The 71,166-nt window shown below is 37.7% G+C and overlaps 6 protein-coding genes across 8 annotated transcripts in view; all 6 read left to right on the top strand.

The window, feature by feature from the left end:
* Positions 1-103, top strand: part of LOC112016096 (uncharacterized) — a 720-nt gene extending 617 nt beyond the window's left edge. Inside the window, exon 1 of the mRNA XM_024048602.2 lies at positions 1-103. This exon is cut by the window's left edge and continues 617 nt beyond it. Within this exon, the coding sequence (XP_023904370.2) occupies positions 1-103 (103 nt within the window).
* An 8,346-nt stretch (positions 104-8,449) lies between these two features.
* On the top strand, positions 8,450-9,328 carry LOC112016095 (uncharacterized). Its single transcript, XM_024048601.1, has 2 exons — positions 8,450-8,713; positions 8,792-9,328. The coding sequence occupies exons 1-2, from the start codon at positions 8,450-8,452 to the stop codon at positions 9,326-9,328; spliced, it is 801 nt and encodes a 266-aa protein (XP_023904369.1).
* A 16,590-nt stretch (positions 9,329-25,918) lies between these two features.
* On the top strand, positions 25,919-35,036 carry LOC112016114 (apyrase 2). Its single transcript, XM_024048624.2, has 9 exons — positions 25,919-26,664; positions 26,738-26,866; positions 26,980-27,036; positions 27,152-27,244; positions 32,714-32,919; positions 33,163-33,254; positions 33,954-34,168; positions 34,271-34,460; positions 34,566-35,036. The coding sequence occupies exons 1-9, from the start codon at positions 26,353-26,355 to the stop codon at positions 34,679-34,681; spliced, it is 1,410 nt and encodes a 469-aa protein (XP_023904392.1). The 5' UTR covers positions 25,919-26,352; the 3' UTR covers positions 34,682-35,036.
* A 3,882-nt stretch (positions 35,037-38,918) lies between these two features.
* LOC112016124 (pentatricopeptide repeat-containing protein At5g15010, mitochondrial) lies at positions 38,919-57,407 on the top strand. Of its 3 annotated transcripts, none has more exons than XR_010628821.1 (2): positions 38,919-41,269; positions 56,743-57,407. XR_010628821.1 is itself a non-coding variant. In XM_065773052.1 (1 exon), the coding sequence occupies exon 1, from the start codon at positions 39,363-39,365 to the stop codon at positions 41,202-41,204; it is 1,842 nt and encodes a 613-aa protein (XP_065629124.1). In that variant the 5' UTR covers positions 38,919-39,362; the 3' UTR covers positions 41,205-41,381. The 3 variants fall into 3 exon arrangements, 1 of the variants encoding a protein (XP_065629124.1); XR_010628822.1 differs by lacking the exon at positions 56,743-57,407 and adding an exon at positions 55,101-55,293; XM_065773052.1 differs by lacking the exon at positions 56,743-57,407 and having other exon boundaries at positions 38,919-41,381.
* LOC136067348 (protein bfr2-like) lies at positions 43,659-63,212 on the top strand. The gene is made up of 4 exons (XM_065773074.1): positions 43,659-43,899; positions 45,201-45,355; positions 45,493-45,708; positions 62,748-63,212. Exons 1-4 carry the CDS (start codon positions 43,659-43,661, stop codon positions 63,210-63,212), a joined length of 1,077 nt encoding a protein of 358 aa, XP_065629146.1.
* Positions 63,213-66,963: 3,751 nt separating this feature from the next.
* On the top strand, positions 66,964-69,585 carry LOC112016117 (NAC domain-containing protein 2). Its single transcript, XM_024048626.2, has 3 exons — positions 66,964-67,356; positions 67,563-67,894; positions 68,751-69,585. The coding sequence occupies exons 1-3, from the start codon at positions 67,194-67,196 to the stop codon at positions 69,339-69,341; spliced, it is 1,086 nt and encodes a 361-aa protein (XP_023904394.1). The 5' UTR covers positions 66,964-67,193; the 3' UTR covers positions 69,342-69,585.
* Positions 69,586-71,166: the final 1,581 nt, after the last annotated feature.

Genomic DNA, 71,166 nt, shown 5'->3' with positions numbered 1-71,166 from the left:
TTGGTGCGTCCTTTATCCTGAGGCGAAAGTAACCCATCTCCCTTGCTGCCACTCCGATCATTGTTCGGTTCTCTTGGAGACTAATCCGGCTAGATCAGTTTGACTCAACCAACCATTCAGATTTCAGGAGTTCTGGCTTTCGGATATGTCTTTCCCTAATGTTGTTTCGAGTGCTTGGAGTTGTAACAGGAAATTAGCTGAGTCTATTGAGGTTTTCTCTAAAGAAGCTAACCTTTGGAATAGGAATCATTTTGGGAATATTCATCAGAAGAAGAAGAGAATTATGGCTAGAATTTATGGTGTCCAGAAAGCTATTTCCAACTGGCCGAGCTCCTCCCTCCTTAATCTTGAAAATCAATTGCACCATGAGTTGGAAACGGTCCTTAATCAGGAGAGGGATCTCTGGATGCTTAAATCCAGAATTAATTGGATGATTCAAGGGGACCGTAATACCTCTTTCTACCATGTTTCTGCCCTTGCTAGAAGGAAAAGGAATCATATTGCCTCAGTTCAGGATGAGAGGGACGAATGGTTAACTGATGAGAGAGAAGTAATGGAGCATTTTAGGAATGGTTTTATTTCCCTGTATACCACTTCCCTAGAGGAGACCTCTCGGGTGCTAAGACACAATGTGCGTGGGCGTGTGCAACTATCTGAGGAAACTAAGGACACTATTGGTGGTAGGGTTACCTTGGAGGAAATTAGAGACGCTTTATGGTCTATGAAACCATATAAGGCGCCGGGTCCGGATGGATTGCACGCCGGTTTTTTTTCAATGTTTTTGGCTAGTGGTTGGGGGGACTGTTTTGGAGGAAGTGAGGAAAGCCTTCAGTGATAGGAAGGTTCCTGAATATCTCAATAAAACCCACATTGTTCTTATCCCAAAAATCGAAGGCCCAACAACCATTGGAAATTACAGACCTATTAGTCTGTGCAACACTATTTATAAGATCATCTCCAAGGTTATTGTTGGCTGTATTAGACCTCATTTGGAGTATCTTGTCTCGCCTCTTCAAACAGCTTTTGTCCCGGGAAGGAGAGGGACTGATAATGTTGTTATTGTTCAAGAATTGATCCATTCTATAGGTAGAGCCAAAGGTCGTAAGGGGTATATGGCTATCAAGATTGATCTTGAAAAAGCTTATGACAAGATAGAATGGAGTTTTATTAGGGAAATGCTGTGCTTCTTCAATTTTCCTGATAATCTTATTGAGCTTATTATGAGTTGTGTTTCTTCAGTGTCGACATCCCTTCTTTTTAATGGTGGCTGCCTTGACTCATTTTGTCCATCAAAAGGTCTTAGACAGGGAGACCCCCTTTCTCCTTACCTTTTTATCCTCTGTATGGAATACTTGGGTTATTTGATTGATGAGAAGTGTGAAGCTAAGCTCTGGTCTCCAGTGAAGGCCTCTAGGAGTGGTCCCTATTTTTCGCATTTATTCTTTGCGGATGACCTGGTGTTGTTTGCAAGTGCGGATCAAGATAACTGTAATACCATAAAGGCGGTGCTAAATGAGTTTTGTCAAAGATCCGGGCAGAGGGTGAGTGAAAACAAGCCCCGTGTTTTTTTCTCTCCTAATGTGGATTTGGATCAAAGAGAGCTCCTTTCTGATATTCTTCGGTTTCACTCGGCTCCTAATCTTGGTAAGTATCTGGGGTTCCCTTTAAAGCATACAGGAGACCGCAAGCATGATTTTGATTTTGTGCTAAATAGAGTTAAGAAGAAGCTGGCAGGGTGGAAAGCCAACTTACTCTCTATGGCTGGTCGTGTTGTTCTCATTCAAGCGTCCTCCTCCACTATTCTGAATTATGTGATGCAGTATGCTTCCCTTCCGAATAAAATCCTTAATGGTATTGATAGGGTCAATAGAAACTTCCTCTAGGGGACGACAGAGCATGCTAAAAAGATGCATTGGGTGAATTGGGGAGAAGTGACTAAACCAAAAGAGGCAGGTGGATTAGGGTTACAAACTGCTAAAGGAAGGAACACGGTGCTTCTGGCCAAACTCAATTGGAGGTTTCACAAAAAGGGGAATGCCCCTTGGGCTAAGATTCTTAAGTTTAAGTACTGCAATGCAAGGAATGAAGCGAGACTTCCAAGCTTCCCGGTCTGGAAAGGGGTAAAGAAAGGTGAAGAAGTTTTCAATAAAGGGGTTAAATGGATTCCAGGTCATGAAAGTAGCCTTAATTTCTGGTATGATAATTGGTCTAACTGTGGTCCAATCAGGTCTCTAATACAAGGCCCGATCCCGCAAGGCTCGGAAAATTTGCAAATTAAACATGTGCTCTCTCCTACTGGCTGGAATTGGAATACTATTCCTTTTGAGCTCCCCACTGAAGTTAAAGAAGATATTCAAGCTGTCCCTGTTCCCCGTATGGCAAGGTGCAGTGATAAATTAGCTTGGAAGTTTTCTTTAAAAGGAAATTTTGATATGAAAAGTGCCTACCTTCTTGCCATAAACTCTTCGGGTATTGGTGCATTCTTTGGCTCTTGGATTTGGAAGCTTTCTTCCTTGCCTAGAATCCAAATTTTTATTTGGAAGTGTATGCAGCAGAGCATTGGTGTTAAGGAATGCCTAGCTAATAGAGGAATCTCTCTAGAAACTACTTGTCCGTTGTGCCACTCCGAAGGTGAGTCTATACTGCATGCTCTTAGAGATTGTAGCTTGGTTAAACCCATTTGGCAACAATTGGGCACTCAATGTTTGTACTCCTCCTTTTTCTCCCAAGGCATCAGGGAATGGATAACCACTAATGGTAGCCTTAAGTCCTCTCATAATGCAGTGGGTATTCCTTGGAATGTTACTTTTCCTTTTGCTCTTTGGTTGGTTTGGAAACAACGGAACCAAGTTGTATTCAATAGGAAAAGTGTTAATCCAAATTTAGGCAAGACTATTACTTTACAGGCGTCAGAGTTCTTCCTCTGTGCCTCCCATCCAAGACAGATCAATAGAAGGGTGCTCAGAAAAGTGAGGTGGGAGAAACCGGAGGTGGGGTGGGTGAAGTTAAATACTGATGGGTCTTGGAATGCAGCGTTGGGTAAGGCAGCTGGGGGAGGTCTAATTAGAGATGAATTGGGAAACTGGGTGGTTGGTTTTACAAGGAAACTAGGCAACGTGAACAATTTTATCGCGGAAGTTTGGGCTCTTCGTGATGGGCTGATGCTTTGCCATCAAATGAAAATCACTGCTGTTATGGTTGAGCTCGATGCAAAGGCTCTTGTTGATGCGCTTAGCAATCCCCGCTACAGCAACTCAGTAATCTCCCCGCTATTTGATGATTGTAGATTTCTGATTTCCCAAATCCCCTAGGTTCGTATCAATCATATCTTTCGAGAGGCTAATAAATGTGCGGATTGGTTAGCAAACTCCGGACATGATCAAGCTATAGAATTTATTATTTTCTTTGCCCCTTCCGTGGAGTTAGTCTTTGTTTTTGAGGCTGATTATCATGGTATTGCTTGTAACAGGCTTTGTCCTGATTTGCTTCCTTTTTGTTAGTTAAATGTTAATTCCAGATTACCAAAAAAAAATTGTGGATGTCATTTAATAGCCACACAGCTTGCTTGGGTACTATTAAAGGTACAAGGATATTGGTTCTTTTAAGGCACGAAGGACTAGGACAAGTATTTTTTCAGTTTTTCATTTTAAAAAAATTTTTAAATGGTTTACTAACATATATCTTAAGAGCATTCGCAGTAAAACATCTAAAAAATTTAGGGCCTGTTTGGTCCTAGTTTTCAAAAATTGTTGTTTAAAAAGATGTGAAAACTATGGTTTAAAAAGTGTTGTTGAAAAACATATTTTTAGTGTAAATAAAATAAAAAAATGTGTTTGGTACCACAGTTTAAACAACATTTTTCAGTGTTTAAAAAATATAAATATGTGTTTGGTAAGTGTGTTTTGACCGGTAAAAAAGCTGAGCAAAGAACTAAAAATAACTTTTTTTTAATCAGAAGAGAGGAACATACATTATATTCCCATGCTCCTCTCTTTCCTTCTTCATCCCTTCTCTTCCCTGAGAGCAGAAAAAAAACCCACGTAGTCCTCATCTCCATTGACGGCAAAGAAGATCCACAGCTGGGCTTGACGTTCCTCGGATCTCATCTCCACTGTCAACACTCCAAGACCCAGCAACTAATCGAGCTTCTGTCGCCGCCGAGTCGCCGACCCATCACTCCAAGATCCAGGTTCGAATCCCACGTTCACCTTGCTTGTCAATGGGTTTTTGTCTAAAGACCAAACCGTTCCTTCTTCACTCACAGATTTCTCACTTTTTTGTTTTGTTTTTTGTTTTTTGTTTTTTTTTTTTTTTCCTCACCAATCAGGAAAACCCCCAATTTTTCTGTTCTTTGTTTGCTGTTGAAACAATATTTGATGGGTCGGTGAGGATTTAATGGCTCTGGGTCGGTGATGGGAGTTATGGAGGTGAAGGGAGTTATGGAGGAGAGTTCAGGATCTTCGTACTAGTAAAAGGATTCAGTTTTGAAGAGATGAGAGTAAAGAGAGGAGACAAACTTGAAAAAATCTGACCAAGTGGGCCCCATAGTTGTGTTCAATTTAATTACCGAAGTGCCATTGAAACTGCATTTTTGTTGTTTAAAATTAGCTCCGAGATGATTCCAAAAAATGCTGTTCAAACATGGGTTTTTGAACACTGTTTTTCAAACAACCCTGAACAGAAAATGGTAACCAAACACAGTTTTTAAATTTTGGACACTAGTGTTCAGTGTTTAAACACTAAACACTACGTTTTGAAAAGGGTGACCAAACGGGCCCTTAGCTTTTAGCAACTTAAAACACTACTTTATCTATGTTAACAACTTATTTTATAACACACATTACAGCAAAGGTTTTATATTAACATTCAACACATTAAAATAATATAAATAATACAATAAAATAATATATCTAACACAATAACCAACAACAACAATCATCAATACATTAAAATACTTTTTTTTTTTCACTATATTAAAATATTATTTTTTGTTTTGAGTTTTGAGTTACAGTGGGCTGCTATAAATAGCAGCCTAGTTTAGCTCAAAGTTAAATTTTTTAAAGTTTAGTTGTTTTGCTCTAGTCACAATTTTGGAGAATTGGTTGCTAAATTGACTTTTTTGTCAATTTAACGACCTCACTAGGGATGCTCTAAGGGTATATATTAGTAAAACTTAATTAGGAAATGTCAAAAAAATTGTTCTCATAATTTTTGAAAAAAAAAAGTTTGTTTTTATGGAAATTATAATCCAAAAGTCATGAAATTGTTGTTCTAAGTTAGGAAAGGATACATTTTTCTATTTGTTTGCCAAGGTGATTTAAGATTCTACATGAGCTAAGGAGCCACTCTATTAGAGTTATCAATTACGTTTGTTAGCCATTTCAATTTATTTAGCAGTTAATTTCGGCTTTACAAGTTACAACATGGTAATTTATGGTCTTGACCAAATAGGAGTGTGTGACATATCTTTGAATTTAAATTGCACATAGATTGGATTAATTAAAATCAAATTTTCATGATCACATACGATATTAGTCAAAGCACATGAATTAGTTGTGATGGTGAACTAAAAATTGAATCAACTCCAATTCGTCCATGAGAGTCGTCTAGGTCAAGAAGACAGGAATAGTCATCCCTAGTAGGACGATCGTCCATGGGCATAAGGGTCGTCCATCAGGAAAGCGCATGGACGACCTCCAACACTTGGGAAATTTCCAAAAAGATTTATCTACAAAAGCTAGTGAATCGAACCACGTGGTACTATTTTGAAACATGAGCAAGATCCTGGTTCATCGCTATAACTAGGGATGGCAACGGGTCGGGTTCGGGCCGGGTTTTTCCATACCCGGACCCGACCCGCGAGGCAAGACCCAAGATCCAGACCCGGCCCGTTTAGGGTACCGGGTTTTTTTCGGTGCCCGGACCCGCCCCAGCCGGGCCCCGTGGGCCCCGCGGGCCCCGTTTAGGGGTTGGGCCCAATTCGTGGCCCAACCAAAAAATGGAAAAGCAAAACAGACCCCAAACCCACATCAGAAAATCCCCACAGAACAAAAACAACCAAACACCAAACCCACGGCCAAACAACCAATCCTAAAAATCCCTTCTTTTCAAATCTCCACAATTAAACCCAAATAAAAAATCACAATTTTCAATTGACAAACCCACAGACAAGAAAAATTGTGGTATCTTTTATAGCTAGACAATGGATGGCGTGCATACCCAAATCATATTTTTACCATATTTTATGATTTTTCATCTTTTGATTCATTAAAACAACAAAATGCTTTAAATTGTGAAGCAAAAACATTTATAGTAATGTTAATCATAATCAAAACAAGAGGATTATCCATCCCACTCATATAATAAACCTCAATCAAACAGAGAGAGAGAGAAAGTGATGGCGTTACTGGTATCCGGCAGTGGCAATTGGAAGCAATAAGAAACACCAAAACTTATTCTAAGAAAGGGAAAGAACCATAAAGAAAAAGAAAAATGTACCCTTTTCAATAGCTTTGAGCAGAGAAATAAAAGAAAATAAGTTTACAAAAAAAGATCCCCACAGATATCTTTTCAAGTAGATCCCTGAAGGCTGAAGCTGAATAGCTGATCCTCTCCGATTTGGTCACTTTCTCAAACCTGAAGAAAAACGGCGACAGCTTCAGTACAGCTTCAGACCGACGCCGATCAGTTCACGCTGGTTTCCGCCAACTGTTTCGGGAACCAGCTCAAGGTTTCGATGGATGTGAGATCGGCGATGTACAATCTTGACGGGAAGAGTCAGCGGCGCGAGCTGAGGGAGAGGGAGGGTCGGACTGAGGGAGGGAGGCGGGAGGGAGTGTGGTGTGGGAGTGAGGCTTAGGTAGTGTGGAAGCTGAAATGAGGGAGAGGGAGTGAGGTACTGTCACATTGAGGAGGAAGGCTGCTGAGTGCTGAAGAGTGAAGGGAATTAGGTTAGATTATAGGTTTATATATATATAAAAGGTATTTTAGTAATTTCATGTACCGGGTTTTTATCCGAGCCGGGTCTCGGGTCGGGTCTCGGAGTTTTTTAATAAAACCCAGACCCGACCCGGACCCGCTTCGGGTTTTTTTTTTTAAAACCCATATCCGACCCTATTTCTAATCGGACCGGGTAAAATCCGGCCCATTAGGGTCGGGTCGGACCGGGTATCCGCGGGTCGGGCAAAAATTGCCATCCCTAGCTATAACTTCCTACTAAGTACTTAACTTCCAATGACAGTTGTAGAAGATAAGATTGAATGCTCTAACTCCTACAGCGGTTGTGGAAGTTACTTCTGAATCTTCTAACTTCCTCAAATATTGGGGAAGTTACGAGATAAGTAACCACTCCAAAACACACTATATAAGCACTCATCCACATCAAATGGAAGTAAGTTCTCACTACTCCCAAAGTTGGAATTCTAACGTTCCAGAGAAAAAACTAACTTAAGCATCGGAGGGTTCTTGGCTTGTTCATCTCGATCACCTTTCATCTTGTGTCTTTTTCTTTTCAGGCCTCCCAAACAATCACTAGTTCATTGAAGCCTGGAGCATTCAACCTACTGATTTTCTTTGCATCATCAATTGGCGCCGTCAGTGGGAAAGATTAAATTTGTGTTTTGCAATTTATCTTTCTTTGACAAAAGGCTGCATGGTTCAGACAAAATCAATGGCCACTAGTCCAGGTCACCAGGAGAGTGGGAACGCTTCTAGTCACCCAACCGTGATCGCCAATTAGCACCTGTCATGCAACCGCCTTTCATACAACAAGTGCAATCCATGGTGTCCCCCATGGCCGAATTAACCCGTTAGAATCAAGAGTTGACTAGGGAGATTACTCTAAAAAGACAGCGCCATGAAAGATATGTGGAAGGACAAGCCCAGAGTCAAGAAGTTAGAGAAGGATAAAACACTGACCATGAGAACCAGTCAAGGGGTACCGCTTCACGAAGAGTGCCACACTTGGAGAGGGAGATGGATCAAATGAGTAAGGCCATGAACGAGATGAGGGAGAACATTAGAAGGGTGAATCTCGTAGATGATTTAGTTCATCGAACTGATTCCCCCCTTTCATGGCTTCCATCAAAAGTCATCCTTTGCCTTCTAAGTTCAAGATGCCTTCCTTGGACTCGTATGATGGAACGCGCGACTCATGTGATCATATTGCAACCTTCAGGACTACAATGCACCTTTAAGGGGTTCTAGATGAGATTACGTGTAAGGTCTTCCCTACCACCCTTAAGGGGCTAGCACGACGTGGTTCAGCAAGATACCTCCAAACACTGTGAGTTCTTTCGAATAAGTGAGTAAGTTGTTTGTCAATAATTTTATCAGAGGACAAAGGCATAAGCACTCCTCGTCCAGCCTGTTAACCATAGAGCAAGGGGAAAATGAAAGCTTGCAGTCCTTCAATACTTGTTTCAACAGGGAAGCCCTGATGATAGACGAGATGGACGACAAGTTGTTATTGGTAGCCTTCCATAATGAAGTTAATTCTGATTTATTCATTCATAAACTCTATGAGCAAGAGCCTCAAACCATGGTTGAACTCGTCCATTCAGCCCAAAGCTTCATAAATGTAGAGGATGCAATCATAGCCAAGAAAAGGAAGAAAGTCGAGCAAATGGAAGCAGATCTCCCGCATCATCCAGAACAAGGTCCTCATCCAAAGAACGCTCGGATAGGAGAGAAGAAGGATCGAGACAACAGGAAGGCAAGTTCGTCCTCAGGAAGGAATTAGCACTACACACCCTTAAATACTCCACTTGATCAAGTACTTATGCAAATCAAGGACAACCCATCCTTGAAATGGCCAAAAAAGATGAAAGGAGATCCCAATAAGCACAGCAAGAACAAATATTATCGCTTCCATAGAGACCATGGGCATAGCACGAACGAGTGCTATGATTTAAAGCAGCAGATAGAGAATCTTATCAGAGAGGGAAAGTTGAGGCATTTCATTGGAAGAGATCATAAAGACAAGAAGTTGAAAGGAAAGGTAGAAGACTCATCATGGCCCTTGCTTAGAGAAATAAGGGTTATTATAGGAGGTACTTCAACAAGGCAGTCTTCCAAGTCAAGAAAGATGTATCTTAAGGTGGTACAAAATGTCCAACTTTCTGGACGATCACCAAGGACGAGGGGGATAAACGACCTAGCCATTATGTTCACGGACGAGGATGTTAAAAGAATCCATCACACACATGACGATGCAATCGTCATCACTTTACTCATCGCAGATTATACAACTAGAAGGGTGCTGATGGATAATGGAAGTTCAGCAGACCTCTTGTATTACCTCGCCTTCCAACAAATGAGGCCTGAATGAGATCAACTTCGTCTAGTATGTTCGCCCTTGGTGAGATTTGAAGGAATGAAAGTGCAACATGTAGGTACTATTACATTACTTGTGGTGGTAGGATCATACCCACAACAAATAACTAAGGAAGTGAATTTCCTTGTGGTGGATTATTCGTCTTCTTATAACGCCATCATTGGAAGGCCAACTTTGAACAGTTGGAAGGTAGTAACATTTACCTACCACCTACCAGTCAAATTTCCTACGGAGTACGGGATAGGACAAGTGCAAAAAGATCACTTAGTAGCAAAAGAGTGTTATTTAACCATGTTGGCTATGGACAAACACATGCAGACAATGAGCATTGAAGAGAGAAGGATTATTGCAGAGCCCACCGAAGTACTAGAAGACATTCCTTCGGACGAGAATAACCTTGAAAAGTTTACAAGGATTGGAGTAAGCATGGAAAAGAAGACGAAGCAGGACCCTATTCAGTTTTTAAAGAAGAACATTGATGCATTCGCATGGAGCCATAAGGACATTACAGGTATTGACCCAAGTGTCATTGCCCATTGTCTAAACACGTATCCTTCCTCCAAGCCCGTATGTCAAAAGAAAAGAGCGTTTGCTCTTGAATAAGATAATGCCATTAAAGTAGAAGTCTAGAAATTGACCACGACAAAATTTATCCAAGAAGTTTATTACCTGGATTGGTTGGCTAATGTGGTGATGGTTAAGAAGGCTAATGGAAAATGAAGGATGTGCGTGGACTTCACTGATTTGAACAAGGCTTGCCCCATGGATAACTATCTGTTACCATAATTGACCAGTTGGTGGACTCAACTGCACGTCATAAATTGCTAAGTTTATGGACACCTTTTCAAGTTACAATCAAATAAGGATGGACAAGGTGGATTAAGAGAAGACATTCTTCATTACTAGTCAAGCCTTGTTTTACTACAAGGTGATGCCCTTCGGTTTAAAAAACACGAGGGCAACATCAAAGGTTGGTTAACCATATGTTTCATCCACAGATTGGATGGAATGTGAAAGTTTATGTGGATGATATGCTGGTAAAGAGTTTGGACAAGGAAAAGCATCTGGACGACCTTCAAGAGACCTTCAATAAGCTTAGATGATATGACATGAAGTTGAATCTGAGCAAGTGTACTTTTGGAGTTTCGTCAAGAAAATTTCTTAGGTTCATGGTTTCACATAGGGTAATTGAAGCAAATCCTAATAAGATTTAAGCGATATTGGATATGAAGCCTCCAAGAAATATCAAAGAAGTCCAATCTCTCACTAGGCGAGTTGCTGCCCTTAACAGGTTCGTCTCAAAAGCTACTGACAAGTGTTTACCATTTTTTAAGGTTCTTAAGAAAGCATTTGAATGGATAGACGAGTGTCAAAAGGCCTTCCAAGACCTCAAGACCTACCTCACAACAACTCCTCTGCTAAGCCCATCTATACCAGGTGAAGAATTATACTTGTATCTAGTAGTGTCTCCACATACAGTGAGCTCAGCATTAATTAGAGAAGAAGGGAGGATACAGAAGCCTGTTTATTATACAAGCCGAGCGTTAAGAAGAGCGAAAGGGCGATATTCCATGATGGAAAAGTTAGCATTTGCTTTGGTCATAGCTTCTAGGAAGTTACGACATTATTTTCAAGCTCATGTCATCAACATCTTGAGAGATCATCTACTTAAGAAGGTGATGAACAAGTTGGATGCCGTAGGATGACTAATCCAATGGGCCGTAGAACTTAGTAAGTTTGATGTCATATACTAACCAAAAAGCACGATAAAAGCTCAAGCATTGGCAGATTTCATTGCAAAATTCACACCCAACCATGAAGGGTTAGATGAGGTCGATGGAGCTTAGAAGTGGGTCGTCTATATGGATGGTTCATCCACATTATATTCAAGAGGAATTGGAGTTGTGCTAAAATCCCTTGAAGGGGACAAGTTGAAATTTGCATCTCATCTACAATATTAAACAACCAACAATGAAGCTAAATATAAAGCTCTCCTTAAAGGGCTAGAATTGGCTAAGTCCTTAAGGGTAGAGTCAATAGTGGTCTAAGGAAATTCTCAATTAATCATAGATCAAGTAAATGGAATGTGTGAAGTTAAGGAAGACCGTATGAAAAGGTATCTAGATAAGGTGAAGCGGCTAGTCAAAAAGTTTAAAGAAGCCAATTTTGTTCAAGTCCCAAGGGAGGAAAACATAGAAGCAGATTCTTTGGCGAAAGCAACTTCAACAGAGGGGGCTGTGGTTGAATATGACAAAGTCTAATATATGTCAAGAACAGATCTCCAAGAGGTACAACAAATTGAAAGAGAAGAAAATTGGATGATTCCAATAGTGGTTTACCTCAAAGATGGAAGGTTTCTAGAAGATAGGGACAAAGCTAGAAAGTTGAGGATTAAAGCTGCCAAGTATATCCTCATAGACGAGGTATTATACAAAAGAGGCTTCTCTCAGCCTTACTTAAGGTGCTTAGCTTCAGACGAGTCAAACTATATGTTGAGGGAAGTTCGTGAAGGAGCATGCGGAAACCCCTCTAGAGCAAGAGCCCTAGTTCATAAAGTCGTCCATGTAGGTTACTATTGACCAACTATTTAAGCATATACAAAGGCTTATGTCAAGGTGTGTGACCAATGTCAATGCTTTAATAACATCCCTAGACAACCATCAGAGTATCTCACCCTAATGATGGCCCTATAACCCTTTGCACAATGGGAATTTGGACGAACTTGGCCTGCAGCTAACCTACTCGTCTCTTCACTTACTCTAGATACTTCTTCATCTTTTCCCCTTTGCATTCAAAATCATCATTCACCTGACTGATGACCACTTGGGAGTCACAATACATAATCACACTTATTGCCCCTACAGCTTTAGTAAAATCTAGTCCTGCTACTAAAACTTCGTACTTTGCTTCATTTTTTGTTGTAAGGAAGTCGAGATGAACCATGCATTCAATCTCGTCCCCTTATGGGGAAAGGAGTACTACACCGGCCCTGCCAGCCTGTCTGTTAAACGATCCATCCGTGTGGACGCTCCACTAAGGGTGTTCTTCTGTCCCCTAGCCTTCCATATTGATGAACTTTACAATGAAGTCGGCGACTACTTGTCCCTTTATGGCATCACGTGGGTGATATTGTACGTCAAATTCATTCAATTCTATCGCTCATAGCGTTATCCGTCCAGCAGCTTTAGGATTACTTATTGCTCGTCGTAGAGGCTTGTCAGTTAGGACGACCATAGTGTGGGCCTAGAAGTACGGCTTAAGCTTATGGGTTGAGGTAACTAAAGTGAAGGCGAGCTTCTCCATGGATAGGTACCTTTCCTTTGCCCCACGGAGTGCTCGGCTAGTGTAATATACAAGCTTCTGCAACCTGTCTTCTTCCTTGACTAAAGCCACGCTAACGGTAGCTGGGGATACAACCAAGTAGAGGAACAATTTTTCCCCTGGTTTAGAAGGACTTAGCAATGGCGGGAAAGAGAGGTAGGCCTTCAAATCCTTAAATGCTTGTTGACACCTGATCGTCCACTCAAAAGACTTCTTCAGCATGCAGAAGAAAGGTAGGCACTTGTTTGTTGCCCTTGATACAAACCTATTCAATGCGGCAACCTTGCCGTTGAGGCTTTGTACTTCTTTCACGTTCCTTGGTGGTGCCATCTCCATTATGGCCCAGATCTTGTCTGGGTTGACTTCGATACCTCTTTAAAACGCTATGAACTCCAAAAACTTTCCGGCTATCACCTCGAATGCATATTTGCTCGGATTAAGCTTCATGTTATAAGAGCGGAGGGTGTCGAAGGTCTCCCTAAGGTTGTCCAAATGGTTTTCTTCCCTTCAGGCTTTTACCAATATGTCGTCTATTATAACTTATGTGTTTCACTTGTTAGGAACATATGTCAATATTTTATGTAGTTGGCTAATTCTTTTACAAAACACACTTTACTTGTATTTGGGTAAATATAGGATGTATTTAGGTAAATATAGGATGTATTTAATACTTCAAGGAACAAGAGTTCAAATCTAGTATTGAAACCATGCAAATCTATCCAAGAATCAAGTATGAAAGTGTTGAATTTTAAAGCTCAATAACTACTCAACACCTCTCAACAGCTAGGCTATTTGTCGAGATCAATTGTTATTGCAATTTTGACACCTCTTGAAAGCTAGGTGGATCGATCGAGAAAGCTCTTGTCTCCTCGATAACTCCTCGATAGCTTCTCGATAGCTATATCTGTCGAAGTTTAAAGCTCGGCACCTCCTCGACACCTCTCGATCCATCAAGGTTACAGAAATTTAGATTTTCAGATCTAATTTTCTACCCATTATGACATGTATGTGTAGGGTTTCTTTTCTCACAACCTTAAACCTATATATGGCTTATTTTAGAGGCTGTCACATATGAGAATACAAAGAGAACATATGCAAAAGGTGACTAATGCCTTATTCTTTCTAAAAGAAGCTACTGTGTCTTTACACCTTAAAGTTTTGTAACCAAGTGCTTCTTGATCTTCATTGTTGATGAAGTGAAAAACTTTACAGCCAACATTCTTCCTCAAGTTGGTGAGTGAGTCACGTACTAGGATTCGTGCATCATTGGTTAGTTACATACTGGGATCCATGCATTAAAAAGGGTGGTATTCATATATTGAAGAGTTTAGAGGTTCTGAAACGATAGAAGGTTTCTGTTGTAAGTTCATCTACGGAGATTGTAGAATCTAGGGACAAAGGTTTTGTAGTAGATTTGAAACTTCTCTTTACTATAATGGATTGATTTTTGGGAAGGTTTCTCCCCAGGTTTTTTACTGTGAAACTAGTTTGTTTCATTGGTTTTCCTAGGTCATCATATCTTGTCTTATTTATTTTTCCACTATATGATTTTGACATGATATTGATTTTTATTTGTTTTAACAAGTTTTATTCATAATAAATTTAATTAACAACTTGAGTTTAAAACTTGTTAATTTTATTAACCAAGGTCTAAATTTCTCAACATTGTCTACGTAAAATTGGATGTTTTTTCCGATTTGATGTGCAAACATTTTATTAATGAGCCTCTGATACATTGCGCCCATGTTCTTGAGACCGAACGACATCACCTTATAGCAGAAGAGGCCTTGGCTAGTAACGAATAAAGTTTTCTCCTGGTCAGCTTTGTTTAATTTGATTTGGTTGTAGCTAGAAAAAGTATCCATGAAGCTAAGTAACTGGTGTCAGGTTGTAAAGTCTATTAGGATGTCAACTTACGGGAAAGGGTAGCTATCCTTGTGGATGCCTTATTCAGGTCTGTAAAATCTATACACATCCTCTACTTCCCGTTGGCTTTCTTGACCATCACCACAATAGCCAACCAGTCGAAGTAGTAAACTTCTCTAATGAAGTCTGCATCTTGCAACTTGCAGACTTCTTCCGCTATAGCTTGGTCTCATTCTTGGGTGAACATTCGCTTCTTCTGACGAATAGAAGGAAAAGTGGGTGACACATTCAACTTGTGCACCATGACTAAAGGGTCGATCCTAGGCATTTCTTCATGGCTCTAGGCAAAGACATCCTGGTTTTCTTTTAGAAATGTGGTGAGAACCTAACAAATTGGCAAACTAGAGATAGTGCCGATTCTAGTCATTCGCTCAGGCCTTGATTTATCAAGGAGTATCTCCTCCAACCCTTCGATGGGTTCTGCAACTGTCTGTTGTTCTTCTATGCTCATGGTTTGTAAATGGTCGTCCATTTCTAGCATCACTATGTAGTACTCGTGTGCTGCCACTTGGTCGCCACATACCTCTCCTACTCCGTACTCAGTGGGGAATTTAATCATCAGATGGTAGGACGAAATCACAACCTTCCACGAGTTGAGAGTAGGTCAACCCAAGATGGCATTGTAGGTAGATGAGAAGTCAACAACAAGGAATGTAACATCCATAGTGATCTATTGAGGGTAATCACCAACCGTTATGGGTAATGTGACCACACCGAGGAGGTATACTCTTGTTCCTATGAACCCAACGAGCAGGGCGTTGGTAAGAACCAGCCGTTCTCTCTCAATCCTCATCTGCTGGAACGTCAGGTAGTAGAGGATGTTAGCAAAGCTTCTATTGTCAACTAAGACTTGATGAGTGTTGTAGTCCCCTACCCGTATGCTAAAAATAAGTGCATTGTCGAGTGGGTGGTGGAGACGTCGAGCATTTTCCTCCGAGAATCCAATTATAGGGTTATCGACCCGCACCATCTTTAGGACAAAGTTCGTCAGCTGGATGTTCTGAACCATCCTGAGGTAATTTTTATGGGCTTTTTTAGATGAACCTGAAGCCATAGTGCCCACTACAATCATCCTTATATCCCCTATAGGTGGCCTGGGGCACTCGTTATCCCTTCTGGCAACTTGCTCCTATGGTGGATCTGCCCTTTCTTTGTTGACGAATCGCTGTAGTTTCCTTTGTCTAATAAGGGCTTCAATCTCCTGCTTCAAGTCATAGCATTCAAACGTGTCGTAACCGTGGTCCTGATGAAAACAATAATATTTATTCTTGGACCTCTTGCTGGGATCTCCTTTTAACTTGCCAGGCCACGTCAAGGCCGTGTTGTCCTTGATTTGCATCAACACCTGATCAATCAGGGAAGTTAGCAGGTTGAAGTTGGTGAACCTTCCAGTGGGGGGTTTGGAATGCCTGTCCTCCTGCGGGTCTCCGGTTCTAGTCATCTTCCGTCCCTTTTCCTGCTGGGCACCTTCTTGCCTTTTCTTCTTCTTAGGTTTCTCCTCTCGAGCTAGTAGTGCGTCCTCTATGTTCATGTACTTAATAGCTTGATAAAGCATGTCTGTCATGGTCTTTGGGTTGTTCTTGCATAAGGAGAACAAAAACTTCCCCTTTCGCAAGCCATTGGTGAATGCAGCAACAAGTATCTTGTCATTTGCTTCATCTATCGAGAGAGCTTCCTTGTTGAAACGAGTTATGTAAGACCTTAGTGTCTCATCCTCTCATTGCTTGATGCTCATCAAGTATGCAGTAGACTTCTTATACTAGTATCCCCACAAAAAGTGCGAGGCAAATTACGCACTCAACTCTCTGAAGGTACCAATGGAGTTAGACGCCAATCTACTAAACCACACCCTTGCGAGACCTTTCAATGTAGTTAGGAAGGCTCAACACATGATCTCATCTGCCACTTCTTATAAGTGCATAAGGGTTTTAAATGACTCTAGGTGATTCAAGGGATCTTTTGACCCGTCATAGGCTTTTATCTACGGCATACGAAACTTTGGAGGAAAGGGGAATGAAGTGACGTGTGCTGTGAAGGGTGAGTCCGTCCGATGGACCAACTCATCAAGGTCATTTGACACCTACCCCTTGAGGGCATTCATCATGAAGTCCATCATTTTCTTCATCATCTGCATCTCTGTGACCATATGTGGTGGTGCCATGTTTGTGACGAATGGACGGTTAGTATCTTGTCGCTCTTGCCTACTCGGGGCACGGCTACCTTCCGGTCCTTCTTGGTCCTCCTTTCGGCGCTGGTGCCCTCTTGCTTCTACCCGTGATTGTTGGGCCCAGCATCTCTTTGGCGTAGCTGTTCCTTTAGGTCGTGGTTCTGCTTGGTAAGGGGCTCCACGGTTGAAACTAGGATTTGTATATGTCTTTCACATGGTTCTTCTTTGGTATGGTTATTGGTTGCCATCGAGTGAGCGAGCACCATACAACTCTTTTGTCTGAGAAGTGGTAATATGGTTGTTACTATTTTACTCTCGGTCTTCCCCATCGATAGCGCCAACTGATGATGCTAAAAATCGTTAATGAGCCGCATGGTCCTCATGTGCTCTAGACAGAACCTGCGAAATAGAAACAAAGAAGACCTTGCAGAGAGTACTGGTGTGGTACCGGCCAAATACCCTCCAAATGTTAAGTTAGAAAACTTTCACAACATCAGAATGCTAGAGCTGGGGTAAAATATGTGTACCTTGATTTGTGAAGGCTATTAGGTTTTTATAGTAGCATAAAGTTGACATCCATTCCTTAGCGAAGAGGGCTTTTCCTTGCAAGGAAGATCCTCATTAATACGCGTATCTTGTAGGATCCTTTCCTTGTAGAAATCCTTTTAAGTAAGGTCAACCGTGGGGCGCAAGATGTTTCCTTATATACACATTCATGGAGGCCAAGTAAGGCCATGTCGGACCTATCACAAGTTTCTTTCTCCCCATCAACTTCCTATCCTGCCTAAGCGTTCTGGACGTCTCACACAGATGTCGTCAGGACTAGAGGTGGAGTTCGTCAGCTTATGATATCGTCTTTCTTGTCTTTACTGAAAGCATAAGTAAAACTGATAGATTTATTGGGACCGTCAGCTTTATCACATGTGAACGAGTTTAAACTAATTTAGAATTGCCCTTATTAGTATTTTTTTTTCCCCTACAATTGTTATAATAAAAGTGAAGAAGGGGAATTCAAACTTTAGTATTCCTCGTATGTGAGATAGAGAAAATTATCAAGTACTTCCAGAGTACAGTAATGTGGTGTTTCATTCTCTCTTATTCATGGTGAATCTCATCATGAATCTAATTAGTGGGAAGCATTGCTCTCTCCTTTGACATAGGAGTGGGCCCCACACATGGGACCTACCATGAGGCCCACCCTTTATGTAAGAGAGTGAGTAATACTCCTAAACTACCCAATAACTACTTGAATGTGAGAGGAGTGGGAGTACTACATCACTATACTTCGGGAACACTTAATAATTACTCGTAAAATAGTTGCAAAACTATTAATACAATAGCATAGTAATATTACAACTAACTAATAAGACATGAGAATTTTTTTGTGTGATAATCTGCCATTCATAAAATCAAAGGAAAGAATATAGGGGGCAATCTACCTTGCAGGCTACAAAAAAAGTAGGGGGAGGTTATTCATATTGAAGAAATAAGATAAATTAGACTCTAAAACATACTTAGTAGCTGTGTGGGTTGTGGAGTTGTAACTCCTATTAACCTAACAAAAAGAAAAAACATAAAAAAGGACTCAGCTAAAACTATAATATTAGATATAAGAGCTTTGATGGACCAATTTGGGATGGTTCTGTAAGGCATGAAGGAGCCAAGGCCGATTTTGAAATCACCTTCAAAGATCACACGACTCCACTGTTCTTTCTTGGCGATCTATAGTGCCCAAAGGAGAGCCTTGGGTTCTACTTGGAGGGGGGGAGGGGTCAATACTTGGTGAGCCTAGCCTAAACATTGAGCACTATGCCCTAACGATTTCATGAAACTACTACCAAGGCTACTTTATAGCTTGACAAAGCTGCATCAATGTTGATCTTGACCCAGCTAGGTGAAGTGGGCATCCAAGATTAGGACACCAGAATTGATGGCACATGATTAGATTTGAGGTCAATAGAAACTAGAGTGAATTCAAGAAATTTATTGCAAATGAGCTTAATGGAGGATTGTAGGTCAATAGGGCCCTTAAGTTGCAATACAAGATTACTTGAGCACCATATTTCTTTGAGTGTTAAGACCATGTTGAGACAAATGAGCTAGTGTTCTTTTGCTTGACATAGAGATTTCAGCGGGTTAAGAGGATAATGTTGATAATATTCGAGGAGGAGGAGGTAACATTAAGCTCATCCACTTTGAGATCCCTAGCAAATAGAGAATCAAAAAGCTTTAGCGATTGTACATTCAAAGCAAAGGTGACAAGGTGTTTCAAAGGAGCATTAATGAGTTGATCCCTTGTTGGAAGAGTATTAATGCCTAACCTTCAAAGGAGCATTTTAGTCCTTTGAGGTGCTTTGAGATTCCGAAGCTTCTTCCAACTCACTTTAGGGGGGGGGGGGGGGGGGGGGGGGGGGGGGGGGGGGGGGGGCAATGGGGTGGGTGGGATTTGAGAAACTTGGTAAGTTAATTTAATAGTAAAGTTACCCTACAAATTGAGCACCCAAATGAGTTTGTCTGCCATTGGTCTGGAAGAAATTGGAATAGAGAGAGTGGCTTGAGTGGTAGAGGGGGTAAAGAGTTCGTTAATGAGATTGGGCTTCCAGCAACGTAAATTTGTGTTAATAAGTTAGTCAACCTTGAGGGGGAGGAGTGATAAGGACGTAGATCTTAGGGTAGGAATAAATCATTGTATCCTGGAACCCATAGATCTTCCCAAACATTAACATCAGCTTTATCCCTAATTAAAAAGCAGGCACCTTCAACTATAATAGTCTTGGCTTTCTTGATTTCTTTCCAAATAGGGGAGGCAGATTTGGGAGGCTTGGCATGAAGCCAATCTTGCCTAACCTTGAAGTTTTTTTTTTTTTTTTGAAATTCAAAACTAGAAATTTTTATTACTAAGGCAAAAAACTTCTGTTTAGAATTACAAGATTTGTCGCATCACTATGGATGTCCTCTAACCAAATTTGTGGTTCATATAAGAATTTTGCTAACTTGGCTAGCTTATCAGCAACTTTGTTCCCATTACACCTAACATGCGAGAAAGACACACTTCTCAAACTTGTGGCTATCCTGCGTGAGTCCTCAATGATGTGACCAAAAGCTATCATGCAAATTGAGTCTGTTACCAGGTGCTTGTAGATGATCTCGGAGTCTATCTCAAAAACTACATCTTGTAGTCCGAGCTCAATGGAGAAAGAGATAGCTTTCCTACAAGCCATAGCTTCCACGTCCTCCACTGTGGATGGAAGTGAGCATTCCGAGAGAGTTGCAACCACCATTCCTTCCGAGTCTCATATCACCACTCCAATGCCTGCTGAGCCTGTGTCCTAAAAAATCGCTCCATCACTGTTGGCCTTGTACTAAGTTAGTGGTGGAGGTAACCAGCGTGTTGGATGGTCTAGCATTCTCTGCTGCAATGGGATGTCTTGGGCTGTTTTGAATTCATGGAAGCGTTCCACGGTGTCAGTGTAAATCTTCCCCAAATGCACCGTGGTAGCTCCTACTCTTTGTGCATTCCTATTGTGCCAAATACCCCAAGCAATGTATGCAAATATCTCTGCCAAATGTGGTACTTTCTGAGCTAATATTCCTTGACATAAATCACAGAAACATACCCATTTTTTTGTCAAAAATGGTTGACTCCGCTCCAGCTCCCACCAGACACTTTTTACCTCTATGCAATCCCAGAGAGCGTGAATTGTATCCCCTGTTTCACAACAACAGCGGTCACAAAGGGAGTTTGCTATGATGTTCCTCTTCAATAGGTTCAATTTTGTTGGCAGAAAGTCATTTGTTGCTTGCCAAAGAAAGTGTCGGATTTTATTTGGTAGGTTTAATAACCAAATGTCCGACTAAAACTGCTTGTTGGCTGTAGTGTTTGATGGGCCCAGCGCTTTCACTGCTTCTTCATTTGATAGGAGCTGATAAGATGATTTGGTGGAGTAAGACCCATTCCTTATTGCTATCCAAATGAGTCTATCTTCAGCATGGGTGGAACTCAAGGGTAAGCCAAGAATTGCAACAGCTTCATGAGGGACAAACTCATTTAGAATACGGTCTTCAATCCATTTGCCATTTTCCTCATCAATAAGAGCACACACCCGAGTATCATTAGGCAAATTTTTTTAGGGTGAAACCACCCTACTTAAGTGCAAATCCGGCAACCATTTGTCTCCACAGATTAAGACTGACTTTCCATCCCCATTCTCCATCTTGACCCCAACCACACGACCCTACAAGCTTTGAGGATGCTTTTCCAAGCATAGATCCCTTCACTTTCACACCCTCGTCTAGGATAGAGCAATTGGGAAAGTATTTTGATTTAAAGACCTTATAAAAGAGAGAGTCTATCTTATGGAGCAATTGCCATACTTGTTTCCCCAACATTGCTAAATTAAAATTTTCAATATCCTTAAATCCTAGACCCCCTTGACACTTCGGCTTACACAAATTCTTTCAAGCCACCCAATGTGTTTTCCAAACTTCCCCTTTATAGCCCCACCAAAACTTCCTGATTAGAGATTCAATATCTTTACATAAACTCTTTGGGAGTTTGAAACATGCCATGGTGTAAGTTGGCATCACTTGGAGGACTGCTTTGATGAGTACCTCCCTTCCCCCTTGTGATAAAAGAAGTTCTTTCCATTCTTGCATTTTGTGCCAAATTCTTTCTCGAATATAGCTGAAACTTTGTTTTTTTGCTCTACCCACAAAGGAAGGTAATTCGAGATATTTTTCATACTTGATGGTGGCCCCTACCCCAAGCAGATTTTTAATTTCTTGCTGCACATGATGATTGGTGTTAGGGCTGAAAAAAAGTTGGGTTTTTCCTTGATTAATCTTCTGCCCCGAAGGCTCTTCATATTGATGCAAAATGTCAAGGATGGTGTTGTACTCTTGTGTGGTTGCTCGACAAAATAGGAAATTATCATCTGTAAAGAACAAATGAGAGACCTTTGGACCTGCACTACAAAGAGAGACTTTTTTTATTGAAACTGCAAGTTTTGCTTGTTGGATAAGTGAGTGTAAACCTTTTGCACATAAGAGAAACAAGTAAGGTGATAGAGAAACAAGTAAAGTGCCCATGTGGTTCACCATTAACCAATACAGAAAAAGAGACTAATCGGATATCTAACCTTGTAGTTAGATATAAGAATTTCCATGCATTGTTAACGCTCTTTGCCTTTTTTACATTGAGTTCACCAGCACTCTTTGGGTAGCAAAGCTTGTCTCAGGCTCTCTATGCAAGATATCTACACTATTGCATGTAACCATTCTTGCAACAATAATTTCATTAAAAAAAAAAAAAACAGTCAAAAAAAAAAAAAAAAAAAGAGAAATGGCAACTACAANGATTAATCTTGGGGGGGGGCAATGGGGTGGGTGGGATTTGAGAAACTTGGTAAGTTAATTTAATAGTAAAGTTACCCTACAAATTGAGCACCCAAATGAGTTTGTCTGCCATTGGTCTGGAAGAAATTGGAATAGAGAGAGTGGCTTGAGTGGTAGAGGGGGTAAAGAGTTCGTTAATGAGATTGGGCTTCCAGCAACGTAAATTTGTGTTAATAAGTTAGTCAACCTTGAGGGGGAGGAGTGATAAGGACGTAGATCTTAGGGTAGGAATAAATCATTGTATCCTGGAACCCATAGATCTTCCCAAACATTAACATCAGCTTTATCCCTAATTAAAAAGCAGGCACCTTCAACTATAATAGTCTTGGCTTTCTTGATTTCTTTCCAAATAGGGGAGGCAGATTTGGGAGGCTTGGCATGAAGCCAATCTTGCCTAACCTTGAAGTTTTTTTTTTTTTTTTGAAATTCAAAACTAGAAATTTTTATTACTAAGGCAAAAAACTTCTGTTTAGAATTACAAGATTTGTCGCATCACTATGGATGTCCTCTAACCAAATTTGTGGTTCATATAAGAATTTTGCTAACTTGGCTAGCTTATCAGCAACTTTGTTCCCATTACACCTAACATGCGAGAAAGACACACTTCTCAAACTTGTGGCTATCCTGCGTGAGTCCTCAATGATGTGACCAAAAGCTATCATGCAAATTGAGTCTGTTACCAGGTGCTTGTAGATGATCTCGGAGTCTATCTCAAAAACTACATCTTGTAGTCCGAGCTCAATGGAGAAAGAGATAGCTTTCCTACAAGCCATAGCTTCCACGTCCTCCACTGTGGATGGAAGTGAGCATTCCGAGAGAGTTGCAACCACCATTCCTTCCGAGTCTCATATCACCACTCCAATGCCTGCTGAGCCTGTGTCCTAAAAAATCGCTCCATCACTGTTGGCCTTGTACTAAGTTAGTGGTGGAGGTAACCAGCGTGTTGGATGGTCTAGCATTCTCTGCTGCAATGGGATGTCTTGGGCTGTTTTGAATTCATGGAAGCGTTCCACGGTGTCAGTGTAAATCTTCCCCAAATGCACCGTGGTAGCTCCTACTCTTTGTGCATTCCTATTGTGCCAAATACCCCAAGCAATGTATGCAAATATCTCTGCCAAATGTGGTACTTTCTGAGCTAATATTCCTTGACATAAATCACAGAAACATACCCATTTTTTTGTCAAAAATGGTTGACTCCGCTCCAGCTCCCACCAGACACTTTTTACCTCTATGCAATCCCAGAGAGCGTGAATTGTATCCCCTGTTTCACAACAACAGCGGTCACAAAGGGAGTTTGCTATGATGTTCCTCTTCAATAGGTTCAATTTTGTTGGCAGAAAGTCATTTGTTGCTTGCCAAAGAAAGTGTCGGATTTTATTTGGTAGGTTTAATAACCAAATGTCCGACTAAAACTGCTTGTTGGCTGTAGTGTTTGATGGGCCCAGCGCTTTCACTGCTTCTTCATTTGATAGGAGCTGATAAGATGATTTGGTGGAGTAAGACCCATTCCTTATTGCTATCCAAATGAGTCTATCTTCAGCATGGGTGGAACTCAAGGGTAAGCCAAGAATTGCAACAGCTTCATGAGGGACAAACTCATTTAGAATACGGTCTTCAATCCATTTGCCATTTTCCTCATCAATAAGAGCACACACCCGAGTATCATTAGGCAAATTTTTTTAGGGTGAAACCACCCTACTTAAGTGCAAATCCGGCAACCATTTGTCTCCACAGATTAAGACTGACTTTCCATCCCCATTCTCCATCTTGACCCCAACCACACGACCCTACAAGCTTTGAGGATGCTTTTCCAAGCATAGATCCCTTCACTTTCACACCCTCGTCTAGGATAGAGCAATTGGGAAAGTATTTTGATTTAAAGACCTTATAAAAGAGAGAGTCTATCTTATGGAGCAATTGCCATACTTGTTTCCCCAACATTGCTAAATTAAAATTTTCAATATCCTATGGCAACTACAACTATTTGCTTTTAATTTTTTTTTTTTTTTTTTTTTTTTAATGTTCCCAAATTCTAGATTTCTAGATGAAACTTTTTTCATTCTTTTGATGGTCAACTTTTTACATTTGTAATCATAACCATTTCATAAAAGAAAAATTATGCATCATATTTTTGGTAACATTTGTTCTTTTTTTTTTTTTTGAGAGAGTTTCAACCTATGGCGTCCGCTCCTGATGAGAAAGACCAAGACACCAATCAGTTTTTGGTGTAGGCAGGGATTGAACCCTAGATCTCTTATACAACTATCAGAGACTTTACCAGTTGAGCTAACTGGAACCCACTAGTAACATTTGTTCTTAGTTCAGAAAAGAAAAATGTCTATATTTAGGTTTCTGAAAGAATATCCAACCTATAACAAGTAATAACTAAATAAATTCAGTTAGAAAACAGTACTTTACAGCAAGCTGAAGAAATCAGTAAGTTGAGCTTTCAACTTTTGATTCTAATTACCAGTTGAGCTAACTGGAACCCACTGGTAACATTTGTTCTTAGTTCAGAAAAGAAAAATGTCTATATTTAGGTTTCTAAAAGAATATCCAACCTATAACAAGTAATAACTAAATAAATTCAGTTAGAAAACAGTACTTTACGGCAAACTGAAGAAATCAGTGAGTTGAGCTTTCAACTTTTGATTCTAATTAATTAAATACTGTAAACCCCCCTTTCTAGAAAAGCACCTTATGTAATCTTCACACTAGATTCGTATCAACGGCATTTGTGAAACTTTTTGTTACGTTAATTTGTTGCGTGCAAATGTTAATCTATTTACGTTAAAGAATTTCTTTTATATTAAAAAAGTCCTTTTTCTTTTGGGTTTTAAAAAAAGTTTTTAATTTCCTTTTTTTTTTTCCCTTATAGAAAAGAAAGTGTTTTTCCCCTTTTGAGCTAAAATAGAAAGATTTCTTTTTAATTTATTTTGTTATACACTATTGTTAGAAAAATAAAATGAAACAATGAAAAGACAGAAATGTCCTCAAAATAATGTTGCAGGTGCGGAATTAATAAATGAAAAAAGTTTAATTCCAAACAACTATTTTGTTTATTTTGTAAGTTCTAACTAGTTCAACTGGTAAAGTCTCTTATGGTTGAATAAGAGATTTGGAGTTCAATCTTCACTTACACCAAAAACTGATTAATATATCGATTTGATGATAAAAAACTATCATCATGAGCGTCATAGGTTAAAACTCTCTCTTAAAAAAGAAAACCGTCTTATTTTAATTTATTATATATAGAATTAAAAAGAACATTTATGTATGTTTAGTTACAAATATTTTTTAATAAGTTATATGGCTTATTTAAAGGGGAAAATGGGCTTTTGCCCTTAATTGAGTTTCAATGAAACTCAATTTTTAGAAAATCAAGTTCTAAGTAAGTTTCAATTATATGACGGGTGCTCCTCTAGCGTGGCAGAAACTTACTTCGAACTCAATAATCATAAAATCGAGTTCTATGGGAAACTCGATTTTTTTTTAAAATCAAGTTTCAAAATAAAGATACAATACTTAATAGTTTTAAAACATGGACAATTTATTGAATATTTTAAAAAATAAGGGCAAAAACTTTTTTTTTTCCTTATTTAATATACAATTTTGGCCATAATTTTGGTAGAGAAAAAAAATAGTATATCTATATGATCACACTGCGGTAAAAGTTGTGAGCTTGTGTTTACGTTAAGCAGAAGATGTTAACGCAAAAGTGACAGAGTAAAAGGCCAAGTTATTTTAGTAGTTAGTTGTAACAGTACGCTACGCAGTTCTTAAATCTCAATTCAGAGACTTTTTGAGTTTAAACTGTCTCTCCCAACCTACAGTTTCTCTGCCTCACCAAAAAAAAGAAAAAAAAAAAAGAAAAAGAAAAAAAGGCATTCTAATTTGCCGAATCCCCTGGACTTGTCAATTTTTTTTTTCCACATTATCAACGTTTTCAATTTTTGGTTTCCATAATTTTGCTGTGCCTTTTGTTTCAACCAAAAAATATTAGTATATAAATAAATAACAAGTGTGGGTGTCGAAATCGGGAGAGCTGGAGCCGGTACAGGAAGCGCAGTCCTCAAAGGCTCCACCCGCCGCCGCCGCCGCGACCACAAACGGGCAGATCCGCTACAGATCCCCATCGTCGGCGGAGCTCCTAGAGGGTCAATCGACATCTCCAACGGAGCAACAAAATCTCGAATTCGACAACCACAAAATGCTGAAGCGACCAGGTCTCCGTTACCCTCACGAGTCCTTTGGCGACAAGATCCGCCGCTACAAAGGCGTGTTGTTGATCATTTCGGTCCCTCTTCTCCTCATCAGCTTCGTCCTCTTCATCATGCCTGTCAACAATTCAGCTTCCTTGTCCGACTTTCGTAATCGTAAGGTCCCATCGGATCGCGATTCTCGGAGATCATACGCTGTTATTTTCGACGCCGGGAGTTCCGGTAGTCGTGTTCATGTCTTTTGTTTTGATCACAATCTTCAACTTGTCCACATTGGAAAAGATCTAGAGTTGTTCAAACAGGTACATTTCCCATTTCCTTTCAATTGGATTTCATTTCACAATTGAATAAGTTTATTGTTTGGATTGTTAATAGTTAAAGCCGGGTTTGAGTGCATTTGCCAATGATCCCCGGGAGGCTGCGAATTCTCTGCAGACTTTATTGGATCAAGCACAAGCTGTTGTTCCCAAAGATTTGCGTCCCAAGACGCCTGTTCGTGTTGGGGTTAGTTGTGTTTCTGTTGTTAGATGTAACTATGCTTTCATTTCTATATGAGTTGTTTTTTTTTTGTCTGAGTGAAATTGGGATTTTATTATTTTTTTTATGTCCAATGTTAGGCAACTGCAGGGTTGAGGGCCTTGAAAGGTGATGCTTCGAATCAAATTTTGCAAGCGGTAAATCAAATTCTTGTTTTGTATTGTTAAATTTGTTTATTCGATAGTTAGATCCTCCATGCTCTTTCGTTAGTTTTTGAGTTATTAAATGGCGTTAAATTTTGCATCTTTTAAGGTTCGGGATCTTCTGAAACATAGAAGCAGCCTCAAATCTGAGGCCAATGGAGTTGCTGTTATTGATGGAACTCAAGAAGGTTCTTACCAGTGGGTATGTTTCCGTCTAAAACTTCACTACTGTCTTGGCTTATTCCTCAACTAATGCTTGAATTTATACTTCTTGTACATTTAGGATATGGGGCTCTTCCCTTCTTCTCTTCTAGGACTTTAGTATGATGAGCAGATGTAGAACTCATGCTTATATTCACTACAGTTGCATTGCATTTGGGAACTAGGATTTAAATGTCAAATTAATGTACTTGGAATGCCTAAACTTTAAATTTTGTCAATTCAAAAATGTTTTTTTTTTTTTTTTTTTTGGATATGGATTTGAAATTTCTTGTTTGTATATTAGAAATGTTTATGATATTGAATCTGAACTTTCTTCTTTCTCGCTAACCTAGGAGTTTTCAAATATTAGTAAAGAAAAATATATGTGGCTCATGCTCAAAATGAATTTCATTTAAAAAATGGCCTAAGACTAAAATAATATAAGCTATAAAAATATTTTTTGACTTTTATGTCATTGGACATAGAAATTAACCATCTTTTCCATCTCTAACAATCTTATTACGAACGAATAAAGAACTCAAGCTCAGCTCAAATATATTACATGTGATACCAAACAATTTAGAAGTTAAGCTGAGTTTTTGCGAAGTTATGCTACTTAGTTAACAACGATCAGCCACAGAAATATTTCTTGCCAGTGTACATGGTATAGGCCTGTATTACCCCCTTTTACACATATTTGTGTCCTAAGTCTATTAGATCGATTAATTCAGGCCCATATAGCCTTTATTGATATGGATTGAAAACTTTGAATACCCTTTTTAAATAACCTCAAAAGAAGAAGGGAAGAAAACAAAACCTTTTTCTTGAAATGCAATAAACCCAAGTTACAGAGAACAAGGTTGTTGAAGCAGTGGCTATGGAGCTAACCATGATGAAGCATTACTTTGATGATGGCAGCTTTTCACATGGTCATGCCACTTTCCCAACTCTACGATTCTCTGTTTACACATTTTGAGCTCATTGTTTTTTACACCTTAGTTGTCTAAGTCCCATGTAGGCACTGATTCCCTGTGGACTTGTTAGATTCTAATAGATTGATACTATCTGAAATCAAGGGATTTTGTGCCGTAAAGTCAAAGTTGGGTTTAACCAAAATCCAAATCATTACCCTTTTGGAGAGATCCTAAAATGAGGAATTGTATTTGGGGAGTTAAATTTAAATCCACAATCTGATTTGGCCATAATGCTCTTCTTATTGGCAGAATTGCCAGTTTGAGAGACTGACCATCCTTTCCATTTGAGAGGTCATATAATGGACTTTTAAAGCTTCTTGTTGACAAAATAGCTCCACTCAAGGTTATCAGAATCGTGTTTTGGATGGTAGGGTTGTACAATCCTACGATCCCACTTTGTTCAAATGACCCATATCGTTGAGGCACTTGACATAATTTTGGTTTTTAGGTCCAAATTTTAATGATATAATATATGATTTTGTTTGGAAACATTAGGCATGTAGTTAATTTAAATTATTTTAGTTATCAACTTAAGGTAAATAAGGGAAAAAAATGCAAAATCCTTGGTTAAGAGAGTTGTATTCATATAAAGTATAAAAATAGACTAGTGATTTTTTTTTTTTTTTGGTGATTATTTCACATACATAATCATTACCAATGACTTTTGTGTCTATTTTTTCTAAAGAGAACTAGGATCTTCCTATCCTATGATTGATGCTCAAAGCCCCTCCACCAAACCTATGCAGGATCCTAATTTTAACAACCTTTGCTCTAACAAAGCTCTGTATGTTACTTGCATAGTTCATCATGCATTTTAGATTGCAGGATAACTGTTTCTGTAGCACCACATTTTAGTGTCATCAGTAAAATGAATCAACCTGCCAACTCCTACTCTCTGGTTGCTGTACTAGTTGAGTTCATGGCATTTGCCCATGCCTTACTGTAGAGATCCCTTTTTGTCTTCTTCCCATACCATCTCAACATTGCTCCTTGGAGATTGTGACGCAGGACAACCAGAACGAAAACTAAACAATAGAAAAATAAAGGGATATGACCTAGGAGTCAGCACCTAGGCCTTGCTTGGAGTCAGCACCAAGCGGAAAACCACTAGGAGTCAGCACCTAGGGTAGACTTGGAGTCAGCACCAGACCAAAGAAAGACCAAACGGCCATTGTTTTCATTCATCAAAAATATCAGCCATCTCCTCAAGGAGTACAATAGGTTGTTTATATAGGATTGCTAAACCCTAGTTCTAATTGGCTAGGAACCCTAATTGCCTTATTACAAAATAACCTTACTTTTAAATTAAAATACTAAAAGCCCAATAAACTAATAGACCTAAAACATAAAAATACAATGGCTTGCAAACATAAATAATACTAAATAATAATCTTCTTGTGTCTCCCGCATCATTCTCCTCTGGTTGGAGAAAACTCGACCTCGAGTTCTAAAGTGTTGAAGGATTAGGATGCTGACAAGTAACACTTGTTTCAAATCTGGAATCACCTTAGGGAGCACAGGAAAAAGAAAAACTGTGAATTCCACCACATCAAACTCATTTGGAATAACAAAATCGATGTGTGGAATTTGTATAATCTCGTCTTGAACCTTATAAACCATAGGAAGCACTGTAGGTTTAACCTCTTCGACTTCACCAAGATGTAGATCTTCAAGGACTGTGGAGGGTTGATCAGAAGCACATTCAACAACTTCAACTTTCACATCATGTGCACCCCCTAACATAATACTCTCTTTAGGCACCATCTCTTCACCTTTCTGCTCTTCAATAGATTCATTTCCTTGCACGCATGTTAAAGCAACACTTGTCGAGACATGTACGTCTGTGTCAACATTAGGCTTTGGTGTTGCTAGAGGATTCTCAACGACCAAGATATCATCATCAATGTTGCCTTCTATTGGGGCAGCAAGAAGTTCATTGTGATCTAGTGTCTTTGGTTTCCCAATTGAATCGGATTGAGTCTTCTTGTGTTGAGCAATCTTGTCCTGAATATCTTTCATGAGCTTTACAGTTAATTTTGTTACTTCCCTGGTAGATATTCCTTGGTAGATTGTTCAAAAGTGCATTGAGGACATGAAATGGGATGAGAATGAGGATTCATCGTATTTGCTTCAACTTGAAAAGCACCACACTGAGATTGGGGTAGATACTTAGCTCGATAGTATGGTGACAAATACTCATCACAAAGCTTTTCTTTCATATCTTCCCACACACTGATGGGGTTCATAATCCATATAACGGAAATATTCAAGCTTCTCCCAAAACCTTTGTGCGTGACCTCTTAACTTCAACTTGGCATACCTAAATTTTTTATTATCTCCCCAATTTGCTTGCTCAAAGAATTGCTCCATCCCATTTATCCAGTTGACAAAATCTCGTGGATAAGTATCATCACCATCAAAATAAGGTGCGTCAGATATTACCATAGCTCACCTTGTCAGTGGTTAACTTACTGCACTTGATAGTCATAGGCTTGGCTCCTCAATTGAGTGGGTTCAAAACTGAAAAGAAAAATCTCTGCAGTGAGAGTCTTCTGACGGGTAGCACAATTATAGGACAGCAACTTTTTTTTTTTTTTTTTTTTTTGGGGTATGTGATTTTTTTTTTTTTTTTTTTTTCTGATTCTTTCCTGCGGTAATTCTTCAACGGATCGGTGTTTGCTCTGATACCAAATATGACGCAGGACAACCAGAACGAAAACTAAATAATAGAAAAATAAAGGGATATGACCTAGGAGTCAGCACCTAGGCCTTGTTTGGAGTCAGCACCAAGCAGGAAAATCACTAGGAGTCAGCACCTAGGGTAGACCTGGAGTCAGCACCAGACCAAAGAAAGACCAAACGGCCATTTTTTCATTCATCAAAAATATCAGCCATCTCCTCAAGGAGTACAATAGGTTGTTTATATAGGATTGCTAAACCCTAGTTCTAATTGGCTAGGAAACCCTAATTGCCTTATTACAAAAATAACCTTGCTAATTGGCTAGGAAACCCTAATTGCCTTATTACAAAAATAACCTTACTTTTAAATTAAAATACTAAAAGCCCAATAAACTAATAGACCTAAAACATAAAAATACAATGGGCTTGCAAACATAAATAATACTAAATAATAATCTTCTTGTGTCTCCCGCATCAGATTGTCATTACAACCTTGATTTGATTTCCATTATATATGGGTTTTATGATAAAATTCCTGTTTTAAATTTCTTTCACATTAAAAAAAAAAAAAAAAAAAATTGCATTTTAATGTAGGAACTATTCTAAATTAAACCTTAACTATTTTTCTTGGACTAATCCAGTTACTTAATCTGCCCGAACTGTGAAGCTTTGCAAAGTTTGGTTTCACAATCAGTTATTTAATAATCTTTAAGACTTCTGTCGGCAATCAGACTTCACTGTTAGCTTCCCTTCCCATCCCAATACCAAGTTGATTGTTGGAAATGATTTTAGTTTGACCATCAACCTTAGCCTATAAGAAATCTTCATTGGTAATTTTCTAAGATCAATGTTAGTTTTATAAATAAAATTTTTTAGAAATCCCTTTTCTGGGACTGACATGATAAATGCACTATTAATTCTTCTAAATGTAATGTTAGACACATTTTTATTATCCCTCTCTTTTTCTCTCTATTTTCTCTCTTTTGGTGTTTCTCTTGCAAAATCTTAACTAAGGTTGCACCCTTTATCATGCTCTTCAAAAATTATATTCCTATCAAAAGAAACATTGTTGAAGCATGCTCATTGCTTTGTCCTCATGACATATTTTAAGCTTAGGACTATATTGCAATCATAAGTTACTACTGCACTTTTTACAATTTCTAGGGTAATTTAATGAAGGCACATGTTTTTAATCCAGTGGGGTTTCATTTAAAAATTATGAATCTTGAGTCTATTGAATAATGGACCGTAAAAATAGCTGGTGTATCTATGATGTGTAAGCCTTAAGCTCATAAGAATATAGTTTTTAATTTGGAATATGGAGCACAAGCTTCTTTATATTTTAGGATGATGGAGAATTAGGGTAAAGAAAATGGGGTAGAAATACTTATTCAGTTCTTCCATTTGACACAAAAGAAAACTGAATGGAGGAAAGTAGGGAAGGAAGGTGTTTTCCTTTTGGGCCACAAATTTTGATACACTGTAATTGAAAGGAAGTAAGGAGTAGAATTTTGGTGAAAAAGATAATTACGATTTTACCCTTATGCAAGGACTGAAAAATTTATTCATAAAAAGTAAAAAAGGAATAAGGAATTACTGAGTATCTGTTGCTTTAATTAACAATAATAAAATGTTATTGTCCATATGCAAGGACTGAAACATGAATGAAAAAAATTCAAGAAAGAATGTTGCTGCCACTGCAGATTCTTACAAAAATGAATGGAATATTAGCATCTTCTATATTCTACTATAATGGACTATAGTATACATGATTAGCCATCTTGTCTTAAGTTGCTGATAGCCTGATTGTCTTTCAGGTGACCATAAACTATCTACTGGGGAATTTGGGGAAGGAATATTCAAATACAGTTGGAGTAGTTGACCTTGGAGGTGGATCTGTTCAAATGGCATATGCTATCTCAGAGACAGATGCTGCAAATGCACCAAAGATATCAGGTGGAGAGGATACATATGTAAAGGAAATGCATCTGATGGGAACAAAATATTACCTCTATGTTCACAGGTTTTCCTCTTTCTTTTAGTTAAATTGATTTCATGATTTTATAATAGATGAATTGTTATGAAGTTACGTAACTTCATATTAGCTTCTCATTTTTGTTATGAAATTTATCTTATTATTCCATTGACTTCTCAATGATACCTTGATCTTTTGTAAAAGTAAAACGTTTTTGTCTACTTTCATCTGTTTATAATTTTTCTAAAACTCCATGTGGGGTGTAACAAGGGCTTTGCATCATGTATACAGTTATTTGCATTATGGCTTACTAGCAGCTCGAGCAGAGATTTTGAAGGTTTCTGAAGGGTCTAGCAACCCGTGCATCTTAGTTGGCTATCATGGTAGGTTGAACTCCTTCACCAGGCCTGATTTTGTGACATCACAGATTTTTTAATCTTCATCTCTTCTGTTTAACCGTGTATTTTTGCAACCATAGTGAGTAAAGGTGTGTTTATAATTTACTTCTGTATATAATATTTTATAAGAGGATACAAATCATGTATGAAACATTAAAGTAAAAAATTTTTAAAACTAAATGGAACATATGGCAAAACCTACAATTCAATATAACTGTTGACTCTAGACTTGTGGCCAGTGCGCTGATTGTTAAATGACAAGGACTTTAGATGTGTAATCAGGCGGCTCTATGTGAACATTCATGGAGAAGAACTGTTAAATTACCTATTTTTCTTTTGTTGATATGAGTGTAGTAGGTATTCAGGCATGGTCAATAAAGTCATATGATCATTGTTAATTGAGTCAATGACCTACCCACTTTTCTGTTGACTGTCATAGTTGATCTCTCTCTCTCTCTCTCTCTCTCTCTCTCTCTCTCTCAACTTTTCCTTTCCCTTTCAATGTTCTAATGTGGATACTTAGAAAATTTTGTGGATTGGGTAACTGTTTTTAGAATTTTACAGCCACATGAATCTGGACTGATTGAAGTATCTTTATTTAGCATTAACAATTGAAGAGAGTGAAACTGTGTGTGTGCCTTTGTATTTTCTTAATTTAAAGTTTCATTTTTTATTTTTTACAAGGGAGTTACAAATATGGAGGAACAGAGTATAAAGCATTTGCTTCCTCTGGCTCAAACATGGATGAGTGCAGGAGGATAGTTTCTAATGCTCTCAAAGTTAATGAATCAACATGCAAGCATATGAAATGCACATTTGGTGGGGTATGGAATGGTGGGGGTGGAGATGGACAGAAGAATCTCTTTGTTGCTTCATTTTTCTTTGACAGGGCAGCTGAGGTAAGCAATCACCCGTGATTTTGATGCTTGAGATATAACAATGAAAAAGTTAATTTGTTTTACTTATGCATAGCCATGCTGACAACTTATCTACACATACAGGCTGGCTTTGCTGATCCAAATCTTCCTATCGCAAAAGTTCATCCTGCAAATTTTGAGGAAGCAGCTAAGCGTGCTTGTGAGACTAAACTTGCGGATGCAAAGCGCATATATCCACTTGTTGATGAGGCCAACCTGCCATTTTTATGCATGGATCTTGTGTACCAGTATACATTACTTGTAGAGGGATTTGGTAGGTTGCAGTCACATTTTAGTTATTTGTGCAAGTTCATGATGATCCAAAAAATCCAAGTAAGACTTAACATTCCATGCTTTTTTTTCTTATTCTTTTTCATAGGTCTGGATCCATGGCAGGAGATTACATTGGTGAAGCAAGTCAAATATCAAGATGCCCTGGTTGAAGCGGCTTGGCCACTGGGCAGTGCCATAGAGGCTGTGTCATCGTTGAAATAATTGCTACTGACATCATCAGCTAATTTACCCATTGAGAATTTTGGAGGCATGTGTTTCTTCGGCATTATAGGTTTCGAACTGAAGTATCCACAGTTGATGAAGCTCAGAAAGTCAGTATTAGGTTGAATTGGAAATTGGATTTTGGTCTATATTTTTGGGAATAATGGGAGAGTATAGATTCATTTATCTTAATTTGTAATTATTTTTACACGAAATATTCTGATTTATAGCTTCTGAGAAAATGACTCCATTCAATTAGTTCATTTAGTTTGCCCAGGACAAACAAAATGGTCATGCCAATTCATTGTTGTCTTGTTCTTTTTTACTTGAAGTTGAATTTACTCTACTTTTATCTTGTTTGGTTTTCCTTTTCATTTTTTTCTTTTTTTTTTTTCTTTTTCTTTTTTGTGGGTAAAATTTTAAAATTTCGACCATTTCTCAATGTGCACCCTAGTTATATGCGTGCATCTCTCATTAGAAATTTATAAGTTAGCCCGAATAGTGATTCACAGAATGGTTGGAGGAAGATTTAAGATGAAGTGTCCGATTGAAATTTGTTTATTTGGTTAAAATTGAAAATTTTTTGTTGAGAGTACTGTAGATAAAAGTAAAAAGTTAACTAAAATAGTATAGTAAAACTCATAAATAGTACTAAAAAGTGCAGTGGAACTCATGAATAGTAATAAAAATAAGTTAAATGGTAAAATAAGTTGGCAAAAATAACCTATGCTAAATGCACACGAAATGCTTGCAGCTGGGTCACATCGACCATGATAAAATTTTACCAAAGAAAAAAAAAAATAGCAAGATTCTTTTCCTTGTTTCATAAAACGTAATTTACAGCTTTTGCCTCCCTAATTCTAAAAATTCATTGTGAAAGAGCAGTGGAACTTGGAAAGTCACAACTCACAAGGCGCACATGGTGGGCGTGGAAAAACTCGTAGTCAAAACTGGTAGTGGTTAATTATTGGTTACAAATTGTTTTTTTTTTAAATATATATTTAGATTTTTGTCACATCATTCCATACCCTATTCCGTAAGACACCCTGAAATTTGTGTGATAGATGGAAGTTGGATCTCCAAAGCCAAAAAAAAAAAAAATAATAATAATAATAAATTAAAAAAAAACTAGAACGATATCCTGCTGTTGAAAAATTCCTATGATCAAGAACAATTCTACACCTATTTTTGCAATGACTTTTGTTGAGGCTCATTTTTATGAAGCCTAGCAGGCCCAAGGCCCAGAGTTGCGAGCAAATTGAAAGAAACAGTAAAAAGAAAAAGAAGGCATATGAATGGTTCAAGGGTCCATGAGATGGGTCTAGAAGAAGCAAATGAGCTTGAATAGGCCCGGAAAGAGAAAAGAAACAAATCCGTGGAAAGGATGAGGGAAAAGGAAGGATGGGCAACAGCAGGCCCACTGCAATAAGAGAAAAAAAAAGGGGGGTAACAGGCAAATGGAGAACCCATGAGCCCAAAGGATAAAGTTTATAGAGAAAATTGGGTCAAGAAAGCCCAAAGTGAGTTAACAAAAATTCATGTGTGAAACAAGACCAATGGGCCAGGGATGCCCATAAGAAAAACAAGGGACATTGGAGCCCGCAAGAAATGAAAAAGAAGCCCAGCAAGCATACTGAGCTACTAAGAAGGAAAGTACACGACCGGTTCGAAAGGGCCCAGCAGGATTGAGTTGAGCAGCAGGAATAGCAAACCTGGCACGGCAGGAGGCGTAAAGCCACAAAGCAAAACGCTCAAACTAAAGGGAAGCACACTACAGAGCTCAACCCTCCAAAGAAAGGGACAACACATGGGCGTTGGCCTGTCGGAAAAACAATCCACATCAGAAAATGCCAAAAAGCGCACGGCAGGATATGCCCATTTTCAGACCTCGGCAAATGAATGAAACATCAATAAGGTAACGCATGCGAACGACCCAAGCATCACCAGACTATACCCAGCCACTATGGGAAAGGGTGACGTCATGGGTGAGGGCATGGTCTAGCGGTGGGAAGAGCAGCGGGAACCCATTTTGCGTTTCTTGCCCAGACTCTTTCGGTGGGCACAGTCCTGCTGGGATGACATGCCACCCAAAAAAGGAAAGGGTGGGTAAGAACCGCTGGGTGCATGCCATGAAAGACCGAAAGAGAGAGAGAGGACACATTGGACGAAGTAGAAAAGGAAGCTTCGTTGTCTGAAAGCCACGGGTCAATGGTGGATCAGAACCATTTGACTTGGTAAGTGAATGGCAAAAGGCTATGATAGCAGAATAGGGCCATAGAAAGGCTAGAACAGTAAAATCGGCCATGGCAGGCCCTATATAAGGGACCCATGGCTGTGTGCAATGGGGCAACAAAAGGGGGATCAAAAAACAGGGAGAAAAGAATTGAAAGAGAGAAAACAGAGAGAAAAGAATCAGAAAGAGAGAAAACAGAGAGAAAAGAATCAGAAAGAGAGAAAACAGAGAGAAAAGAATCAGAAGAAAGAAAATAGAGAGAAGGAAATTCTAAGAAAGAAAAAACAGAGTGCTTATGGTAGGCATGCACCTAAATGGGTTAACCCCCCCCCTCCCCCCTCTCCCTCAATAGCCTTGTCCTCAAAAGGCAATACAAAATCTATACCTGGGCATATACCATTTGGGGCTGTCCTTTCAAAGCAATTAATTTCACCAAGTGAAGTTACTTGCGTTGAGGGAGTAGTTTTCCCTTCCGTGGTTGGAATCCTGCGGCAATACTAAATATGGCAAACTCATTATTTTACTTCACTAATTTTGCTATAATATTTTGTTTAAGCATTTTTATTTAAAAGCAAAGCCTTTAAATCATTTATCTTGTTTGTTGCGGAAGAAATAGTGAATGCATTTTTCTTTACGTTTTCTATTTTATGTCTGCCTACCATAACTTGTCAACAATAACTATGCCTGCTGTGAGCTGTTAAATGGACTTTGACAGACGTGGTAAAGATTGTGCATAAGCCGGGCCAAGGTGTGCTCCAATTGGGCCGGTCCCAACTCCTCACCCAGAAACTACCCAGGCCTAGTGCGGCAGGAGCTTGCCCAATACCCCAAGCCAGGCCCACCCCCTTACAACCTTATATAGTTAATTGTAACATTAACAAAAAAGTAATAAATGTATGTGAAAATGACAAACAATTAGTCATAATTTGTCATATAAGATGGTTGTGAAAATAGATGTGAAATTATAACTTTATGAGTGCTTAAACTCTGATGTGGCAAATTGTGAATAGTAGAGAAAAAATTGACAAGCAGCCTAATCACAATCTACCACATTGGATAGATGTGAAAAATGATACATTATTAGAATTATTCACCTTCAAACCAACCACACCTGGCTGATTTTGAAACATTTAGTCTCATTCCTAGCAAAAAAAGTCAAAACTAGATACATGTTGAAGATAAGGAGTGTGGCATGGGATTTTTTTGCCCTTTGGCCTATTTTTGCTAACATTTTTATTCGGTAGTCTTGTTCACGTGGAACTTAAGTCTTAAAGACCAAATTCACAAACTCCTTCAAATCCTCACATAAACATCTCACCTACAAACCCAAACCCAACACAAAACAAATTTGTGAACCTCTCACCTGCAAACCCAAACCCAACAAACGCACCATCACCTTATCCTAATCGGAACCTGCAAACCCAAACCCAACAAATGCACTACCATCTCATCTTGATTGGAACTTGTAAACCCAATCCCAACAAACGCATCACCACCTCATCTCGATCAAGACAAAGCCATAACTTTTGATCTATGGTTTTGACCAAGAGAGAGAGGAAATGAGATAGAGTGAGTGAGAACCACCTCGGTGGAGGCCCGATTCGGGCTTGATCTAGAGAAAAAGGTAGAGAGAAGAAGAGAGGTTCAGAGAGAGAAGAAAAAATTATCGTTCAAATTTGTTTTAATTTTTTTCTTTTGGTTTTCTTTTGAGGAAACTCGAGTTGCATGTGAATTTTTTTTACATTAGTTTTGCCACCTCTTAAAACTAGAGTCTTAAGCTTCATTTGAGAGTTCATAAGGGAATGAAATAATCATAAAGAAATGAAATTAAGTAAAGTTGTTGAAGATAACTAATATGTTTGCCTTTTAGTCTATGTAACAAAAATGTTAGCAAAACTAGGACAAAAGTAAAAAAAAAAAACAAAACAAAACAAAAAACAAAACCCGAGTGGCATGACTTGGCTAAATAATCTTCACCATGATAAGCATTACTGTGCTGAGCCAAAAGGGCAAAAAAAGAAGATAAATATCAGCTACAATTGAAATGTTGTGACATGAACCGTCCATTGGATCAGACCGTACATGCGCTGCAACAAAGTGGTGCGAATAGCGATTGTTATTTGTTCCGTTATATGTTCTATTGTGACTGTGAAGGAAGGCGCACTTGTTTTACCTCAAGTTTAGACTTTTCACACACAAAATATAACATTTAACGCTTGCTTCTTGAACCGCTCTATTTGCCAATCTTCCTATTCCGGTGAACTCGTTGCCCGGCGAAATCCACAACTGTAAACTGTACGTAGAGATGTTTTGTTGAAGAAAGGAGTTTTCAATTAACAGTGCTTAGTTGTTGTGTTAAGTTCGTTTAGTTAATTTCACAAACACTTGGTGCGCACTTGTGTTTATAGGCTTTTTTGTTGATCTTTCTTTCAATCCAGTAGGGTATAAATGCGGAACATGATGAGAGTAAGATCTTCTAACCTCTCCGTATTCTCAATTCTGCTTCAAACCCATGTCAAATCCACCTGTTTCTATTACTCTTATGTTGTTGTAAAGCCCATCAGTCCTGCTAGTCTTTTTAACTTGAACCCTTGTAATACTTTTTCTGCTATGGCTATGAAACCCCACCTGCAATTTTTCTCGTCTTCTACTACTTCCCCAAACTCAACATATGCAGCCTCAAATGTACCTTTGATTATAGAACCAAAAGAAGATGCTTCTATTAGTGATGATGATGATAATGATGAAGACTATGAAGATGATGAGACACACTTCAGACCTTTGAGTTCAGGAGATGAGAGTCTCACCCGAGACATAAGGACTATTGTTGGTATATTAGGTGAACTGGGAAGCAATCCATCTGTAACGAAAAACGAGCTTGAGCGTTGTGGGATTACTGCCTCATCAGAATTGGTTGTAGGGGTGCTCTCACATTTTCGCAGCAACTGGGAAGCTGCATTCACCTTCTTTCTATGGGCTGCCAAGCAGCCGGGTTACACTCATTCCGTGCGAGAATACCATTCCATGATCTCTATTCTTGGGAAAATGAGAAAGTTCGACACGGCATGGGCCTTGATTGATGAGATGAGAATGAAAGGTGATCTGAGTTCTAGTCCGACTAGTCCATCTCTTGTGACTCCTCAGACTCTCTTAATCATGATTAGGAGATATTGTGCTGTACATGACGTTGGGAGGGCTATAAATACTTTTTATGCCTACAAGCGGTTTAAGTTTGAAGTTGGCATTGATGAATTCCAAGGCCTTCTCTCTGCCCTTTGCAGGTACAAGAACGTGCCAGACGCTGAGCACATGCTCTTCTGCAACAAGAATGTCTTCCCATTTAATACCAAGAGCTTTAACATTATCCTCAATGGATGGTGCAATGTGATTGTTAGTCCCCGGGAGGGAGAGAGAATTTGGAGGGAAATGAGCAAGAGAGGTATTCAACATGATGTTGTCTCGTATGGATGCCTCATATCTTGCTATTCAAAAGCATGTAATCTGAATAAGGTGCTCAAGCTCTTCAACAGGATGAAGGAAATGGAGATTGTTCCAGATAGGAAAGTTTACAATGCTGTCATTCATGCTCTTGCAAAAGGTAGGCTTGTGAAAGAAGCTATCAATCTCATGAAAACAATGGAAGATAAGGGTATTGCTCCAAATATTGTCTCTTATAACTCACTGATCAAGCCTCTCTGCAGGGCCCGTAAACTTGAAGAAGCTAGAGAAGTCTTTGATGATATGTTATGCCGTGGCCTCTCCCCTACCATTCGGACTTACCATGCCTTCTTCCGGATTTTAAGGACAGGGGATGAAGTGTTTGTGCTCTTGGAAAAGATGAGAAAGATGGGCTGCCACCCAAATACTGATACCTACATAATGTTGATTAGGAAATTTTGCCGGTGGCGCCAACTTGATAATGTCTTCAAGTTGTGGAGTGAGATGATTCAGAATGGAGTTGACCCTGATCGGAGCTCATATATTGTGCTAATACATGGCCTATTTTTGAACGGAAAGTTGGAGGAGGCCCACAAATATTACATAGAGATGAAAGAGAAACACTTAATACCAGAACCAAAGACAGATGAGATGCTTCAGGCTTGGTTGTCTAGTAAGCATATATCAGAGTGTCAGATGAAAGATTTAGAATGCAATCGATTAGATTGTAGTCAGTCAGGCAAGAATGCAAGGGTTATAACCAGGAGATTTGATCAAACAAGAGATTTTCGACGCCAACCTGAAACTAGAAGAGTTGTCAGAGAGCGGGGCTTTTCTTTATGGGAGCAATAGGATCTCAGGTCTTGACTGGGTACCTGTCAACCTTCAGCACCAAGTTGCGCATGGATTACATACAGGTGCACAGAATTTTTCTTATCCTCATCGTCTATATAAGATGCATTCTTACTATTTGATTTTGTTGCTTCAAATCTTATTAAATACCCAAAATTTTGGTGTTTGGTAAATTAACCTAACCTGTGCATGCCTTAAAAATTAAATTACCATTTGGGTTTATATAGAAAATGGGTGCATAAATGGTGTCATTGTTAATGGACGATTGATACATTCCTGGCAATGCTTTGTTATACATAATATATATGATGGAGCCTTACAATTTTCAATGAACTTCCTAATGTACCTAATTGACAAAAGTTATGGTTGTTAAAGGTTAAAAATTTTGAAAAGAGAATTGAAAATATAAACACATATACATTTACACCAAAAACTAATTGTTGTTTTGGCTTGATGATAAAAAGCAATCTTCATGAAGTAGACACCACAAGTTGAAAATTTATCATATCTTTAAAAAAAAAATTATTACAAAGGACGCTTGCACTGAAGGATAAGTGCTACTTTAATTTTTTATAAATGGAAATGCTATGTTTTCTTGTATCGTTTTTTGATTGGCGAGTTACATGCACTCAGTGGGTCTTGAACCTATGACCTTACCCTCTGCCTTGCTCTTACAATGAAGTACCATTTGAGCTAGATCAATGTGCATTTTCTTGTACCATCAGACTGGTTAACTCATTCAGTCATTTTTGAACTTTTTTTTTTTTTTTTTGGCCAACAGCAAGTTATGATTATTCAATGAAGGATCAAGTTATGTATGATTTACATAACTGCCATTGGATTTCCGTTTTATAGTTGATGTATGATGAGGAAAGAACTGATAAATTGAATTTTTCTGTTAAATTGTGAGCTCAGTTTGTGGTTAAATTGTGCCTTTTGTGCTTGGATAGGCGAAAAGGAGTTACTAGGCTTAGTTGACTAATAAAAATTAAATGAGGCTGGAGCATTAGTGGTGCAAAAATTGTAGGAAATTGAGAACGCTGTTAGAGGATTTTTAGGACAATATATATTTCCCAGGATATGGTTGTTTAGCTGAAGGCTTAGGGTAGAATAGCGATTGGTATAGGAAAATTAGAGTTTAGGTTCAAATAGTATGGAAGTGACGGCTGATTGTGCATTAAAAGGCAATTATAGTTTGGCAGATTGTTAGTTTCAAGGAAAACTAGAAGAGAAGTCAAAAGATAACATCTTCGGCTTCACTCCTAGGGTTATAATTGTATCATTCAATTTTATAAACCCTCACTTTGAACTCACCCAAGACAAGCTGCCACAGACTCTTGAGTTGCAGATTAGCTTGCCTAGCCTGATCATCAGGAATAACAATATACGACCAATTGAGAAATCTGTCTACACGTCCTTGTGGTGTGTGTGTCTCGCTTTGATCGGTGACTCTAGCACTCAATCTTAACTCTAACAACCCTTATCAGCGTGATCTTGGCTCACCAATGTGTTCTCTTTGATAGGACGGCACGATCTCATGTCACTGATCATTGATCTCTCATTCTCTTTTTGTTTATTTATTTTCTTTTACTAAGCTTCTGATTTTATTGTCGAAGTCTCTGAGCACTTGCTGAATAATGAATACGTCAAGATCTGATAAGTGCTGAATAGTTGAAGCTTTTTTCTTTTACTTGCTTATGGTTTTATAGCCCGAATATGTCAAATTGTGAATATTATACTATTAGCATTCTTTTTCCTTAGTCATGATGTTTATTGTAGTTTATTTTTATTCTTCCCCCACCACTACAAACGCCATCACAACCTCGGCCACCTCCGCCTCCAAAGTCCAACAACCTTTTTCCAGTGTCACCCAAAGTCCCAATACCTACACAAAATAAGCCTCCCCCACAAGCTCCAATACCTCCACAAAACCAGTCTCCTTTACAAGATACACAAACAACCAAACCCACACCACAGCCCAAGCCTAGACCTCAGTCATGGGGGGTAGAAAGGAATGCAGCTTTCTTTCGTATCGATTCAAAAGCTTTCTTTCATTTTTAAAAAAAAGTCAAATTCCACTTCTACTTTAAAGAATGGCAGGCCGATGCGCTCAACTATTGTATTGTGAAGTGGACCCAAGCCCATTTTTCCTTCAAAATCTCTGTGGATTAAGGCAAGCGGGTCATCGTGTGGGCCAGCCCAACAAGAGTGGGCCTGCTCTTATTAAAACTCAACTCAGGTCCACTACTCTCGTTCAATCCAAAGCGTCTGGAGATCGTTTGGATATGGAGATCAGGAGAAGTTCGTGGGAGATTGGAGAAGGAAGAAGCGAAGGAGAATTTGGGCTCCGACAATGGCAAGGCTCAACCATCATGTTGGAGTTTTGAAGGTTGATCCACCTGGTGCAGAGTGCTGCTGATGTGGTGCTGCCGCCGAACCCTGATGATGGTATGTATGGGTCACTCTTCCGATGCTTTTGTACGAGTCGGTGACCTTACCGATACTGTCTCGGAGGTCGTTCCACCAGGGGAAGGTACTCCTTTAGCTTTTTCACTCTCTGAAGAGGTGTTTCGGCAGCACCATTTGCTGGGCTATAACCATTTTTCCCCTTTATCCAAGATGGGTCTTGATATAAACGAGAGTGTGACTCCTAAGTTGATAATGATATGGGATGTTTCTTTGGCCTCGGGTAAAGGTAATTTGATGGATGTTACTCCTCTAGCATTGTAGGATCCTAATGGTGGACTCAACCTTGCCACCAAGGATTGCGAAACAGATGGATCTTTTTTAGAAGATGAACTGGAGCCTTCGGAATGGGTGAGTACGATGATTAATGGCCTGTTTGGATGGAGGGGGAGCGGAGGAGTGTAGAGTAAAGTTGACTAAAGTTAAGCTAATTTTGTATTAAATTTACTTTATTCTCCTGTACTTCCTTTTCTTTCTCCTCAATCTAAATGGACCATAAAGGTTTTGGTAGTTTTGTGGGATTCCCGATTGCTTGTTGTGAGAGGCAATGTATTGATTTCTTTAAAAAATTGGAGAAAGTGTGGGAGAAACAAGCTACTGTTGTCAACACTCGTCGGGCAAGTGTCTCGAGCCAAAAAGGTATGAGGGAGTTAAAAAATTTGATTGCCACTGTTAATTATAAGGGGCAGTCTGGTAGAAATACCAGAGGCAGATTGAAAGCCTCTGGGGTTGGGTTTGTCTTTTTATCCATGAATTTGAAGCTTTTGTCTTGGAATGTGAGGGGATTGAATAATCCTCATAAAAGACTAGTTGTGACAAATCTTCTAAAGGAGCGGAAATGTGATAGAGTTTGCCTTCAAGAAACTAAACTAGACAATACCAGCTCTAACATGGTAAAAAGTCTCTAAGGCAGTCCTTTTGTAGACTGGGTGGCTTTAGAGGCCATCAATATAGCCGGAGGTATACTTTTGATGTGGAATAAGAGGGTATTTGAGCAAGTTGACTTTAGGCATTGTGAGATCACGGTGGCTCTTGACTTGGTGTTTGTTTGGTGATTTCAATATTATTAGATATCCGTCTGAGAGACTTGGATATTCTTCGTTCAGTCCAGCCATGTTTAAATTCTTGGATTTTATTTCAAAACACTCTTTGGTTGATTTGCCTTTGGAAAGAGGAGAGTTCACGTGGTTTTGCGACTCTGATAGACCCTCTATGTCTAGAATTGATAGAGTGCTGGTGTCTACGGATTGGGAGGATCATTTCTTAGATGTGACCAAAGAATTCTTCCTAGGGTGGTGTCTAATCACTGACCTCTACTCTTGGAGGCAGGAGGGATGTCTAGTGGGAGGAGTTCTTTCAAATTTGAAAATATGTGATTAAAGGTAAAGGGCGTTGTGGATATGGTGCATCAAAGGTGGAGTAGTTATCATTTTTTGGGACCTCCTAGTTATATTCTAGCATGTAAACTAAAGGCTCTCAAAGGGGACTTGAAACACTGGAACAAGCATTTTTTGGGGATGTTTCTTTTAGGAAAAAAATGCTTGATGACTGAACTCTTAGACATTGATATGAAAGAGGAGATGCAAGTTCTAACCCAAGTGGACAGAAACAAAAGAGTGGAGGTTAAATCTGATATCGATCTTTTGGCTTCTTTGGAAGAGATTTCCTGGAGGCAAAAATCTAAGGTGCTGTTTATTAAAGAAGGTGATAATAGCACTCACTTTTTTCATAAACTCACCAACTCTCATAGGCGAACCAATCAGATTAGAGGGATGGAGGTTAAGGGGTTCTCTATGAGGATGAGTCTGAAATTACGAATCAGATAGTGGATTTTTATAAGAAATTATATCAGGAGTCGGAATCTTGGAGGCCTACTATTGATGGTTTAGACTTTGCATGTTTAGACGAAGATGAGAGGTACTCTTTGGAGAGGCAGTTTGAGAAGGAGGAGATTCTAGGGGCTATTATGGAAGCGGAAGGTGATAAGGCACCTGGGCCAGATGGTTTTACTATGACATTCTTCCAAAAATGTTGGAGTGTACTAGAATAGGATGTTATGGCTTTTTTCGCGGGTTTTCATAGTCAGTGTATTTTTGAGAAGTCTCTCAATGCCACTTTTCTATGTTTGATCCCTAAGAAAGTCAATGCAATCAATATTAAAGACTTTCATCCTATAAGTCTTGTGGGTAGCCTGTATAAACTTTTGGCTAAGGTGTTGGCACATAGACTTCGCGGGGTTTTAGATAAGTTGATATCTGCTTCTCTGAATTCTTTTGTTGGGGGAGGCAAACCCTAGATTCGATTCTAATTGCCAATGAATGCTTGGATAGTAGATAGAAGAGTGGAATCCCTAAGGTCATTGTCAAGCTGGACATTGAGAAGGCATATGACCATGTGAATGAGAATGACTTATTTTATCTTATGGAGAGGATGGGTTTTAGGGAGAGGTGGGGGAGATGGATTAGGGCCTATATTTCCACAGTTAGACTCTCAGTTCTGGTGAACGGGTCTCCTAAGGGTTTTTTTAGTAGTTCTCGTGGTATCCGCCAAGGGGACCCCCTGTCTCCATTGTTATTTCTCTTGATTATGGAGGTGTTGAGTAGGTTGTTGAAGAGAACGGAAGATGGTGGTTTTCTTTGTGGTTTTCAAGCAGGGTCTCATAGACAAGGAGGTTTGAAAATTTCTCAAATTCTTTTTGCTGATGACATCATTTTGTTTTGCGATGCCTCGAGAGAATAGTTACTATACATTTGGATGGTATTGATTTTTTTTGAAGCTATTACGGGCTTGAGAGTTATCGGTGGTAAGAGTGAGATTGTGCTATGGGTGGTGTTGAGAATTTGAATGTCTTGGCCCGTGTTTTATGTTAGGGTGGGTAGCTTGCCCATGACTTATTTGGGAATGCCACTTGGGGCTCATTATAAGGACTCATCGATATGGAACCCTATTATAGAAAAGATGGAGAGGCGGCTCTCTGGCTGGAAACGTCTATAGTTATTGAAAGTTGATTGGCTTACTTTATTAAAGAGTACCCTCTCTAGTCTTCCCACCTATTTTTTATCCTTGTTTACTATTCCCCAAGTGGTGGCAGCTAGACTAGAAAGGATTAAGAGGAATTTCCTTTGGGGAGCCTCTGAGGATGTTTTTAAATATCCGTTGGTTGCTTGGGAGAAGGTTTGTTTGCTGGTGGAGGATGTTAGATTAGGGATCCGAAGGGTTGGGTTGTTTAACCAAGCTTTTCTTAGTAAGTGATTATGGCGTTTTGGGAAGGAAGGTAACAAGTTATGGCGCCAAGTTATAGCAGCCAAGTATGGTGAGGCTAGAGGGGCCTGGTGCACTAGAATTGTAAGAGGTACTCATGGGTGTGGGATGTGGAAGAGCATTAGAGAAGGAGCAGAGAAGTTCTTTGGACAGGTAGTGTATAATGTGGGGGAGGGTGACTGTATTAGTTTCTGGCATGATCCTTGGTGTGGGAGTAATCCTTTAAAGGACCTTTTCTTGATCTGTTTACCCGTTCTCAATTTAAAGAGGCTTGGATTTCTGACCTCATTGTATCTGCCTCAGAAGGGGGAAGTAGGAGTTGGGATTTTCATCTTTGTCAAGCTCCAGAGGATTGGGAGCAGGAAAACGTTTGTTCTTTCATTGAGTTTCTATATTCCCATATGCTGAGGGGTGAAGGGGATGACACTTTGACTTGGAAGTTGACTAAGAAGGGGGTGTTTGATGCACGCTCTTACTATAAGTTGTTGTTTGGTCCCTACAATGAGGTTTTTCCTTAGGAGTGTATTTGGTGTGCAAAGTTTCCTAAATGGGTGTCTTTCTTCTTATGGACAGCAGCTAGGGATGGGATACTCACTATTGATAATCTAGTTAAGAGAGGTTAGTTCTTGGTTAACAGGTGTTGTTTGTGTTTTTGTGACGAGGAAATTGTAGATCATCTTCTTCTTCACTATAAGTTTTCTCATGCATTATGGAGTGCAATTTTCGAGGTTTTTGGGATCCATTGGGTAATGCCGAAGACAGTTAGCTCTCCTCTTTGCTTGGAGAAATTAGTTTGGAAAGCATCTGTTAACCATATGGAATATGGTCCCGGCATGTTTAATGTGGCTAGTTTGGACATAACGTAATACATGCATCTTTGAAGACAATGAAAGAAGCCTTAGATCTTTTAAAAGCTCTTCTCTTTGGTACTTTGTTTCAGTGGGCGCATGTTTGGGGTTTTACGAATTGTATTTCTATTTTTGATTTCTTACACTCTATTAGATTAAGTTTTTGAACCTGCTATATTTGCTCCGAATCAGAATGTTCACCATCATGAACATGATGCTCAATATTTTTGAATAAAAGTTTTATTACCTATCAAATTTTTTTTTTTTTTAAATTTATGGGATAATTACACTTTACTCACTTGTAGTTTGCCTCTAATTTAATTTGCCTATCCGTGCTTTAAATTTTGACACTTTACCCACCTGTGATTCTTACCGTTACTGTGCTGTAACCCACCTCTCCTTCAGCCATTACTCTAACACATAATATGTCAAAAATAAAAGCCCAAACAGATCAAAAAGTTAGGGTTTTTGATTGCTTAAGAATTTCTATGAGAACATATGCCTAGAAAAATCAAACCTAAGTCAACCACTATAAATATCATATTTTCCTCCTCTAGGTGTCTCTTTCCTCACACCTATTCTTCTACAACATTCTCTCTCTCATCTCTTTGCTCTCTCTCTCTCCGATGGTGGAGTTGAGGACATCGACAACCACAACATCATGTAATACGTGCAAAACTCTCGAGAGCCTTTGAAAGCGTCTGGGTCTAGTGTCTTGATGGCCATGGTGACATCGTTAGAGATCCAGGCCTCTTAGACAAAGCCGAACCTGCCATTGCCGATGATAAAGTCTGCAGAGAAGTCTTTGGTGGCCACCCTTAGCTCGATCATGGAGAATTGGAGGGTGGGGTCGAAGGAAACGCTATCATCGACGGTGATGGCATAAAATTACCACGTAAAAGACGTGCCCCCTTAATTTCGGTGGGTTTGGTGACTGATCGGTGGGGTGGATCTTTGATTTGGTTGGTAGGGTGGTGGGATGGTGGTGGTTTGATTGTGTTGGTCAGTGGTGGTGGGATCTGGGTTTGATTTTGGGTTTGATTGTGTTTTTCTGGGTTTGTTGTGATTGGTTTCTTGATTTGGGTTTGATCTAGATTGGTTTGTCTACTAGGTTTATGGGTTTGATTTGCTGAGAATTTGGTGTTGATTGTGGTAGAATTTGGAGAAGAACATGAAGAATTTGAAGAACCAGTTGTAAAATGAAGAACAAGTTGAAGAACATTAAGAAATGTTTTTTAATTATAAAATTTTAATTAAATTAAACGAGAGAAAAAATTCGACAGATACCCATTTGATTGATAAATTCAAAGGAAACAAGAAGACAAATACCCATTTTATTTTTTTTAATGTAATGGCTGAAGACAGAAACCCTAACTTTTTGATCTGTTTGGGTTTTTGTTTTTGACATATTATGTGTTAGAGTAACGGCTGAAGAAGAGGTGGGTTACGGCACAGTAACGGGGAGAATAACATGTGGGTAAAGTGTCAAAATTTAAACAACGGGTAGACAAATCAAATTAGAGGCAAACTACAGGTGAGTAAACTGTAATTATTCCTAAATTTATTGATGGCTATTACTTATTTTTAAAATCTAAAATAAACATAAAATATACCTAAAGATATATATTAATTAATTTATTTCCGTGTACTTGATGTGTTTGTCCTAGTTTTTCAAGTATTGCCATGTCACGATGTCTTGTGTCATGTTGTGTTAGTGTCCATGCCCATGCTTCTTGGATGTTCTTGCTATGCACAATGCTCCAATTCCCATACTTACGTTAAAAGTACAGCGAAAATAGTCAAATACGACGTTTTGGAAAAATTTATGGCAAATTAGCACTGTTTCAAAAATATTTAGCTATTTATCACTTTTTTAGTACTCGAGTTTCACAAAATCGAGTTCTACATAATACTCGAGTTCAGTGAACTCGAGTTCCTAAGTGAGTCGCCAACATGGCACTGCTAACCTGAAATCTGTGTAATTAAAAAAGTAATGTGGTACTTAATATTACGGAAATCGAGTATCTTGTTTTTCTTTTCTTTTTTCTTTTTCTTTTTTTCCTTTTTCTTCTTTTTTGTTTCGTACAAAACTTTTAAAAGTACAGAAAGTGGTGCGGCCTCAAATACTGAATCTGAAAGTTTTGTTTTGGGCCTAAATAACTGGCATTTATGTCCATTCCCACAACTTATCCATCAATTTAGACACTCCTATTCCAACTTCCAAAGCACCATAAACCAAAAACAATACTTTAATTAAAAAACAAAAAACCATGACTATGTTACTTCAAGCTAATAAAGTATAACTTTTTTTTTTTTTTTTTTTTTTGGGAATGGACATAAACGCCAGTTGATAAAGTGTAACCTTTTTTTTTTTTTTTTTAATTATTAGAGTACTGTTTTTGGTTTATGGTGCTTTGGAAGTTGGAATATGAGTGTTTGAATTGATAGATAAATTGTGGGAATGGACATAAACGCCAGTTGTTTAGGTATTTTGTTTTTTTTTTTTTATTAGAGTACTGTTTTTGGTTTATGGTGCTTTGGAAGTTGGAATAGGAGTGTCTAAATTGATGGATAAGTTGTGGGAATAGACATAAACGCCAGTTGTTTAGGCCCAAAACAAAACTTTCAAATTCAGTATTTGAGGCTGCACCACTCTCTGTACTTTTAAAAGTTTTGTACGAAAAAAAAAAAGAAAGAAAAAAAAAATGAACTCAAGTACTATTTAGGACTCAATTTTGTAAAACTCGAATACTAAAAAAATGGTACATTGCTAAATATTTCCGAAACAATGCTAGTTTACCATAAATTTTGCCAAAACGTGGTATTTGGCTATTTTCACCTCAAAAGTACCAATTCTTCAACATGAATCCACACATTACAAAACAACATTGCTAGAAACTGCTTCCACAACAATAGGTATTTCATGGCTGCATCAAACAATGACTTCACAATGTATAGAGGTTATTGGTAACTTCCAACTTTAATAGGGCTAGGACTCCAAATGTGGTAACTTTAACTACTAAAATCTTTTTTTTTATTAGTAAAAAATAATATATCCAAAAGAGGAAATGGTTCACGTGCACAAGATGCATACCAAAACAATCCTAAGAATTAGGGTTTCATATTCCAAAGCCCTAAAAGATCAAGAAAAAAGACATTGGGGGAATGCAGCCAGAAGCAAACATCAAATTATACGAGGACCTCAACAAAGAAGGTTTGATAACATGATTAAGGCACTCAATTTCATCAAATTTTTCCAAATCTTCCACATTACACACAAAGGAACCTTCCAAATTTTGAATTTCTATGATGATGAAATCTTCCTTGCCAACACTCGAACATCTCAATTATAGTCTTCAATGTCAGAATATCTCAAACAACACAAACACAAAAGACTAGACACTTGTAGCCACTAGACAACAGAGTAGTAAGTGATCAACCAATTCCCCTCAAGTTAGGCACATGCAACACCAATCAATAATCATGATATTTTGTTTTTTGAAATTATTGATGGTCAATATCCTCCCCAATGTTGTTGTCCATGCCAAAAATGCAGCCTTTCTTGTTCCTTTACTCCCACAATGCTCCACCGAGGCAATGAAGTTCTTGTGGTGTCCATCAAAACATTTTAATATGAACAAACTTCAAATCTTCCATTTTTGGTTGCCCTCCAAGACCTCGATTCTTTCCTTGATTAGAAGGGAAATTAGAATATAGCTAAATCAAAAAGACTTCCCTTTGATTCTAATTCACAATCTTTAAAAGGCCTACTGAATTAAGGATTCCAGTATTGCATTCACTAGTCAATGGGTTGCCTTGATAAGAAGCAACTGAAGAGTTCTTGTCCACCAAGAAACGAAACCAATAAAGGAAATGATCTTTCAGATAATGATCTGCACTCCATAAGTCTGACCAAAACCTAACTTAAGATGTACCATCTCTAGTGATGAATTGAAGCTGATTAGAGAAAGGTTCCCACCATCCCATAATACTCTTCCATAAACTCACCCAATGTAATCCCTAATCCTCCCAATTGTCTACCTCTCCATCTTCTCCATATTTTGCTTAAATAATACATCTCCAAAGCTGCCCCCTCTCAAGTCCAAATCTCCAAAACCATTTTCCTAGAAGAGCTTGTTAAAGGAACTTAGTTTATGATTAACCAAGCCACCCTCTTTCAGTAGGGAAATTCCATCCCCTATTCCACAATAAATGAAAATTGGTGGCCTCTTGATGATGGGGAACGAAACTGGTAGCTCTCTGAAGACTTAAAGAAGGTAAGTGACAGCTGGTGCTCAAGCATTAATTTGGGATGTTTCTGATGGAGAGCTCTCTTGGGACATTGCTTAGTATGTCTAAGTTCAATTGAGTCTTATTTTATTCTTTATTTGTTGTTGGATTAGTTTTAATTAAGTCTTATTTTATTCTTACTTGTGAGACACTCATCAAGAGGGTTTACACAATGGTGAGTTGGTGTTGTATGTGCCGTTGTAGCAGGGAGATCGTGGACCACCTCTTGATTCATTGTAGTGTGGCCTTTGAATTTTGGAGTATGATATTTAGGATGTTTGGGGTTTAGTGGGTATTATAGGAGAAGGTTCTTGATTTGTTATATGAGTGGGATTAGGGGACCTATTTCAAATATCTAGAATCTTATTCCTTTATGTTTGATGTGGACAATATGGAGAGAGAGAAATTAGCATACATTTGAAGATGCGGAGTGCATGAAAGCTCGAATTCAAGCATCCTTCATTAGTTCTCTTTATGGGATGGTCATTTGTATCAGGTCTCACTGATAGCAACTTTATTTATTCCTTCATAAAGTCTATAAATTAAGTAGATATTTTTCCAATTGATAATTCTATAGTTAACTGTATGTCTATTTTCACTCATTTCAATAAAAAAAATTTTACCCATAACAAAAAAGTTTTTCAAGAATAAGGCAATATGGTAATTTCTTGAAATCTAGAATGGGTTGTCGTTGGCTAAATTAAAGGCCTATGAGTCTTATTTTTTATTTTGAGCACTTTTCCTATTTGGTTTTGAAGTCCTTGAGTACTTCTCCTCTGTTATTAGTGAAAAATTCTTTTAGACTCCTTTCTTAATTGTGCAGATTAATCATCAATTGATTAAGTTAAGCCGATTTGATGATTACAACTTAAATTAATTTATCACCTACATGAGATTTCCCAGTGTTTATCTTTCATTATTTCTCATTCTATTCACTTTTTTAAGACCAAACATTCATCAAGCATATTCAAGATCCAACCTTGTCATTACCTAATATCTTAAACATCAACCTTCTTCAAGAATCCTTCAAGATCTCATCATGAAATCTAATTTAGAGTTGAATTCCTAAAGGTCCTACATCAAAGGCTTCTATCCTACGTCATCTCCCATGTTTTGTCCCACATAAAATCCAGTTAAACCTTTTAAATCTATTAGCAACAAGATTGGGCATTGGGCATTGTAAATAGACGTAAAATATTTGGAAATAGAAGATAATGTACTCTTAACTAGTGTGATTCTTCCCCCCTTTACATGGGTACAACTTCTTTATTCCGAGAGCCTTCTCTCCACCCTATAAATAATTATATTCCACACAACTTAAGCCTTGAAAGAAAAAGCCTAATCACATCGCTTACTAGACCCAGCTCGCATTTATTTATATTAACTTTTCAACCTGACATTGTCTCAAAACAAAGAACAAACCAAAGATCACTAAATTTCTCTTGGGAGGCATCACAAACATTGTGTTTTCAGCGAAGAGAAGATGGGAAATCTCTAAAACCTCTCTATATTCTCTTCCAATCTTGAACCCAACAATGAAACCACTGTCTACTTCTTTATAAATCATCCGAGTCAATATTTTTATAACCAAGATAAACAATTAGAGGGGAGAGTGGATCCCCTTGTATCAGTTCTCTTTTAATAAACAATGACGTAGAACAAAAGCCTTAATGGGCTTTGATACAGATTTTGATGTAGGATCTTTTTGGAATTCAACACTAAATTAGGGTTCTTTATGGAATCATGAAAAGTTATTGAATAGGGAAGAGAAGGCAATCCACCCTAAAAACTTAAAATAGCTGCTTGAATTTTATTAAATTTAATCACGATTTTTTTTTTTTTAAAGTAATAAAAATATATAAATCAGAAAAACGAATCACCCAAGGAAGTATACTGGGGCAAATAATTAGTTACAAAAATTGCATAAATCTAATAAATCAACGATAGAAAACAAAGAAAGGTTCCTCAAGGCTGACAGCTAGTCCAAAAAAGTTTTGAAAAAAAACAACTTGAGATCAGGCATAGAACTTTCGATATCTTCAAAAATCCTTACGTTCCTTTTCCTCCAAATGCACCACATCAAACAATGGGGGATAACCATCCAAATATGACCATTCCGATGATGACCAAACTGACCTTGCCACCAAGCTAAAAGCTCAACATCAAATCTTGGCATCACCCAATAAACTCCAAACAAACCCAAAATCATGGACCATAAGTCTGAAGCAATAGGGCAATGTAGTAAAAGGTGATCAACAGATTCACCATTACATTTGCACACGACACTAATTTGTAATCCTTACCTTTCTTTTCCTTAAATTGTCAATTGTCAAAAATTTACCCAAAGTTGCAGTCCTTTCAAAAAGGGTTACTCTTTAAGGCAGTCCATTCAAAAAAGGCTACTCTCAGAGGGGCCTTTGATCTCCATATGATTTTCCAAGGGAAAGGATTCAATCTCGAATGTTATTGACTATAATAAAACATTTATATAGTCTTCCTAGATGGACTAGCACTCTTAAATTAATCTTTTTTTGGAAAAACTAGGACTCCTAATAATAAAGAAAAGTAATTTAGAACTTCTACACTAAATAGAAAGATGATTCAAAACATAAAATAAGACTCTTGGGCCTCTAGTACAGCCCATTATAACTCATTCCAAGAAATCTGGAAATTACCAAACTACTCCTATTTTAGTAAATATTTTATTAAAACTAAATCAACAACTTTAAAGCCTAAAGAAACTTAATTCTAAAACTCAAAAATAACTAAAGTAGCCTGTGAAAGGTGCCAAGAAAGTGTCACTTCAAAACTATACCACAAATCTTGAATTTTTTGGTACTTAATCTTCATTTTCCTTAAACTATTTACTTTTTGCATAACTTAAGCTGATTAGAATTGGTGACTTTAAATCACTTGGTCATTATTCTAACGCTCTCACTCATGGAGGGTTCAAACTATGCTCAATAAGTGACATCCAACACATGGAATTTTAACTCTTTTTTTTTTTGGTTTTGTTTTGATATTTCTATAGTTACAATGATGGGGAGGGGGTATTTGAACCCCAGGTTGTCCCAATAAAGGAGAATAGGCTGTGCCATTAAGCTACAAGGCTCTCAGTGAATTTTTAACGTTTTAAAGGGAGGTAGAGCAGAGACATGGTTCAAACTCAAAACTACTTGCTTTGATATCATAATAAAATACCATCTATCCCAAAAGTTTAATCATTTAACTGTTATTCTAACATAATTTTTTTTAGTCAATTATCTGGTGAGCTGCCATTACCATTAGTCTCCTAAATTTTATTATTGATGATCCTGTTGCTTTTGAGTACATTCTGTCACTAGATGTCTGTTGAAAGGTTCCATGCTTAGCAATACTCTCTGCTGCACTTAGGTCAAGGTATTAAATTTCAGAACATTTCGGAGATGCTTAGAAACTGAAAAAACAGTTACAAAGGACACACACACATGCACGCACATATATATATATATATATATTAAGACATGCAGACCCATTCAAGCTTTTGTGGCTGCTTTTACTAATAATTATTCTCAAAAGAAGTACACCTTTTTTCTTGAGTCTGTGTATTGTTATCTTCTAATATATCCCTTTTTTTTTTTTCTTGTTATATTGAGTATTTGTTTCATAATAATTTTGGATTTTTGTCTTAAAGGTATAAGCATTTTAGATAAGCATTAGTACGGTATTATATACAATGAACATAAACTGGTGTGTGTGTGTGTGTGTGTATTACACTAACATTCCTTGAGATTCATTGGAGTGACTTCCCTCCAAATGTATGATACTCCCCTTTGAGGTTTCTATAAGTGCAATAGATTAGTTCTTTCTCAATCTCTCACGCTGTTACTTCTTTATTAGAATATTCTATTTTTTAAGAAAAGATTCTTACTCATTTGTCAAACCCCAATAGTGGAATACATTTATTCAAACCTTAAGATAGAAATATGTCATTTCGTCTATAGTTTGGGTAGGATTTTTTTGTTTTTTAAAATGAAATATTATGTTAAAAAAATCATGCATGGACTTAATTGTTGCATTTATTGAAACCTCAAGGGGGTGTGTAGGGGAGAGTCATTTCGATAAAGCTCAAGGGATGGTGACCTATAATTTACCCTCTCTCTTTTTTTAATGGTAAATAACACGTGCACGCACCTAGTGCGTTTAGAACCTATGATCTCACATTTCTCTCATTCTTATCAAAGAAAGGGCATTTTAGCTAAAGCTTAGTGGCAGATGAAAAGTAACTTAGATAAACAAATTAGGGTTTATTCCAAGGCCCTTTGATGTCATTGAAAAAGATTCTGTTCTTCTATTCCTCAAGTATTTTGTCGTAATAGAAAAGAAAGTAGCCCGTGACTTTGGAATAGACTCAGGTTAGGCGTAGCTCACTTTCTAATGTCCCAAATGGGAAAACTGATGCATTTTGTATTTGAAACTGGATAAGTACTTAGGTTAGGTGAACTACACGTGGAAAACTACGGGGGGTCACAATCAAGAGCATTTTGCAGTTGGATATTAGATAATAATGCGTGTTCTTCTATGTTAGTCATGCCTTTTGACTAGTCTAATATGTTTGTGCTTTTATCTTTTTCCCATGCTTAGTCAAATTTTCCTAACAAATTGAATGTGACACCAATGTCATCTTGGTTTAGGCTGGGAGTCCACGTTGCCCTTGTGATGTTGGGGTGAAAAATGAGATCAGATTGAGGTAATATCTATCAAAGCTCTGAACTTGTACCCAAAAAAAACACAAAAGAAAATGAAGTGAAAAATATAACATGGAGTAGCTGAATGATTATAGAGATACTTTGTGTAGGTAGACTGGTTGGTTGGTTTGTTGGTTAGTTTTAGCAGTTAATGCTAGTTCTTGTGTTTCCCTGCCAAGCAGGCTATATTTTCTGTGTGGTTTGAATAACATTAATTTTAAGAAAAAAGAAGAAGAATAAGAGGGATCATAATTCATAAAGATGCTTTGGGGTTTTGATTTTCTCTTCTACCTTGTTGTTAGTCTATAAAGCATCTCCAATTATGAAAATGAAAAGTCAAGGCCTCACATGCCTAAGTGGAGATATGCTAGCTTTTGACCCTTTTATTGTCAGCTCAACACATGGACAACATTACACCCGATTTCTCTCACGATTGATATAACAAGCTTTTTCTTATTAGCTCTTAACTGGAGTGGAAATGAAACAGAAGGGTGATGTAGTACTTGGTCATGGGGCAGTAGTATAATAAAATATTTGATTATTCAAATTTCGACATGTGGGTATTTGAATTTTAGATGAACAAGTTAACCCGAGAGGGCGAGTATATGTGGGAAAGCAAAGGAGGTGGATGGAAGAACCTTTGCTTTGCATGTCACAAATGCTTTGTTTTGCGTCACATATGACGTTTCACTCACGCTTTAATTCAACCTATATTTTGCGCATGAAAGTTAAAACTAAAGGCCATTGTGGTCAGAGTAGACCAAACAAAGTGATTCGAAGTATAATAAAATATCCAAATTCTTTTGAAGTCTTAAAGGAGGAGTTTGGGATAATCATCAGCTTTTGGTCTTATTCTTATGCTTCCAAGACCTCATTATCTTTACATCCATTTTGTCTTTTCTATCTTTTGTCCTAATCCAAGATTTCACCCATTGCTGAGCTACTTTATTTTCATCGTGCAAGTTTAGCAAATTTTTTTGTTGTTAATTATTTGGGGAAACCATGCCGTGCTCAAAATGACTGCCAACGAGTGTTACAAGAGAAGAAAAGTTGACGGATACTTCCATCCTTTATATATATATATATATATATATTCCAGTGTCTTCTTGGCTATTAGTTAAAACCATTTATGCTTTAATATTAAAGCTGCTAAAACTTCAACCAAGTTATTTTTGACAATCCACAAACTACGCCATTGGCTGTTGTTTGAAATTGTCAAAACCCTTTATCAAAAAAATATAATAAAATATATATAATTATTGGTCAAAACCCAAAGATTGCATCATGGTAGGGAGGCAAATATGCATTCCTGCTTGGTCTTTTGGTTTGAGATGTTGGGACAAAACGCTGTGCACTAAGATATTAACACCGTGGTTTAGAATGAAGCCTCATAATTTATTGATTATTTGCAGCAAGATCTGGTGAGGGATGTGACTAATGTGTGTATATATATTAATTTGTGGTTTAGAGGTTTGAAACTTGTCTTTGTGAGAACCATTCTTTGTTTGTTGTCTGTTACTATGATGACCAAATCGGAAATGACAAAGTGCACTTTGCTGCTGCTGCTGCTCCTCCACATCCCACGTGTGTGTTTGTTAACGTAAAATTAATCCGAGGATTTACTATTGTTGTACTTTGTCGTGTTTTCTTCCTACAAGATCCATCCGATGAATGTTAGTTTACAAAGCAGATCATATATTAGTACTGATTAAATTAAATTAATGTAAAGAAGATATTATTCGTGCGTGCTTGGAATATTTTGGTCAAAGTTGCAACAAGATAATACCTGCCACGCTTCAATCACTAATTAAGCTTTTGGGTGTGAAAGCTAAGCTGGCAAATTATAGCTTTGATTTCGTAGCTTAGTGCACCAAAACCAAAGAAAAATATCCACTTAATTCCAAAAAGCAACCTCTACGTAAATCTATTGGTTATGAAGAACTTCGGGATAAAACTTCATGTTTGAGTGGGCCCCACATGACTTCATTGAGTTTGTGTTTTTTTGTTTTGTTTGTTTTTAAAATTAACCCATCTCCATAACATTGAGTCATTAACACCTCAGCAAGAAGATCATAGGCTCGTCCCAAAGTATATGGGACTAAATTGTGAGTAGCACTATTATATTAACATCTCGTTTTATTACATTGATATTCCAACAAGAAAAGGACTTTTATTTTGTGGACTTAATCAAAAGTAGCATGACATAATTGAGTCGGTAACACGGGAAGGAACATTGTTATTATTATTATTAAGTGCCAGCCATGCCCCTTTTTTTTTTTTTTTTTTTTGGCCAGTATGGTTTGGCAATTAGAACTTTTTTTTTTTTTTTTTTTTGAGAAACTGGCAATTAGAACTTGGTAGTATCCTTTCCATACAAAAGTTTGGAATGGTGCACGAATCTCTCCCAGTGGAAAAAACATACTATGTTTCCTCTATATGCAAAATCAAACTCATATTATATGCCATCCACCTAATGTGAGTGTTGATGCTACATGTAGCGGAAACACCAAGTATTGCCTTCTCGTTTATTTTCAAGTTCAAAGTACGTATTAAAGATGACTCTTTTTTGTGTCCTACAAGATGGCTAATCAATCTCAACTCTTCTACTGGAGCATCGTGTGTTTTATTGCTTTTTGCCCAATGATAGGGTTCATACAATAACTCTATAATATCAACAATTTTCACATCACTGCGCACTTTTGGCACAATGGTCACGCTATAAGAAAAAGTTCTTGTGAGGTGTGGGGGCCAAGAGCTGGAGTTTAAGTTTCCAGTAAGAAGATTCACATATATATACACTTAAATTATATTAGATTATAATTTCCATTTTGTATAAAATTAAAAATTAAAAAAAAAATTCACAAAACATTTTACAACCGTCGAGGCAATGGTAAATTGTTAATAATAAATAATAAATTGATATTAGTGGTATACTTAAATGAGAACTAATAAACCACGTATTAAGGTAAGCAAGGTCAACCCTAGGCCATGGCTTAGGCTTCTTACTAGAGATGGGCCCTAAAATGTGGGGGCCAATAAGAGTTTTTTTTTTTTTTTTTGTTTAATATGAGCCATACAACTTTTTTTCCTCCACTTTTTAAGAGGCTCAAAGAATTGAGTGATCTTAGAAATATTACAAATTTTATTATATGTTTTACGAATTGTTGTGTCACTAAGAAATAATTTAAATAATTGTAGGGTCTGGATTTGGACACTTCTATTTCTGGATGAGTGAACCCAAGCCAACTAGCCCAGTACAATAAATTTATAGAGAGCGGGTTTAAGAACTAGGTTTTAGTGAGGGATACAACCACTATACATGATAGTGAGTTTATTTGAGTAACAAGAACATGGGCTGAAATATGAAATCTTATCATCGGCCCTTATCGGGAGAGCTTGCTGTTCTTATTACTTTTTCGGTATTGGGTTACAAGGGTTACAATGACCATACAAATGGTTGCTAAGGGTTTTTTTTTCCCCTTCTTGGAGGATTTCTTCCATTATATACCCCTTTCAGTTGATCTTGGCCCTCCATTGTTGATAATGCAGGTCATTAATCGAGTGCTTGTCATATCAGCCGTCTTCCCAAACCTTCTGTGAGTTGCAGCAACCAAGGTAGCACTGTTCATGGGTCATTTTCACATTAATGAGGCCAGAATGTTAGTTGTGAGCATTTAATGTGGAAGTGACAGTTTCTCCTTGAATTACTCCTCCACCATGCTCACATAGCTGGTCCATCATACTCGTCCTTCTTTTTGGAATGCTCTGGGAGGCTGCCTTTGATGGTGTGCTGCTCTTCCCTTCGATGATCTTGGTTGACCGAGGACAAGATTATCCTCGACTATGCTCATCAGCACTTTATGCTTTCTTTGTTCGTTCTCGGACATTTCTTCCTCCTCAGCGTGGGCCTTGGGCTCATTATGCAATGGGCCAGGGTCGCCAAATTCTCTGGCCCACAATAATCATTTATTATCTTGTCGAAGTGTTACTAATGACCAAGAACATTCTTTTCCACTTCATTTTGTAAAAATTTTGTAGTAAAATTTGAAGTAGCTTAGTATTTCCCAAAAATTAATAGAAATCCAACCAAATCACAATGTAAGTAAATGAAAAATGCTTAACTACGTTTCTCAACCAAAAAAAAAAAAAACTACTATAAATTTCACTACAATATACTTACAAATTGATGTGGCAAGAATAGACCGGTGCCACTTAAACAACATAATAAATCAATGTTTGAATCAAATTTTTGTCTAATTGGTGATACTTCGATTTGTAAGATTTATGTGATAAAATTTTTAGTATCTCTAGCATCGTTCAAGTGAATTAGTCCTATAAAAAAGTAAGAAGAGTAGATTTTAAATTTTTTAAAAAAAAAATTATAGTACACATAATTAACTAAATTGATGATTAATAAATTAAATATTATTTAAGTGATATTTAAATACACAAAATATCATTTAAAGTTTTCAGCAGGGGACCTCAGATTGTATTGGATCGGCCTTAAAGGCAAAAACCTGAGTACCCGGGAAGCCGATTACTAAGAACATGGAAACTAGAAATTGGAAGATAGATGACACAAAGTGGGTTCAGTAGTGTTTGGTTAAATGGTTCAACTCACATAGATAACTTGTTTTAATTTTTAAAAGCAATATGCCGTTAGGACCCCCACGTGGATTGGAATATTCCAAATCATGAATGAAGTGAGTTGAATGATGATCTCAACTCACTAAGTCTCAAAATTTCTAAGATCACGACTTAATCCACAATTTTTGCCACAACCATTAAAAAGGCAAAATTGTGAGTCATGAAAAAAAAAAAAAAAAAAAAAGGATAAGTCTACTACCATAACAATTTTCATAATTTTGGTTACAATTTACCTATGTTAAGTTATAAGTGGTGAAAAAAATGATAGATTCATAATCTTACTACTTATAAGTTACCATGTGGACCAGTTGTGACAAAACTGTAAAAATTGTTATAATACTAGATTTATTAAAATATATATATATATATATTAAGTTTATGTAAAAATGATAAACAATCAATTATAATTTATTACATATAATATAATATAATATAATAACTGGTGCAAAAATTATGACAGTACACTCATTAAACCTTGTTCCTTGGAGAAAGTTGGGCCCATTACCATACAGCTTCTGACGCACTCTAATCCGGTTTAGTTACACCATCCTTGGTGTCTTCTGTGATTTTCCATCCAATCGTAATCACCATCCTTTCTTGATCCACCAACTCCAGAATACACAATTGTCTGTTTCTCTTTCTCTTTCTTTCTTCTTCTTCTTTTTTTAATCATTTTTTTGCTGGGTTTCTGTTTCTACTTTTATTTTATTTTTTGGGGTTTCTCTTTCTCCTTGTTGTTGCTTCTCTTCAGTGTCCGCATAAGAGCATCCGCATCAGATGTGGCAAAAATTATGCCATTTTGCCACACTAAAACCCTACTTTATTATTTTACCACATTATTTTACAACATTCCATTTATCAGATGTTTTATACTACGATTCTATACATTAAAATAATATTTCCTACACATTAAAATAATATAAACAACATAATAAAATAATATATTTAACAAAATAAATAACAACCACAACCACCACAACACTGCTGCTGCCGCCGCCACCACCACCACCGTAGCAGCCACAATCCATCGAAACAAATCAGAACAACAACAACAAACCAGAAACCCATCGGAACTCCCTGATCAACAAAATAGAACAACAACAAATCGGAACAAACAACAAATCGGAACAGCCACAATCCATCCACCATCCAAACTCCCTGATCAACCAAATAAAACAACAACAAACCCATCGGAACAAATCAGAACAACTACATCACCACACCCAAATCGGAACAAACACATACCCATACCCAAATTTTGGAACAAATCAAAACAAACACATACCCATACTAAAAATCTGAAGAACACCACCCTCAAACCTCAAACTTCGATCATCGTTGCAGTAGGAACACCACCATCAGACCTCAAACTCCGATCATCGTTGCAGTTGGAACACCAAGAACGGGCCAAAGAGCAACGCCTGACCCATGATTCGACGCCTGACCCATCGTCCTCTACACAAAACCACCATCTAGAACCTTCTCCACTCGATTGCTCAATACCCCAACAAAACGACGCCAAATTCGAGTCCAATTTGCTCGCCGAAGTTGAAGACGATGACGAGGAGGAGGAGGAGGAGGAGGAGGAATACGAAGTTGAAGATGAAGACGACGATGAAGATAGTGAGAATGGTGATGAGAAAGCTGTGGTGGATAGAAAGGGAAAGGGGATTATGAGGGCTGACAAGGGCAAAGGGAAATTGATAGAAGAAGAGAAGAATGATGATGATGAGAGAGTGAGAGGATTGGGGTTCAGAGGAGAGGATTGAGGATTGGGGTGAGAGAGAGCAGAGGATTGGGTTGAGAGAGTGAGACTGACGGAGAGACGAGGGAAAGAGAGGAATAAAAAAATAATAAATCATTTACCACATCTGTCTGTACAATAGCAAATATATGAGGATACTGTAGCATGTTGCAAAAATTATAACATTTACAACATCTGATAAAAGAGGATTTTCTGTGTTTGGTGTGTTAAATGTGCCAAATATTTGGCATTTGGCACATTTAACACATCTGATAAAGATGCTCTAAGTGACGCAAATGCTATAACTATTATGGTCATGAGCTCATTGCCGAATGGTAGTAAAATATTTTGTCTATGGTATACTTAACAAGAAAATTGGGCATTTCTCAAATTATTAAGGACAAAGACAAAGATTGTGGACTTGTACTTTATAAATTTTAAAAGAGTTTTTTTTTTTTTTTAGCAAAGAAAGTGGGGTCTAAGATTGAATTTTGAAGAGGGTTTTAACCATAAATTTCAGAAATCCTAAATTAACCGTTTATTATTAATTCTCATATTAACCTATCATTGACACTATTATATTAACTATTACTATTACTATCACTGTATAACTACTAGCCACCTTACAGGGGTGTGAAATTTATTGTTGCTGAGGGTCATTTTTGTAAAACAAGGAGGCCTAACTTAGCAACGCAGGCAGCAAGTAGAAGTGGCAAGCATAGAATAAAACCATTAAGCCCAAGCGGCAGAAATAATGGGTCACAGGTCCATAAAATAAATAAATGGGTCTTGAGGAAGCAAGTGGATTTGAAAGGTCACGAAAGAAAGAATAATAAACCCATGGGCAGTGTATGATGTGAAAAAAAAGTAAAAATGAGCCGCGGTAGGCTCAAAGTAATGTAAGCAAAGAGAGTAGGCGATTGTTGGCAGGCCCACAAACTCCAAGGATGAGTATGAAGTAATTGGGCCGGGGAAACCCAATGAAGTAAGTAAAAGCCTATTGGAACACAAAGCTAAGAAAAGGGCCGAGGAAGCCCAAAGCAAGTAAATGGACCAAGGAAGCCCAAAACAAGTAAATGGGCCGAAGATGCCCAAGGGGACACAGAAGCCCCTAAGAAAGAAAGCCCATGGTCATGCAAGGCCATTTGAGGAAGAGAGTAAAACGATAGGTCTAAAAGATGACCAGCAAGACCAAGTCATTACGGTAGGAATGACAGAATAATATGGCAGGACATGAGGGGAACCAAGAAATGGGCTAAGAAAAATGTAAAACCCATTATCAAATGAAGCCCAGCCCCAAAAGGGAACAGTGAACTATGCAACGGTCCACGTAAAAGAACAAAGATCACGACAAACGCATCAGCAGCAGGCAGATTTTAAACATACATGACAGGAAAGCATGAGCAAGGCTCAAGCACCACCAGCCTGTACCCAGCCAATATGGGACGTGGTGGGGCCATGGGTCAGAGGTAAGAGGTAAGGAGGGTGTGGTTTGGTGGTGGGGAGAGCAAAAAGGACCTACTTCGCGGCTCCTGCCTAAGCTCTTTTAGGAGGTACGTTCTGCTGGGATGACAGACCATCTAAAAGAGGCAAGGTTGATGAAGGACCGTTAAGTGCATGCCATGAGGGAAGGAGAGAGAAAAGCATTTACACCGTGGCAGAAAAGAATGCCACGACAGGTTAACAAAACAAAACAAACCTGCCTCCGTTTGGCGAGGGTAAGTATACAGACAAACTCTTTGGTGGTTGGCAAGTACGCCCAGACCAGACAAAGACAGTTAAGGGGTAAGATGATAAAATCCAGTCACGGCAGGCCCTATAAAAAGACCATCGCCGTGCCCTGTAAGGGAGATCGAAAAACAGAGTATTACTAAGAAAGAGAAAAACAAAAGAAAAGGAAAGGAAAGAAAAAAAAGATAAGAAGGAGAACAGTAAACAGAGGAAGATAATACAATGAGCATGCACCAGTAGGTCGATTTTCTTCTCTTCCCCTCGAAATCCTACTCTCTTTGAGATAGTAAACAAAAGAGATTCCTTTGCACACCAACCATTTAGGTCCGATTCCCTCAAAGTCATTAATCCCCACAGTAGGATCTTTTTCCTGAGGGATTAGTTGCATTGAGAGGAGGTGTTCTTCCTCCTTGGTCTTTGCCCCTACGGACCCAAACTTGACTTGACATTTATTTTCGATTAACTCATATCATCACTTAATCCTCTATCTCTTTTGTAAAGCTATTGTTGTAACTACCGTTGTCATTACTGTGATGGGTATAAAATAGAGATTACTTTGTTATTTTTCATTAAGAAAAGGTCGCTATATTTTTTGTTCTTCTGCTATTGTTTTATCTGTCTGCCGTAAATCATTCGAAACAACTCTGCCTATCGTAAGTACACTCATGGCAGATGAGACCTAGTCTACGCACAAGCTGGCCCAAAGTGAGTTACAGTTGCGCCGATCTCAACTCTTCTACTCAGAATACTCGAGCCTATCACTGCAGGAGGCAGACCAGCACAACCCACAACACAAAAAAATGCCCCTACAATTGTCAATTTTAATGTGTCTCTAGACTTATTGTTGTATTCGAAAAATCTTATCTTATCTTTTAATAAAATATTATATAAAATAGATAATTTGATATGGAGATTTTTGAAAAATAAGTATGTAAAATAAAAATAATAAACTTATCTTATGCTAAAATAGAAAAAAAAAATAGTTGTATAATATCCCAAGGCTCAAATAGTGTTACTTAAAACAATATAGATCTAACATTAGACTCTACTGCTCCTATATTAAACCTCTAGGTTTCACCACACAATAAAGATGTCATCTTCTAAGACTTTAGACTTTTTTTTGTTGACAAAGAGACTCTAGACTTTATATTGTGAACATGCATGATGCATCAAACTGAACTGACGTTGTCACAAAGTAAAGTAAATAAATAAATCACTAACGGTTGTCAAACATAAACTGAGGACATGATGATGAGGACGAGGACTGGAACAGTAGCACAGTAGCACGCATGCGCTTTGCTAAAAACTATGTTTGTGGGGGGCCCAGAGTAGGTGTCATGTTTTCATACGAAGAAGATGAATAAATTAACCCTCATCTCATCATCAACTAACTTTTTGTGTTGTGTCGCTTCTCACCTCAGCCGCCATATCTTTCCTTTCCATACTAATCTACTACTCCTATACGTGAACGTGAACAATAAATAATAATGCAAAATAAACGACAAAAGAGTGGGACAGAATTTAAACCAATGGCTTAGCATTAGCCAGCGGACCAAACTCTTCCTTACTCTTCTTCCTTTCTCCTCTGTTCAAACTCGTTAATGAGGCGTTTGCATTTATCTTTCTCCTTTATTCAAACTGGTTATTAAGGCATCAATTTATACAAAAATTCATGACTATTTTAGTATAAGACAATTTTTTTTTAATTTATATAATCACTTTTCAAAAATACTCATATTAAATTATTATTATTATTTTTTTTCACTTTATATAAACTGATTAAAATGTTGTTAATCAATAGTTACAAACGACCAAAAAGATGTGTTTAGTGCAGTGGTACCCTAGCCTTAGAGTCTCCAGCTGGCAAATTTAAAGGCATACAAAAACAAACAAAGGCGGGGGGGGCCCAGGTTGCTTATAAAGAAGTGGGGCCCATTCCGAAAATGCAACTGATCCTTATTCCTAACACGACTGACTACATCCCCCCTTGGCCTAATCTCTTTTCCACATACCGACAAATTCCCACAACCATAAAGCCCCTTCCCATCTTCACCTCCCAAAAATTTCAATTCTCCTCTCTTTCCCTTCTTTGGAGTTTTGCCTACATACAAAGGCATAGGCATACTCAATTGTTAACTTACTTACTTGCCTACCTTTTGGCCTGTTTTTGAGTACCTGTTTTTTTGTTTCTATTTAATTGTTTGAGTTTTTAATATCACCATAGTCCATAGGCCATAGCATTCAAATTAAGGCCCCATTTGGCCTAAACAGAACCATGAAGAACCCACAAACACCTCTGCCACCAGGCTTTAGGTTCCACCCAACAGATGAAGAGCTCATTCTTCATTACCTAAGAAAAAGAGTGGCTTCCACACCCTTGCCAGTCTCCATCATCGCTGAGGTTGATATCTACAAGTTTGATCCATGGGAGTTGCCAGGTTTTTGTCTTATATATTAATTATATTCACCCTTTTCCTTAAATTCATGTTGTAAAATACATCAACTGACATCTTCTAATATTTTCAACAAAACGAAGAAGTTTAGAGTTTAAATTCTTCATCCTCATGTCAAAGTGATAATCTTAATATATATATATACACTAACATAGAATTAGGGTCTTGTTTATGTGTTTTTTTTTAATCAGAAAAAGCTGCGTTTGGTGACAAAGAGTGGTACTTCTTTAGTCCAAGAGACCGCAAGTACCCAAATGGTGCCAGGCCAAACAGGGCAGCCGCTTCTGGGTATTGGAAAGCTACTGGTACAGATAAAACCATATTAACATCAACTGCAGCTGCAAGAGGAGGAGGAGGAGGAGGGAACCTGCAAAACATTGGTGTGAAGAAGGCCCTTGTGTTCTACAAAGGAAGACCACCCAAGGGAATCAAGACTAACTGGATCATGCATGAATATCGCCTTGCTGAACTCCCCAACCACACTTCCAACAAACCTATCAAACTCAAAGATACATCCATGAGGGTGAGCTACCCTACTAAATTATTATATTAAATTTAAATATATCTTTATTCTCTATAATCATTCAAGCCAGTTTTGGGGCATTTCAGGATGTTCCATCTATTTAAAAAAGATTCTGCACGTTGTCTTGATTCGTCACGCTGTAGTTAAGCAAAGTCATCTACACATAGGACAAAGCACCCGAGCCACAGAGTTTTATCTCTATCCTTAACTTTGAAAAATATTGATAATACACATAAGCAAAGGTGGCGATAAACTTTACAGTATAAGATTTTTTTTTTGTGATTTCATAATTATTTATATTAAAGTCGTGTGTAAAAAACCCAAAAAGAATAACAGAGAAAATATGAAACTAACGCAAACAAGAGGATCTTACTAACGATGTGATTTCATAATTTTTTTTTTTTTTTTGGAGTCTTGAGGGAATGGTCGATGCTAAAGAAAAAGTAGGTTTAAAAGAGCAGATTCTACATCATTCTATATGGAAATTTTTTACTATTTTGTTAGGTTTGTCCTGTTGAGTTTAGAAATAGTTACATCCTTTCCAATCCTTCCAAATATGAACTCAGTGTTCGTTCTAATATTTCTTGTTGGCTAGTTCTATATATAGGCCTAGCTAGCTAGCCCAGGTGTGAGGCTACAAATGCATCCAATCTGATTAAAGCGTGTGGTCTCACCACCAACCAGTTTGAATGAATACGGGACCATTGACTACATGCAAGTAGTTCTAATTTGAATGGGACCCTAAGGCCTAATTAATTATAATGGAGTGCATAATTGTGAGGTTTTACTAAGTAGTTGTAGCTATTAAAGTTTGTACTGCAACTAATAAAACTGTTTCATTTGAGGCCTTTTGCAGTTAGACGATTGGGTCCTTTGCCGGATCTACAGGAAGTCCAATGCTTTACCTCCAATAACAGCAGCAGCAAGTGATCAAGATCAAGAAGAAGATGAACAAGAACATGTTATCCAAGATACTATTTTACCAAGCTTGAAAATTCCTGTTGGTCCCAACAGTACTCTCATGCCCCAGAAATCATCTTCTTTCTCAAACTTATTGGATGCCATGGACTACTCCTTACTAAGTAGTTTATTATCAGACAACCATTGCTGGAACACAACTGGATTCGAATCAACATTCAACAATGGGAGTCTAGACCAGCCTTTCTTCAATAACTCCATAGCATCTGGTAGCAGCAGTGAAAACTATATGTTTCAAAAACTACCTCAACTGAACTCTTTGGCTCCAAACATGGAAAACCAGCTCAAACGCCAGCATTCCAACTTAGATCATGAGGATATGTTATACCCATCAAAAAAATTCATGAGTTCTTGCAGTTTCAGTAACAGCACCAATCAATCCGACATCCCTCAGTACAATATACTCAACCAGTCATTATTCAATCAGCAGTTACTTTTGAGTAGTCCTCATCTCCAATTTCAAAAATAAGGGGGAAAAAGTAATAAACTGGATAGAAGGATGTTAATTGGGTATGGAATCAAAAGAAGAAAAAAGACACATTCTTAAATCTTAAGTCAAAAGATTGTTAAAAACAATTTCAAAGAAGTTATGAAATCATACATGATTTTTGTAGAGGATGTAATGCCTTGATTGGTAGCACGTACGAGTCATACCTGTAAATAAGGTATTTGGTTTGATTTTCCATAATTAATATGATTATTTTCTTCTCTCTTTTTTTGGGACTTTTTCATTATTATTATTATTATTATCATTAATAAGTGTAGTAATACAATTTTTCTTGAAGAAAAAAAGTTTAGAGATACAAAAATCTTACAACTTTAGTGCATAATTAAAATCAAGTTGGTAGTGGATTTATGTGAAATGTACCACTCTAATAACAACTTGTTAATTTAATAAGTTGTTGAGAACTTGACACTTCTTGGTGTTTATAATATAGAGATTTAGAGTTCAAATTTTCACATTACCAACAATCGATTTATCAAAAAAAAAAAAAATTATGAAAAAATGTTATGTTTCCTAACATTGCTTTTTTAGAGTTTCATTGAGCACACATTGGCATATCCGGCTCTAGGCCTAAGCCTCAAAAGCCACACTCCCATTACAAAAATACATGTTTAAAAAATAAAAATTAAAGGGTTTTTTTGGTATTTTTCTCATCTTCCAGAAGACCTCCAAAATATGAGACAAATACAAAACCAAACTTTATTAAAAACTAAAATATTTGACAAAACAAAAAGTTTTATAAATGTCGAATCATTAATAATGAATAAATTCCAGTAATATTTTAGCTTTAATTTTATTAAACAATGTCCTACATGGTAAATTGCTAACGTTAGCCACCTAATTACTCACATGATCACACACCAAACAATCTCTATCTCTGTCTCTCAACACCAAAATCATTAATAAAAATTTAGATTACAATTTTACTTAATCATGTACCACCTTATCCAAGATAAAATAGACCTTCTTTAAAAATAATAATAATAATAAACCTTTTTTTTTTGGGTTAAATTTTATACTTAAACCATGATATTGGAGTCTCTGTATAAAATTACTTAATTTAATTAGTATTAAATCATCAAATTATTCTTGATTTAGTTAACATTAAATAAATTTATTTAATTGATATTTATATATAATAATAAGAATAAAAAGTTCCATGTAAAATTCTTCCCTTATGCTCTAACTAATTCAAGTTGATAGTAATTATTGTTCCATTTCAATTGACTAATAGATTGTTTGGATGGAGGGGGAGTAGAGGGAAGTAGAGTAGAAGAAGGGAGTTTAAGTTAAATTATCTTGTTTTAATTTTTTTAAGGGAGGAGGGAGAGGGGCTTGGAGGGGTTCTAACTACTTTTAACCCTTCATTTTTATTTTCCCCAAATTGAAGAGATTTAGAGGGAGAGTACAGCATAAAAATGCTTAACCAAATTTACTCTTACCATATTAACAAAATTACAAACTATGAAAATGTTAATTATTCTCTCCCCCTTACTTAATTTTAAAAATATCGAACATGGTGTAGGATAACCATTCTCATCTACTCTCCTCTATATTACTCTTCTCTCTTCTACTACACTCTACTCTCCTCTCCCTCCAAACTTCCAAACATAGCATAAGAGTTTTGTGTACTGACAATTATTGATATCATTTTAAACCTTGGTTTGATTAAAAAGTTTCAATCTTGGCTTTGAATCTTGAAAATCATTTGTTGATTTTTCTCTCAGTTATACACATTACAACTGTTCTCCTCATTATTATTATTATTGTTATTATTATTATTATTATT

This window comes from Quercus suber, unplaced genomic scaffold (genome assembly GCF_002906115.3).
Source record: "Quercus suber isolate HL8 unplaced genomic scaffold, Cork oak 2.0 scaffold_68, whole genome shotgun sequence".
NCBI classification, from domain to species: Eukaryota; Viridiplantae; Streptophyta; class Magnoliopsida; order Fagales; family Fagaceae; genus Quercus; species Quercus suber.
Note: the sequence above shows the minus strand (reverse complement) of the source record. Positions and strands in the feature narration are given on the sequence as shown.

Coding starts and splice junctions, on each gene's coding strand:
- LOC112016095 (XM_024048601.1), top strand. CDS start 8,450: ATGGACGACAAGTTGTTATTGGTAGCCTTCCATAATGAAGTTAATTCT. Junction 8,714..8,791: donor AGGATCGAGACAACAGGAAG/GCAAGTTCGTCC, acceptor ATGCAAATCAAG/GACAACCCATCCTTGAAATG.
- LOC112016114 (XM_024048624.2), top strand. CDS start 26,353: ATGCTGAAGCGACCAGGTCTCCGTTACCCTCACGAGTCCTTTGGCGAC. Junction 26,665..26,737: donor ATCTAGAGTTGTTCAAACAG/GTACATTTCCCA, acceptor GATTGTTAATAG/TTAAAGCCGGGTTTGAGTGC. Junction 34,169..34,270: donor TCTTTGACAGGGCAGCTGAG/GTAAGCAATCAC, acceptor CTACACATACAG/GCTGGCTTTGCTGATCCAAA.
- LOC112016124 (XM_065773052.1), top strand. CDS start 39,363: ATGCGGAACATGATGAGAGTAAGATCTTCTAACCTCTCCGTATTCTCA.
- LOC136067348 (XM_065773074.1), top strand. CDS start 43,659: ATGGGTCACTCTTCCGATGCTTTTGTACGAGTCGGTGACCTTACCGAT. Junction 43,900..45,200: donor TTCTTTGGCCTCGGGTAAAG/GTAATTTGATGG, acceptor TGTTTCTTTTAG/GAAAAAAATGCTTGATGACT. Junction 45,356..45,492: donor CCTGGAGGCAAAAATCTAAG/GTGCTGTTTATT, acceptor ATTACGAATCAG/ATAGTGGATTTTTATAAGAA.
- LOC112016117 (XM_024048626.2), top strand. CDS start 67,194: ATGAAGAACCCACAAACACCTCTGCCACCAGGCTTTAGGTTCCACCCA. Junction 67,357..67,562: donor TGATCCATGGGAGTTGCCAG/GTTTTTGTCTTA, acceptor TTTTTTAATCAG/AAAAAGCTGCGTTTGGTGAC. Junction 67,895..68,750: donor TCAAAGATACATCCATGAGG/GTGAGCTACCCT, acceptor GGCCTTTTGCAG/TTAGACGATTGGGTCCTTTG.